Here is a 72,089-nt window from a genome sequence, read left to right as displayed (position 1 = left end):
GCTGCTGAAGCTTCCCCTGGACACGCACCGCGCATCCCCCTGCGCACCAAACGTCATGCCCCCACAGGTGGCACGCACGCCCCCAGAACGTGTGCCACACCCCTGCAGGTGGTGTGGCATGCCCCGGGATGCGTGCCATGCCCCCAGAGGGCACCAGCCACACCCCCGCCTGCTCTCCGCCCCAGGTAGTGGAGCATGCAGCTTCGCCACTGAATGCAGGTTAAGTTTATTGAAAAATAGAGGCAAGTAACAAGGAAACAAAGAACCCACACCAAGGAGGTCGGAAGTCGATGGCTGAAATGTTATTGTGTTTTCACGTTGTACTGTTTTCTTTTCTTTTCTTTCTTTCTTTCTTTCTTTCTTTTTTGTGAGTTATGTGCTGTGTGTTTTCTTCTTTTGTTTTCACTGTATGTCTGCTGTTGATTATCAACCAATAAAGATTGAATTTAAAAACAATAACAAAAACACATGCCACAAATTGCATAATTTGTAGGGGGAAGTGTTGATGACACACTTGCACATAATCATCCGTAACTAGAAAGGTAGCTTTAAGGCATCATTCCAATTAATACAACTTGCTTATTAATTGGGAAATGTAGGGAACCCAATAACATAAAGCCACTGCCACCCTCTGCACACGCTGTCTTCTTCTTACCTCACTAGCTGGCAAAGTAAGGATGAGGGATTAGATGTGTCTGGGCACAGTGCAATGTTTGAGTTGCTAGGCACCATTTGCCTTCCCTGAGTGGGTGATGGCTGTGCAATGCTAGGCATTGCTGATTGACACTGATTATCAGGGCCCATTTCAGTCTGGTTTCTGGCTTCATTTTAAGATGGAGCTACCTTGCTCACCATGGTAAATGATCTGTGCCAGGAGACCACTGTGGGAAAGCAGGATATAAATAAATGAAAACGTTTTATTGATCACACTTTATACATATAAAAAGAACTGCTTATATAAAGAAGGTACTTTCAAATTTGATGATCAGCTGGATATGGGTAACTGAATATAGGTCAAGGTTTCTGATCCTGTCTCTCCTACCAGGCTGCTTCAGCTCTCCAGTCCTGTTGTGAGAAAAAAAGATAAAATTCAAATAGCTCCTGTTACAAAGGGGTGTGTGTGTGTGAAGCTCAAATGATGCCATACAGATATGCACGCTGGGAAGTGTCTCATTTGAAGGAAAAATGAGATTGCGAACGGCTCAAAGGGAGGATGAGTCTTTCAGAGTGTGAGAGAGCCTGCCGAGAGAGAGAGAGAGAGACAGAGAGACAGAAAGAGAAAAGCGCCATGCAGCATGGGAAAACCATCCTTGTGCAAGCACATAAGAAAAGGAAGCCTGGCAGCCAGGAATGAAAAGGAGCATCAGTAGCCTTGGCAACATGCCTACTTGGGCAAGCAGTGGCGAGGGAGTCCCAGCAGCTGCTCACAAAGTCAACTCTAATTCTCAATAAAATGCTTTTTTTTGTTGGTTACATGGGGCTGGCAGATAATAAACCTTGGTTTGCTACCCCAAGGCAAAGGGTGCTTTCATGAACTGTGGGTTTCAACCTCTCTCAGTGCTGTTGTTCTTTAAGCACACCTATTCCTGAGTTTCTTTACTGTCTCGTAACGTAGGTGCATGCATGCATGATGATGGAATGGGCATGCAGAACACCACTGGAAAGGTTTACCTCTTTGACCTTTGGCTTGGCAGACAAAATGCCGCATGAAATCCACAGCTCTTGCATGCGCTGACAAGTTCCTTTGCCATCAGGCAATGCACCCATCAGTGGCAACCCTGAAGGTTGTTTCAATATGCTGAAATCAAGGAACGAGCACCATTTGCTGCACACTTTTCTCTTCCCACTGCATACCATTTCACAGACAGATGCCTGTATTTTCCTCACACACATTGTCACCCTGCCCTCACCAGGACCGGATTCCTGGTCCATTTTGATTGTGTGGGCTGCTTCAGCTGGCTGGCACTGTGGACTGGAGGGTTTTGGCAGGCAGGGCAGAGACTGGGCAGAGGAGCAATGTGAGCAGAAGGGTTGGCATTGTGGTCTGAAACATTCGGAGGGCTCCGGGTTGGTGGAGCCTAGGCTATGCTTATCGTCACTTAGTATGGCTGCTGGAAAAGATATTTGGCATTAAAATGGCCATTGTTAATGCTAACCACCAATGCATTTCTTCCTGTAGAGAAGAGGCAGAGGTCTTTCTCTCAACAGATGATGAATGACAAACTGATACCTTCGCTATAATTTATTTAGTGCATCACATAACCTGTGGCTTAGAATAAGTTTTTGTTAAATGTCATTACTCAGCATGATTTCTAGACTGAAAACTAAGGACTGGCTGAGACAGAAGAAGCTCCTTAGAAAAGCAAAATGGCAAATTACTGGCTGCTGACAAATGTAGGCTATATATAACTCACTATTTTGGTGGCGGGTGGGTGGGTGGGGGAGTTACACATTTCCTTGTTTTATAATATGCTCTGAGGAAAGTTCCTGTTGGATATTGCATTCTAACACACTGCCTTTGAATTAAAAGGTGGGGGTAAATGCTTTGAGGAATCAATGTGCATGGAATGTGGGCACATTTTTAATCTCTGTAGCATGCTTTGTTGTGTTTAGGCACTAAGGGCACACACAAGAAGATCCTTGCTGGGTTAATGGTCCATCTAACCCTGCATCCTACTTCTAACACTGGCCAGCAGATTCTTCTGGAAAGCTGACAGACAGGTATGAAAGCAGATACCATTCCCTGTTGCACATTCCCCACTTTGAACATGGAGGTTCTCTTCAGCTATCATGGTTCACAGCCACGGATGGACTTCTCTTCCAGAAATTTGTCTCAGTGCCCTTGAAAGCCGTCCAAGCTAGTAGCCATCACCATAACGTCTTATTCCAGAAGTTAATTATATGTTGTGTGAAGTACTTCTCAGTCTACTGCCCCTCAATTTCATTAGGTGACCTCGATTTTTAGGATTATGGAAAGGCGGGGAATTGACCTCCACTTTCTCAACATTGTTCATAACATTTAAAAGCCTCAATCACGCCTATCTTTAAAAAAACCAAAAAACCAAACTAAACTTAAAAGCCTCAAAACGATTCAGTCATCCCTCTGAGGGGAAAGTGTTCCACCCTCCTGTTCTTTTTAGTTGCTGTTTTCTCTACCTTGTAGAGTGCTATAATATCCTCTCTCTTTTTTTAGGTGGCACTGTACATAGTATTCAACATTAGTCATGGGTGAATTCTCCTTAGTCTGCCTTGAAATCCATTAGGTGTTTGTTTTTTTAAGTATCTCCCCACCAGAAAGCTAATAGAAGCACAAAAGCACATTCTCCCATCCTGTGCCAGTTTCCCTGTCTCTTTTCCCAAGCAAAAATACATCTCAATTTTTAAAAGGGGAATGAGCTTCTAACAGCAAGAAATGGAAAATACAAGCTCCAGAGCATTGTTGGCCCATCATTGACTATCAGGGAGTCATTTTCATTATTATTTGATTTATTTATTCTTACATTTATATCCAATCTTTTCTTCAAGGAGCTCAAGGTGGCCTACATACATACTCTTTCCTTCCGCATTTATCCTGATGACAATCCTGTGAGGTAGGTTAGGCTATGTCCCCAATAAGGATATTTTTCTCCTCAGTAAGAATGTAAGGCACATTCTGCAGGAACCGGTATCATTTATTTTGTCCTGTTCACTTTGGCTGTATTTCCTCCCTTTTCTAATAATCCCTAATACTACATTTCTCTCTCTCTCCCTCTCTCTCCCTCTCTCTCATATCAATCTATCTCTATTCAGTGCTAGGCAAAGCCAGTACTGTATTAGTATGGTGCAAGATCACAGTCCCAAGTGATCATGGTCATATAGCAGTACTCCATGCTATTTTTGACTCAAATTTGCATATGAGAAGGGAAGCCACTCTCTCCTCTGTTATTTCTTAAGATGGTTTCCAGCTAGAATTCTGCATTTAAAATGGAATTTGGGGCTCGTTCCTTGTTCAACTTAAGTCCTGCTTAATTACTAGGTGGTCTCCCTTGATCATGTTTCCTTGCTCTGAACAATAAATAGGCAATCATTTCCCCCTAGCTGGCCATGACTGAAGCTACTGCTTTATACAACACACCTCATCCAATGAGCTAAATGAGTAGGAATCCGCGTATCCGGTGTAAAATGAATGAACAATTCTTTCCACACATAGCTTGTTGCAATTGGAGCAAAGGGAAGGATAACAATTAACTGATGGTACTAAAGGTCCTTAATACTGGTCTTGCATAGCCGTGAGTTCTTATTAGTCAATACAGACTAACAGATATTTTTTCCTAAAGTGTATGGTTGGGGCTCCCTGAATATTCCAGCTCCCAAGGTGAAGAACAGGAAAAACATTTACCATCTGCTTTTAGACACTTAAAAGTCTCTCAAATGGATATTTTGGTGTTGCTGAACCACTGAGGGAAGCATCGCAACAACTGAAGCCTCTTCATATTGGTATACTATAATGAAAAGGAAAGTTAGCTACCCATTAACCAGGGAGCGCATGTCATAAACAACAGTGTGGCTTTTGTATGCACAATGGTCTGCCAGCTTTTTTTCCTGGGCTGATCCTTAAAAGCAGCATAAGACGCAAATGAAGCAGTTCAGTGTCTTCCTATGAGCATCACTAAGGAAAAGTGAAGTGTAAAGTTCAGGTCCACTGGCACCAACTCCAGGGCTCCCACAATTTTGTTGTTGTGGGTGCTCAGGGCCTTGGATGCAACTTCCGGTTCCCACCCAATGCTTCAAGGGGCCTTGGAAACAGTGTCCTAGGCCTCACAGGGCATCTGACGCCCCTTTTGATTCCTTATGAGGGCCTGCGGGGCCTGGGATACCACTTTCAAGGCCCTGCAAGGCCTTGGATGGGACCTCCAGTTCCTCACAAGGTCACGGGGACTTTGAAAGTGGTGTCCTAGGAATCACAGCACCTCTGGCACCACTTCCTGGGGTGATGTCACATTATGTTGGCATTGCTGGGCACTGATGATCTGGGGTCCAAGTCGGCGCCCCTGCTCAGGTTGTTGCTTGCTTTCAAAAGAGTGAGACTCAGTGAGCTTACTTCTGATGAAATATCCATTGGATTTCCCTGCACATCTATGCAACTTTCTGCATGTCTTGTTAATGGCACAAGAACCTGATTTTTATGGATCAGCTGTAATCAGAAAGACATAATTCACGTTGGACAATATGCACTCGTGGTTTTGGCTTAGTTTCCAGCACCTATTAATATCCCTTCCTGAAAGAACTGTGTCCTCTGTCAGATGATTCACACCTTTTAAAGCTTCGTCAGTACTTGGTGGAGTTCGTCCAATGAAGAGCTTTGTGGCACTTTAAGGACTAACAGATTTATTATGTTGTAACTTTTGTGTACTGGAGTTCACTTTAGCAGATTCATCCAACAAAGTGGGTTGCAGCAGAAAAGTTTACGGCGCAAAACTCTTCATTGGTTTCACAAGCTAACAAAGTTATCCGCTCTTGAATCTGCCCAGTGAAAGAAACCTTACATACATATATAGCTATGGTTGCTATACAAACAAAGCAGGATATTGAGCCATTATTTAATGTCCTGGCTTATTTGTAAGCCATTAACCATAGTTTCTGGTTATGGAAAGCTAACAGAGAGTGGAATCTTTCCTTGTACAGCGGCTTGAACGAAAGGATGAGTGAAATGGCTCCAAAGAATCACCATACATCCATACACCAACTTGTTCATGTCTGAAGGCAGCCCTGTTTAGGGAAGTTTTAAATATTTAATGCTATATGGTTTTTAACACTTCATTGGGAGCCACCCTGAGTGGCTGGGGAAACTCAGACAGATGGGCGGGGTATAAATAAATTATTATTATTATTATTATTATTACTGTCTTATTAAACCGGGAATTGCTCATGCAAACCAGGCCACTTTTGCTATCCTCTTCACTTGGATTGTTGTCAGGATCTGCTAATTGTTTGCCTAAGAAAAGTTTCAAACATGAACCATGTCAGCTGGTATTGTCTATCTTCAGTTGTCTTCTTCTGATTGTCTTCTAGCCGCAGTAATATTGTTTCTGGTTTGTGCACATTTCTCCAGAGTAATGAAATGTTGCATAGATTAATATCCATGTTGAGTGTCAAAGTTGATTGCATTCTGGTCTGTTTTATGTGATTAGATATGGATGCATTTGAATCTCTATTTAGGCAGGTAGTAGCTTCGAATTTTCAGATGCAATTTTGATGATTTAGCAGTCACTGCCACTGGATAATAAAAACTGGTAGTATTAAGTCAAAATAGCACCAATATATCTGATGTGTTTAAAATGGGCAGCTATGTGAGGTGGAACTAGAAAACCCAGCCTTTGTTATATAAAACATTTCAAAGAAGTTGTTGGGCTTTAAACAACACACAAGGGACAATGCTTGCCTCCAACCAAGAAGTGCTGAATTGCTAAAGATGGTAATGGCTCCTTAGTCATCCTTCCCCTGTGTATAGTCTCTGAGATTCCTATAAACAGTAACGTTTTAGCACTTGCTGAACACTTTATCAACACTTAGAAGGCGTGTAGCTATGAGGTTACAGCTATACACATCTTGCTGGCTGTGCAAATCAGTTTTCCCATCCCAGGTTGGGAGTAAGAGAAGGAGATGGGAATGATGTTTAAAAATAGCAATTTGTTTTACTGAGGGCACTTTGTAAACTCATGTATAACTGTGATGTTATACATTGTTCTATAGACATTTTTAGCTCTCCACAGAGATTTTGGCCTGGACACATGGGCAAAGGGATATAGAGGAATGGGGTGTGTATGTTCGTCAGCCAGTGTCACTGGATACACCTCCTCAACTTCCAACCTTTGTGTGTCTGCCTCCTCCTCCTGCTTTTTCACTCCCAGAGATGAAGGAGGCTGAGGCAACGGAAGCTCCCTTGATCATCTCTAAGCTCAGCAAGCTCAACCTAGCTGGTGTAACTTCAGGACCCATGTAAGGGTCAGGACCGGCCAGTTGGAGACATTGTGTTTCCTTTCATAATGTCTTCTCGGTCACCCCTGACTGTATGCTCAGAGACACTCTCTAAGAACTCAAAAGGGTTAGTTAGGCAGGACTACTCCTGCAAAAAAACCTAAGATCATGGCCACTGGTCCCATCACCTCCTGGCAAATAGAAGGGGAAGAAATGGAGGCAGTGAGAGATCTTACATTCTTGGACTCCATGATCACTGCAGATGGTGACAGCAGTCACGAAATTAAAAGATGCCTGCTTCTTGGGAGAAAAGCAATGACAAATCTAGACAGCATCTTAAAAAACAGAGACATCACCTTGCTGACAAAGTTCCATATAGTTAAAGCTATGGTTTTCCCAGTAGTGATGTATGGAAGTGAGAGCTGGACCATAAAGAAGGCTGATCGCCAAAGAATTGATGCTTTCGAATTATGGTGCTGGAGGAGACTCTTGAGAGTCCCATGGACTGCAAGAAGATCAAACCTATCCATTCTTAAGGAAATCAGCCCTGAGTGCTCACTGGAAAGAGAGATCCTAAAGCTGAGGCTCCAATACTTTGGCCACCTCATGAGAAGAGAAGACTCCCTGGAAAAGACCCTGATGTTGGGAAAGATGGAGGGCACTAGGAGAAGGGGATGACAGAGGACAAGATAGTTGGACAGTGTTCTCAAAGCTACCAACATGAGTTTGACCAAACTGCGGGAGGCAGTAGAAGACAGGAGTGCCTGGCGTGCCCTGGTCCATGGGGTCACGAAGAGTCCGACCCGACTAAATGACTAAACAACAACAACCCCTGCAGAAACCATGTTGGTTTTCCTTCAGTAAGACCTGCTCTTGTTGCATACAGTGTATAGAATAAAAGGCCCAGGCAGAATACATAATGTGCTATAATTGTAAAGTGTGGTGCTTTGTGCTACTTTTCTTGGCCTATTCAGGAGCAGAATTGTTTCTACAATGCTAAAGCAGTCTGTTTTGAAAATCCTTGCAGTTGTAGTGAGCTTCTTTTATTACAAATTATTGTCAAAGGATACTTGCCTGCAATCAAGGCGAGAGATGAAATGCTAGAGAATATAAAGAGCAGGCAGGATGCAAAGATAATTAGGGCCCAAAGGGAAAGGAGTCTGCTTTTGTGTGGTCTGCTAGGTCAATTGCATTTCAACAAATATAGCAAATGCATGTATCTTGCTACAAAGCAGAACGAAATCTCATTTCCTCTTGACCTTTTAGAAAACAAAGATGGACCACTGTTTCGTCCGGAAGAGTTCAGGCTATTATTTCTGCATATTTATTGATATAGCAGCATATAATATTGTCATCTGCAGGTTTCAGTTTGGCTAGCCGCTGTACTTTGTAATCCCATTAGTAAATGCCGAAAAGAACAAGAACCAATGGTAAAAAAGACTGCGATGGATACATTTCCATCTAAAGAATGCAGCTCTCTGCAGATCAAGCTGGCAAAACATTGCCCTTTATAATGTGTCAGTCTGTTTCTTTTTCCCCACAAAGCTGTTTGTGCTTGAAATGTCTACAATGAGGAGAGGATAATTTTCTGACCTTACAACAGTAGCCTGTTTTCTTTATTTGGAAATAATGGCTACTGCTTTACAAAATTGGAAGTGCTATTTTTATTTCTCTGGGCTTGTTTGATACACATAAGCTTTCTTTTCCTTTAATTTTTATCTGCAGTTTGTCTATGAATGATGCACTAGTTCAACATTCACAAATAGGGTTGCCAGATGCCCAGGGGTGACCTGAAGTCTCTTGCTTTTCCAGCCCCCAGCCCCCATGTGGCAAGAGGAGGGCTTGAATCTCCAGGTGGGCAAGAGAACCTTTATTTTTTATATATACACACACAGTGCATGCAACTGGTAAGCTTCAGCCTAGCAGGAGCCAGCTCCTGCCTCCCCCTCCCAATTAACCTCCATCTCTAGGGCTCAGTGGTGAAATGGAGTGCAGAGGAAGAGCTGGGCTGGAGGAGCAGGGTTATGAGTGCACATGCACGCCTGGCATGATATGTAGGGCTGCAGAAGTATGCAGAGCACATGAAGAGCACCAGCAGGAGCCGAGCCCTGTTTCCTCTGCTGCTTGCAGCAGAGATGAAGACAAAAATTATCTAAGGGAGACTGGAGTGCTGTGCAACAGGAGTGAAGAGTCTGGACTGGAGGAGATATTTATTATTATTTCTCATTTGAAGTAGAGTGGAGGCTAGATGGCTCATTTCAGGGGGGAGTGGGTGGGGTGTGGGGTGCCTCAGAGGTAGAAGAAAAGAAAACTCTGGATTGGAAAATTCCCAATCCCATTCCAGTATTCTCTCCTTCCACTTCCAAGCCAAACCCTTGTTCCCCGCTGAAATAATCCAATTGGGAATGCTAGGGATGGACATAAGAAATCACTATTGATATGGAGAAGAATGGAGAGGAGAAAAGGGAGGAAGCGTGTTTGGGAAAAACAGAGTTTTCTGAACTAAAATCTGGATTAAAGACAGAGCTATGTTGAGTCACAAAAGAGGTTTCTGCTAGCTCAGCAGTGTTTTTGGTTCCCCATCTTGTCTTAAATGCTTGGGGAATAAATTGTGTCCACTTCTACTGGATTGCACCCCACTTCTGCCAGATTGCTTTACATGCTAGACAAGTAGACCTGCACAATTCATCATGTATATGTTGACATTAATGTTATATGTTCCGACGAACTCTTAAATGTGTTTTCTTTGTTTTGTTTTGTTGTTTTTTTTGTGTGTGTTTTTGAACAAGCAGGAATGTCATGTTGCCCCTTAAAGAGTAACAAATTGTATAATGGCAGAAGCATTGGTGAGGGGGGGTGTTTAGTGTGGTCAGGGGGAAATTAAATGCATACAGTATTTATGGAAAACAGCCATATTTGCAGCCAGTGCTTGTTTTTTTTCTAAATCTCAACAATAAAGGTCCTATTTGGGGCAACTTCAGAAATGTGTGCCCAATACTGCTGATAGGTACAGAGTACCGTTCTTATTGTTACCCTCTTGTTTAAGGACTAACACCATGACTTAAGGGTCAACAGACCTTTCAGGAAAATTTCGATTGTCTAAAATATAGTTCAGGAAATCTTAATGTCATCTCTCTAGTACATTGTGACCATCCCATGAGAGGCACTGAAAGAACCTAGCCTATTATCCGGACTTTCCATAAATACAGCCACAGTGTCCTAGATGCTATTTCCAAGACTGTGGTGGCACAGTTTTTATAGGTCACATGCTAGGCTCTCTGAGCAAAGTCCTTCCTTGGGTTGGTTAGCAGCCCCAAGATAATATTTTAAATGTCTGTAGCATCTCTTTTGGAAACATAAAGAGAGCCCTATGTTAGGTGATACCAAGGCTTAAATCAGACCAAATTCAATTGCCTTGAAATCAAAGCAACATACAGTTTAGGCCACTCCAGTTCCAGGCTGGATCCAGAAATTATAATTTCCCCTCTTCAGGGGGCTTCATCCTCCTTATTGCAATTGCTGCTGGTTTACATAAGAAGAGTGCTGCAGCTGGATCAGACCAGATCCTGTTTCCCAGAGTTGGAGCCAGGACACCTCCTTGCTTCACTCCTCATGACATTTTTAAAGAATCAGTCAAACCACCATTTGAACCTGCTCTGGCCCTCGTTTCTGTGTTGCTGTATAGTTCTTGGATCAATAGCAGTAGTCTGCAGTCGATGCTGGCAATTTGAAATTTTCCCCAGTCTAATTTGATTAATAGTGCCGAATGCAGCAGAAAGATAAACAAAGGCTACATAAAGATTATTATTACTGTTCTTAGTATATTTTATTATAATATGGTTCAGGGTAAAACACTGATCAATGGTAGTGTGTCCTCCTCTGAACCCCACTTGTTCTTTTGGACTGTTTATAACAATGTCTAGAGCTTTCTAACTATGAAGGTGTGTGAAAAGGAAAAGCCCAGACAAGGCCAGATCTGTTTTTGTTGTTGTTTTGTTGTTGTTCCTTGCTTCAATTGCTCATTATCACCTCTGGACCTCCAAACAAGTAGCAACAGGAAAAAGGAGGAAAAGTGAAGCCAGGGAATTCTGGGGTGCATGGCGCCTTTGGCGGCATGTGCCCAACCTTTCCAGTCCCTGATGGCAGCCATAATTCAGACTCAATGATTGCTTAGCAACAATAAAATTCTTCATCCTTCACATCTTGTTTTACAACCAAAAGCTGTGTTAGCAACCCCCAGCTGAGTGACTTGTCTAGAATATTCTAGCACTGGGCCCGTTTCCCCTAAAGGACACCAACTGCTGTTATCAGAGATGAGGTGACTGAGACTGCCTATGTGCAGGGCAGTCACAAAGTCATGTCTTCCAGAGGGGTAAGTTAAGTGCCAGGCCTACAATGGGGCCTTGTTGGTTGAGACAAGGGGTGGCCAAAGCGGCAAAGCAATATATTCACAAAGGCTAAAAGGAGTTTACAGAATAATTCTTTTATTCTCTAGAAAAGTCAGAGGTTTGCTGGCTGCCAATGATAAACCATCAGGCATAAAGCACGACACAGCCTCTCTATGCAGCAATATGGATTTATGTTCTTTAGCATATGATAAGCTTTATGTTTGCCCATTAAATCACAGATACATCTAGGGACACCAGATCAACTGAAGGACAGGTTAAATATTCCCCTTCTTGGAGCGAAAAGCATATAATTTCTGTTAATACTAATATTAAGCTTTTATAAGGTTAACTGAGCTGGGATCACTGTAATTAATTGCCTGCAAAGTTCTTTGTGGTCACTGATTTATAAGTGCTGTGTAACTTGTACAGTGGTACCTCTGGTTATGTACTTATTTCGTTCCGGAGGTCCATTCTTAACCTGAAACCGTTCTTAACCTGAGGTACCACTTTAGCTAATGGGGCCTCCCGCTGCTGCCATGCTGTCGCCGCATGATTTCTGTTCTCATCCTGAGGTAAAGTTCATAACCCGAGGTACTACTTCCAGGTTAGCAGAGTCTGTAACCTGAAGTGTTTGTAACTCAAGGTGTTTGTAACCCAAGGTACCACTGTATCCCAAGAACAATGTGGTGATGATGATGATGATGATGATGAATTGAATTTATATACCACCCTATACCCGAAGGACTTTATTCACCAGATGCCCTTTCTCAAGTTTTTGAAATCACTAAAGTGTGGGATATTTTCATTTCACCACAATGACTTGCAAGTGGCACAGGTCTCCAGGAAACCCCAGGTAGACTTCCAGAAACCAAAGTCTATAGTTGTCATTGCCATATTTTAGCTTAAAGTTATGAAAGAAAGAAAGAAAGAAAGAAAGAAAGAAAGAAAGAAAGAAAGAACATAGGAAGTTGCCCTGTACTGAGTCAAACCATTGGGTCCAGTAATGTCTACACTGACTGGTAGTGGCTCTCCACGATTTCAGACAGGAAGTTTCTCCCAGCCTTACCCAGATATATTGGGGACTGAACCTGGGACCTCCAGCATGCAAGGCAGTTTTAACACTGAATTGTGTCCTTTCCCCAGAAAGCAAAAGGATGGGTAATCTTGGACAGCTGCTGCTTAAGTGGACATTATATGTAACCAGACCCTCCAAGTGTCCCTATTTTCCAGGGACATCCCTGATTTAGAGAAGCTGTCCCGGTTTCTGATTTGATCCCGGAATGTCCCACTTTTCACTGGAGAAATGTTGGAGGGTATGGAGTTATCCGACCCCCGAGCCATCTGAAAGCAATCCTGTATAGGGAAGTTTTTTCTAATGTTTAATGTTGTATTATGTTTTTATATATTCTGGAAGCTGCCCAGATGAGCTGAGGCAACCCGGTAAGATGTGTGGGGTATAAATAGTAAAATTATCATTATGGAATGGGACGTCCCTATTTTCATGGGAGAAATGTTGGTGGTTATGCATAGCTAGATGGATGACAAATCATGTGAGCCGGTATAAACTTCCCATGAGGTTTTGTGCCATTAACAGCTGAATAACAGGCATTCCTGTGATGAATGTACCACACCTCTTTGCATGACCTGCAGCTGTTAAACACATAGTGCCTGTGTTGTAAAAAAAAGGAAAAGAAATCAGGTTCATATGGCCTTCCTTGACAGCAAATAATGTTATGACTTTGGCTGTCTAGTTTTGCATAATATGGAGCCTGGATAAAAGGAGGTTGGTAGACTTGAATTGCTTGACATCTTTCAACAGCCTTGCGAATGCCACAGCCTCCAATGAGTGGGAGGGACAGAGAAACACCCCCCCTCCCATTTCAGTTTGGGCTAAGATTGGTGTGATTTTGTAAGCTGTTGGCTGAAGTCAAAGCACCCTTGAGATGCAGATACCTGATGCATAGAACCTGATGCATAGAATATAAATCTGGTTTCATCCAATATAATTTGTTGCAAATTAACAGATACAGTATTTCAAAAATACTGTCACCTTCCTCCTCGCTCCTGAGCGACACCTGTGTCCCTACAGCAAGGACTAGATGTAACTCCCCCTTGCTAACAGGGGCCTGGACCGTGAACTGGACAAGCACACTGTGGCCCTACTGGTGTTCAGTGTTCACCCCAGTGCCCATGCCTAGCCCATAGGTAAAGGTAAAGGGACCCCTGACCATTAGTTCCATTGTGGCCGACTCTGGGGTTGCGGTGCTCATCTCGCTTTATTGACGAAGGGAGCCAGCGTACAGCTTCCAGGTCATGTGGCCAGCATGACTAAGCTGCTTCTGGCGAACCAGAGCAGCGCACAGAAATGCCGTTTACCTTTCTGCTGAAGTGGTACCTATTTATCTACTTGCACTTTGACGTGCTTTTGAACTGCTAGGTTGGCAGGAGCTCATCCCGTCATGGGGATTCGAACTGCCGACCTTCTGATCGGCAAGTCCTAGGCTCTGTGGTTTAACCCACAGCGCCACTCACGTCCATGGGTCACCCCAAATCACTTTGCCAGCATTGCAGTGAAAAGTGAAGGAATGCCCAGGAATTTAAGCCAGGAATTTAAGCCAAATGTCTCAAGTTTTACCTTCTTACTCTGACTAGAGGCCAAAAGAAATGCCACTCTAAACAAGTGTGACGTAGGTGAAAAAGAGGCTTTATGGATCAATTAGGGTCCCCCCCACCCCAGAAATTTCTACTTGAACTCTTCAACAGGTATCTAGTTGTTTTAAGGGAGGGGGAGGGCACTGCAAAGAAGAGGAAGAGTTTGGGTAGGGGCAGACTTATAAAGGAGTCTCTCCTGGCGCCTTTATTGGTCATTGGTCACAAACTGACCATCTCTAGCCCCCCACCCCCAGGATAAACCAACTTGAACCCTTCTTTAGAGGGGACTCTTTCCCACCCTAGAGGGGAAAAGAATTTGTCTGTCATTATGTGAAAAAATGGGAGTGTCACTTCCTACCACATGGGAAAATAGGATAAGCCTTTTGTACTAAGTGACTGGGGGCTGCCTAATAAACTCACTCTTGACCAAGCCAATAATTTGACTGACCTACCAGGCTAAGCTGAACCACTATATTCAGACATGTTTGAGTCCCTTAGAAATAAATAGAAATAAAGCACCCAATTAAGCTATTAACAAAACAGCACAATTTCTTTTCTGTGACGTTGACAGCATTTGTGAATGTGGTAAGCACACAGTCTGGACTACCAGACCTTCCCTTCCTTTCTTCACGGCTGTCAAGTTCCCTGAGCAGAACAGGGGCATGGAACCACAGTGAGCCAGTTCACATGGCTATTGGAACCTGGCTGCTACTGGAAATCCACGTGGAATGACTGCATGTATTGGAACAAAAGCACACGGTCCATCAGCTGGGAAGTGTGTATGAGTCATATTATGATTCAGCTTTTAGCATTAGAAGAGCCTGCTGAATCAGGCCCATCTAGTCCAACATCCTGTTCTTACAGTGGCCGACTAGATGCCTGTGGGAAACCAGCAAGCAGGATTCCAGCACAGGAGCACTTTCCCCTCCTGTTGCTTCCAGAAACTAGTATTCAGAAGCACAGCTGCCTCTAACTGTGGAGGCACAGTATACGCATCATGGCTAGAAGCCACTGATAGCCCTCTTCCCCATGAGGGAACAATCACTAATTCCTTCATCAACATGTTTACTTGGAAATGAATCTTGCTGTGTGGAGCAGGAGTTGCTCCAAAATAAATGTGCATAGGTTCGCCCTTTAAATTTGCTACTTGTGACAACAGATAAAGACAACAGACAACATGCATTTCAGAATACTTTCCTTGGAACTTCAGATGTAATCCTTGATCCACAGCACCAAGTGCATTTTTCTCTGCACTTCTGGACCTTTAGCATGTAGTATAGTTTTCTCTCGGCATATGAGAGCTATAGTAAAAGTAAAGGGGCCCCTAACCATTAGGTCCAGTCGTGACCGACTCTGGGGTTGCGGCGCTCATCTCGCTTTCTTGGCCGAGGGAGCCGGCGTACAGCTTCTGGGTCATAATAATAATAATAATATTTATTTATTTATACCCCGCCCTCCCCAGCCAAGGCCGGGCTCAGAGCGGCTTACAAGCAATAATAAAAACAAGATGAATGATTACAACTTAAAAACAAAAATAAAATACAACATTAAAATAATGGAACATTAAAATATTAAAATGTAGCCTCATCGCAGGAGGAGAAGGAAAAGAAAAAAGAAAGAGAGGGAGGGAGGGAATCAAATTGGCTCCAAGCCAAAGGCCAGGCGGAACAACTCTGTCTTACAGGCCCTGCGGAAAGAAATCAGATCCTGCAGGGCCCTGGTCTCATGAGGCAGAGCGTTCCACCAGGCTGGAGCCAGAGTTGAAAAGGCCCTGGCTCTGGTTGAAGCCAATCTAACTTCCTTAGGGCCTGGGACCACTAGGGTGTTGTTATTTATGGACCTTGAGGCTCTCCGTGGGGCATACCAGGAGAGGTGGTCCCATAGGTACGAGGGTCCTAGGCCGTGAAGAGCCGTTAAAGTTCAAAAGCAGCACCTTAAATCTGACCCTGTACTCCACCGGGAGCCAGTGCAGCTTGAAAAGCACTGGGCGAATATGCTCCCATGGCAGAGGCCCCGTGAGGAGCCTTGCTGCAGCATTCTGTACCCGCTGGAGTTTCTGGGACAGCTTCCAGGGCAGCCCCGCGTAGAGCAAATTACAGTAGTCAAGCCTGGAGATGACCGTCGCATGGATCACTGTGGCCAGGTCGGGGCGGGAAAGGTAAGGGACCAACTGCTTGATGCGGCGAAGGTGGAAAAATGTCGCCTTGGCTGTTGCTGTAACTTGCGCCTCCATGGAAAGGGAGGCATCAAGGATTACACCCAAACTCTTAACGGAAGGCAATGGCACTAATTGGGCCCCCACAAGAGAAGGGAGTTGGTCCCTCATCCCCATGCCATCCCGACCTAGCCATAGGACCTCTGTCTTCGAAGGATTTAGTTTCAATCGGCTCCCACGAAACCATCCAGCCACAGCTTCCAAGCATCTGGTCAGTGTGTTCGGGGCCGAGTCGGTGTGGCCATCCATCAGCAGATAGAGCTGAGTGTCATCAGCATATTGGTGACAGCCCAGCCCAAAGCTCCGGATAATCTGGGCAAGGGGGCGCATAAAGATGTTAAAAAGCATCGGGGAGAGAATTGCGCCCTGCGGCACTCCACACACCAAGGAGTGGCGCGACGACATTTCCCTCCCTAGTGCCACCCTCTGTCCCCGACCAGAGATAAAAGAGCACAACCAGTTACGGGCTATGCCCTGTATCCCCACATCTGCGAGACGGTGGTCCAGAAGATCATGATCGACCATGTCAAAGGCTGCTGACAAATCTAAAAGGATCAGCAGTCCTGACCCGCCTCGATCCAGTTGTCTACGGAGATCATCTGTTAGGGCAACCAGAGCCGTCTCCGTCCCAAAACCAGGACGGAAACCGGACTGAAATGGATCTAATGCCGATGTTTCCTCCAGAAACCTACCAGCTGTTCAGCAACCGCTCTCTCAATTACCTTACCCAGGTATGGAAGATTTGAAACTGGGCGGTAATTGGATAGGTCTAAGGGATCTAATGAAGTTTTCTTTAAGAGTGGACACACCACTGCTTCCTTCAGTTTCCCTGAGAATGTCCCCGTGTCAAGGGACAAATTGATAATTTCAACCAGGGGGGTCCGCGCAACATCTGGACACTCCCTAATCAGCCAAGATGGGCACGGATCAAGAAGGCAGGTGGTGGGCCTACCAACTTGGAGGAATCTATCCACATCAGTAGGGAGTATCCGATCGAAATGGTCCAACACTGGACCTGAAGTCAGTCGAGGGGCCTCCAGTTCAGTCACTGTATCTAAATTGGCAGGGAGGTCACGACGGAGCAGCAGGACTTTCTCCGCAAAAAAGCTCGCGAATGCCTCACAGCTGTGGGTCAAATTTGTGCTTAAATTTGGTTGTCCTCCTAAGGACGTTATTGACCTAATTATTCTAAAAAGTTGTGCCGGGCGAGAGCTAGCGGATGCAATGGAAGCTGCAAAGTAAGATTTCTTAGCAGCTTTCATAGCCATCTCATAAGCTTTCATAAGTGTCCTATAAGATGTTCTTGAGGCTCCGTCACGAGTCCGTCGCCATACTCGCTCTAGCCGTCTGAGATCCCGCTTCATTTTCCGGAGCTCCTCAGTAAACCAAGGTGCCCGGTTTCGACGGGGTCGCAGAGGGCGCTTAGGCGCGATCTCATCAATGGCTGCCAAGAGCCGGTTATTCCAGTCCTCAACAAGGTCATCTAATGAGTCGCCAGGAGGAGCAGGGTTCCGCAAGGCTTGTCGGAATCTATCAGGATCCATCAGTTTTCGCGGACAAGCCCAAATAGGTTCGCCACCCAAGCCGGGGAGGAGCGGGAAGTCAATCTTGGCTTTCAGAGCGTAGTGATCAGACCATGGCACTTCCACAGCGGGGAGCATGATCACATCTATGCCAGCCCCAAAGATCAGATCCAGCGTGTGGCCTGCTTGATGAGTGGGGCCCAAAACAAAGTGGGAGAGCCCTAGTGTTGCCATGGAAGTCACTAGGTCCAGAGCCTGTGAGGAGGGAGTGGCATCGGCATGGACGTTGAAGTCTCCCAAAACCAGTAGGTTTGGGAACTCCAAGGCCCAGCCCGCCACCACCTCCAGCAGGTCTGACAGGGTGGCTGCAGGTGTGCTGGGTGGTCGGTACACCAGCCAGACAGCCAAGCTCTCCTTGGTGCCCCACACGAGACCAACACATTCAATGCCGGAGATCGCCGGTGATGCCAGAGCTCTGAAAGAGCAATCCTCCTGGAATAACAACGCTACTCCTCCCCCCCGACCCACAGTCCGCGATTGATGGAGGACAGAGAAACCTGGGGGTGTTATCTCATGTAGGGAGACTACTTCACCTTCCCGTACCCAGGTCTCCGTCACGCAAGCCAGGTCAATCCCCTGTGAGACAAAAAAGTCACGCATGGTGGCGGTTTTGTTGCCTATGGACCTGGCATTGCACAGCACCAATGACGGAGGTGTGTAATCCTTGCTCTCCCTACCCTCATCCCTTGGGATGGGGCGTAGATTGGAAGGGGTTCGAGGATCACTGCATCTCGAAACCCTTCGCCGATAGAGATATCTAGCCCCACCGCCATTCCTCCCTAGCCCTTCAATTGTGGAAATCCCAGATCCCATACTAGCCTCCCCAATAGATGGGTAACATCCCCTCAATAACAAGTCATCCTTGGGCCAGGACTCCTGGGTCAAAATGGTATGGGAAAGAGGTGGAGGTCTGATAGGGTAAGTATCCCTAGAAGATAAAACCCAAACCAACCGCACCCCAAGTGTCTCATGGTGTTTCATTAACTGTCAATCCCCCTCTCCCTCCTGGGTTAATTGGAGGATTGTTGGTTCTATCTGTGGCTGTGGAAGTATTAATGAGGTATGTGTTATAAAATGTGGATCACTGGCCAACAAAGAGCCAGATTCGAATTTGAAAGATCTGTCCATCCTGTCTCGCCAGGAGTACAGTAGAGAAGGCTGATCATTCTGATAAGTTTTTGGAACATTAGGCAAAGGTCCAAATGTAGATTTGGTGCTGGATATCTCCAGATTGTCAGCAACATAGAGTTCTTTAGGTGTTGTTGCCATAGAAATGTCGGAGGCGCCAAATTCCTCATCTAATTTGGTGTCGTTTGAAAAGGGAACAGGGAGTTGCACTGATGTCTTTCTATGGGATAAAGAGCTGTTGGACGTCTTTAAATATTGTGCTCTAGGCTCTACTGTCCTTATATTTTTGGTAGAAATCTCAGTCTTTATACTCATTAGCCTCTTCTTCAGGTCTTGTAATTCTAGGTCCAGTCGTGACCGACTCTGGGGTTGCGGCGCTCATCTCGCTTTCTTGGCCGAGGGAGCCGGCGTACAGCTTCTGGGTCATGTGGCCAGCATGATTAAGCCGCTTCTGGCGAACCAGAGCAGTGCATGGAAATGCCATTTACCTTCCCACCAGAGCAGTACCTATTTATCTACTTGCACTTTGATGTGCTTTCAAACTGCTAGGTTGGCAGGAGCTGAGACCGAGCAACAGGAGCTCACCCCATCGCGGGGATTCAAACCGCTGACCTTTTGATCGGCAAGTCCTAGGCTCTGTGGTTTAACCCACAGTGCCACCCACATCCCATGAGAGCTATACCTATTCCTAATTATCTTCGTAAAGTCTACTAAAACACTGCCTTAAGCACTTTTAAAAGCATACAGCGCAATAATATTATTTCTTCTTGAGCGGTAGTGGTTATTGATCATTTGTCTCCAAGTAAAATTTCAGCCAGGACAAAGGCCCTCTGTTAAAGTGAAAGCTCATTTTTGCTAATTTTATTTTGTTGCAATTAACACTTTGCTCTTTTGCAGATAATTAACATCTACCCTACCTAAATACTCGTAGCGCCAGAACAGACATACTTAGGAAGGCGTGGGTGGGGAAACTGTGTCTTCGGTTGCTGGACTACAATTCCCATAATTGTTTGCCATTGGCCATGTTGACCAAAGCTGATGGGAGTTGGAGTCTAACAACTTCTGAAGGGCCCTAAGTTTCCTACCCCTGCACTCGGTGTTATGGCAATCCAAAGATCCATAGTTGCTAGTTTGAGCAAAGGTCAAACAGGAGACAAGACCATTCCAGAGTGGATTGGTCAGTGCATGGATTCAAGAGGGGAAAGTGGCAGACACACTAAAAAACCATCGGTCAAGAAATCAAGTCCCTTATGTTGAATCTCACTGAAGATACATCTCTGGTTTGAGTATTTTCTTTTCCAAGCTGAGCATACGACATCTACTCCTCTTACATTCAGATTAAATCATTCATGCCTTCAGGCTTTACTACTGTAGTTTCTTCAAAGATGGTGTAGCAGCTAGAGCTGACATTTTGTTTATTTTTAAGCTACTATTTGTATTCTGGAATCTTACTGTAATAGCATTTCAAAGCTTGATCCAAAGTAAGCAAGCACAGGTTTGTAGCCTTAGTTTATTATGCTGAGAGATTTGTTTTTGTCTTACAGACAATTCTCTTAGAATCATCTCAAGGACCCTCTTTCCCCATATAAACCAATCTGGACCCGGCAATCATCATCTGAGGCCCTTCTTTGTGTGCCTCCTCCATTAAAGATTTGGAGGGTGGCTCCCTGTTAGTGGAATGCTCCCCCAGGAGACTTGCCTGGCACCTTCATTATATATCATTGGGCGCCAGGCAAAAATGTTTCTTCATAACCAGGTCTGATTAACATTTTATGTCCTTTTAAATGTGTTTGTAGAAAGGGGGGGAGGTGTTATTGGCTTGTTTTCTGTTTGTTCTTGTTTTTATTATATATAGTTGGGTTCTCATTTGTATTTTTATGTTGTGAACTGTCTTATATTCTTCGGATGAAAGGTAGCGTACAAATTTAATAAATAATAACAATAATAATCACCACTCCTTTAAGACTGGCGCTGAAGTCAGTTGGAAATTTTACATGTGTCAAATTCAGGAGTCTGTCCAAAGTGCTTTTGAAAAATTCAGTGTGCTGTCATCTTTGTCCCCATGTTAAGTTGCAGTTTCTTGCTGTCTGGCACGAACATCAGAACATTTCCCTCCAGTTCACAGCTTTCTGGATCTAGTTTCTGTTCTACCCTTGGCTAGAAAAAGAAGTGTGACGATGCACTTGAGCTGTACTGAAAGTGTGTCTTTTGAAATCAATGTAACTGCTAGTTAAGCTCACCAAAGTCAATAGGAAGTAAAGGTTGGTTAATGGATCATGTCAGAAGACTTTGGCATCGACTCTGAAACCTAGAAATCTCTTATACCAGTGTTGTCTCTCATTAAGGGTGAAATCACCCAATCATTTTTGACAGGGAAATGCCACCATTTGGTGCACTGGTCTTAAACTAGTGCATTGGGAGCCAGTAGAGCAGAGCTTTCCAAACTTTTCATGTTGGCAACACACGCTTTAGACATGAATCATTTAGCAACAGAGCAATTCAGTTTTACTAGCAATCCAGAAGTTAAATTAACCCCTTTCCAACTACGGGAAGAGCATGGGGAGCGTTCGCTCGACACACCTACACACTGCAGCTGAAAAACACTAACGTGTCATGACAGACAGTTTGGAAAGCTCTGCACTAGAGGACCATGGCCTGACTCAAGTTGGATTGTAACAGGATTAAGCAGTGGGTCTCCAAAGGTATATTTGGCATAAAGGTTGAGGCTGTGTATTCCAATCTCCTTTCTAGGACAACTGCATGTACTTACATAGGAAGCTACCTTATACTGGGTGAAACCTTTTGTCAATCTAGCTGCTACACGGACTGGCACAGTTTCTCCAGGGTTTCAGGCAGGGAATCTTTCCTAGCCATATCTGGGGATACTGGAGAGTGAACTGGGACCTTTTCATGAAAAGCAGTTGATCTACCACTGAGCTCTAACCCTTTTCCAAATAAGTGAAAGCTACGACTCTTCCACTTATTATCACAACTGCATGTTACTAGGTGCCCCAAACCTATTGTTGCACATGCATTTGCATTGCAGCCCATGCGGCTGGCAGGGTGTTGTTGTGGTTCTGTACCAAATTATTCTGTAAATTCAACCACGGTCTTAAAATTTAGTAGAGCTAGAAGGCATTGCAGAAACTTATTTTTCACTGCAGTGGTAAACTAGTCCCTGGGCAATACTACTTCAGATTGCACACTGCAAACAGATTGCACATTGCAAAATAAAGTAGCAACCCTATATATAGAAAACATTAGGTCAGGAAGACTTGGCTTTGTTGTTGTAGTTTAGTCGTTTAGTCGTGTCCGGCTCTTCGTGACCCCATGGACCAGAGCACGCCAGGCACTCCTGTCCTCCACTGCCTCCCGCAGTTTGGTCAAAATCATGTTGGTAGCTTCGAGAACACTATCCAACCATCTTGTCATCCCCTTCTCCTTGTGCCCTCCATCTGAGAGCCAGTGTGGTGTAGTGGTTAAGAGCGGTAGTCTCGTAATCTGGGGAACTGGGTTCGCGTCTCCGCTCCTCCACATGCAGCTGCTGGGTGACCTTGGGCCAGTCACACTTCTTTGAAGTCTCTCAGCCCCACTCACCTCACAGAGTGTTTGTTGTGGGGGAGGAAAGGAAAGGAAAGGAGAATGTTAACCGCTTTGAGACTCCTTAAAGGGAGTGAAAGGCGGGATATCAAATCCAAACTCTTCTTCTTCTTCTTTCCCAACATCAGGGTCTTTTCCAGGGAGTCTTCTCTTCTCATGAGGTGGCCAAAGTATTGGAGTCTCAGCTTCAGGATCTGTCCTTCCAGTGAGCACTCAGGGCTGATTTCCTTAAGAATAGATAGGTTTGATCTTCTTGCAGTCCATGAGTGGGATTTTATTTTATTGGTGTGGAGTATTGTTCAGTTATTTTGAGTTTCTACCTAAAGTCTGAATTCAGCTTGTGAAGGTTTGGTAGGGCATCTGTTTTGCACACAGAAGGTCCCTGGTTCAATCTTTGGCATCTCCAGGTAGGGCTGGGAGAGACTCCTATTTGGAACCTCAGAGAGCTGCTGCCAGTCAGTGTAGACAATATGCAGCTAGATGGACCAATGGCTTCATTGAGTCTAAGGTAGCTTCTTGCATTCCCATGAGCTGGTACATCCCAAGGACAGGTTATCATTTTTCATCTGTCTCTAGACTTAAACTCAACTGTTTGAGTTCTGTGTTGCAGGAGGAAGAACTGAAGGAGGAATTGTATAACACACTTTTGCACATATACTGTAGTTCTTCATCCAGTTAGCTACATCGAATCAGGACCCATTTCTCTGGGAAACAATAATTGCAGCGTGACCTACTTCACAAATTTTGTCATGAAAATGAATGTGAGGTCTAGTAAAGGCTTTCTGCTTTTTATAAGGTGCTATAAAATTATGAACAACACACAAGTACGGAGTGCTGTTAAATTGCCACTCAACGCTAGTGGTTGCACAGTGTGGGTTGAATTTCATGCTACTTTGGCAAATGTGTGTTCTAAAAGCTGAGATGACATTCTGATGGAAGAAAACCTTCAGGGAATTTGCCGGAAAATAGGAGTGAGGTGTGTTTAACCCACCCTTTGGTTGCCAGTGGTTTTTCTCTCTGGCTTAACTAAGAACAATAACATCTTCCAGTTTTGCAGCCTGGCTGAGCCAAACAAAAATCCTAAGACATTTTCAGGAGAGAGCTGGTGAACATGGGACTGCTCATGTCCTCCAGTTTTCCCCCTGAACATTCCCAACCCAATCCATTTGGCTTACAGAAAGGGCTGGCTTGGCAGCAGCAAAGGAAGTGAATGGGAGAGAGCAGCAGCTTAGGACACCACCCCCAAACCAGCTTACCTGTAACTGGTGCTGGCAAAGGGAGAATTTAAGGCCAGCCTGTGGGGAACAGCAGAGGGGGCAGCAATGGGGCTTTCCTTTTTGGTGTGTGATAAGGGCCAAGATAAGGGATGCGGGTGGCACTGTGGGTTTAACCACAGAGCCTAGGACTTGCCGATCAGAAGGTCGGTGGTTTGAATCCCCGCGATGGGGTGAGCTCCTGTTGCTCAGTCCCTGCTCCTGCCAACTTAGCAGTTTGAAAGCATGTCAAAGTGCAAGTAGATAAATAGGTGGGATAAGTAGATAAATCTGGCGGGAAGGTAAACGGCATTTCCGTGCGCTGCTCTGGTTCACCAGGAGCAGCTTAGTCATGCTGGCCACATGACCCGGAAGCTGTATGCCGGCTCCCTCGGCCAATAAAGCGAGATGAGCACTGCAACCCCAGAGTCGGACACGACTGGACCTAATGGTCAGGGGTCCCTTTACCTTTACCTAAGGGCCAAGATATCTTGGGCCAATCTTGGTTAGGAATCTACCTCCATTTGTTATTGCATCACTTTGCACTGTTTGTAACAGCAGCAAAGGAAGTCCAAATGATGATGATTTTGAGTCAAATGCCAGTGGTCTGCAAAGTGGACTTGCTAATTTGACTGAACTAAAATCAAGAGCAACCCCAAGAAGTTTTAAGGTTGACATTGATTTCAAGTGGAGATTGCATTTATTCATGCTTTTATGTTTGTGTATTTTATCCTACATGCAATTGCCTATTCATACAAGCAATAAATATTTATGCTATCATGAGCAACTATTAAAGAAGCAAATTAGAGCGGGAATTTAGTCATTTTCAGCCGTACTATGCTAGAGATAGTTATCCCTTTAAAAATTACAACCTTTAAAATGGGCATTGGTTCATGGGTTTTCCTCGCAGCGTAAATCCCTGGCATGTTGACCTTTAAAGCCATAACATCTGAATGAATGTAAAGCAGGGAGGGGAGGGGTGTCATATTTGTAGCTCAGTCACCCAAAGGTCAGTGCACTGGAGCTAGAAATCCCACTGCTTTGTATACATTCATCTGTTCTGCTTTGCAAGTGATATTTATGGAGAAATAATGGTTTGGAGCAGCTGTCATATGGAATCCCTTCCGAAAAATAAAACTGGCAGCTGAAAAGGTATGATAGTTTTCAGCAGCGAAGAAAGTCTCGAGGAAATAAGAACGTGTGACCAATATCAGTCACTTTCTAAATGCCACTTCGAATGCACTTCCTTCCTGGGATGGCTTCAAGGCATTCTGACAACCAAATCAATGAAACCAATATAGCTGTAGTAGGACAGGAAGGTGAAATATGTTTCTGAAACAGAGGGTCATATCCAAGACATCACTTCATTGTAAAGTTGTTTTTAAACAGACAAACAAACTTCAGCGAAGAAAACAAAGCTACCGTATTTTTCGCCCCATAGGACGCACTTTTCCCCCTCCAAAAATGAAGGGGAAATGTGTGTGCGTCCTATGGGGCGAATGCAGGCTTTCGCTGAAGCCTGAAGAGCGAGAGGGGTCGGTGCGCACCGACCCCTCTCGCTCTCCAGGCTTCAGGAAGCTATCCGCAAGCCTTGCGCGCCCGGCGGGAGTTCCCCCAGGCGCGCAAGGCTTGTGGGTGGCAGGCTGCAGTGCGGAGCACGGGGCGCCCTCCGGAGGACGCCCCGTGCTTCGGGCAAATGTCTGCAAGCCTTGCGCGCCCGGCGGGAGTTCCCCTGGGCGCGCAAGGCTTGGGGCAGCAGCCTGCAGCTCGAAGCAAGGGGCGCACTGCGGAGCACGCCCTGTGCTTCAGGCAGATGTCCGCAAGCCTCGCGCGCCCGGGGGGCGGTCCCGCCGGGCTCGCAAGGCTTGCAGGCAGCAGCCTGTTCTGGGGGCTGGGGTCGGGGGAAGCTCGGGCTTCCCCCGCGCCAGCCCCGTGCGTGGTGGAGAAATATTTTTTTTTCCTTAATTCCCCCCCCCAAAAAACTAGGTGCGTCCTATGGGGCGAAAAATACGGTATATGCTATTTATTATTATTATTCTACCTCACTTACACATTTTCCTTATGCAGCTGCTGAACAGAGACATGGTTGATTGGGGCTGTAATCCTATACACACTTACTTCGGGGTAAATGTATAGAGCTTATTGAGTCTTACTTCTGAGTAGCTACATATCGTATTGCACCACTGTTGTTTTCTTACACGAACACATCATGCACCTATGGACACACACAGTGAAGCTTCAGACCCTGAATAGACAGCCAATGTCCCAAATGGAACTTCCCCTTCCACTGCTTCTCCCTGCAGTCCCCCTGCCCCCAAAACATGGGAGGAGGAGGAGGAGGAGAGGAAGGGGAAGTTGTATAAATGGAAATCATTTGCACCACTGGGTGTGCATCGTAGTTAACGACAACTAGCACAGGAAAGGGTAACAGATATTCAAAATTCTGGACTCTATCCAGTATTTTTATTGGGGAAGTTTGAAGCAAAATTTGAGAGACTGCAGCCTGCTGAACCTATCGGATCTATGGCTATTCCAGTTGACCTATTTACTGAGCATTCATCCCGATCTGCTTGTGCAAAGTGTATGTGGATGTTAGACTTTATTGAACATTCATTCTGATTTGTTTGTGTGGTGTTTATACGTCTTCCAGTTAATAACTTGTTGATCCCAACAGCTTTCAATGTATTTCACTGTCACTTTCCTAACCTTTCCCCCCTTTTTTAGTGGATCTGTTGTACTAGAGTGACAGAGCACTTCAATCCTCTTTAATTGCACAAAGTTAAGTTTTCTGGTGCTCAAATCCCTGCCACAAAATACTGACAGAATCTGGAGGTAAACCTAGGCTGAAGCAAATGATTCAATATTAAGTATCAATGCTTCATTGTTGGATTGCACTAGGTTGGAGACTACGGGCCTGATATTAGTACATAGCCACTACTGGAGACCTTGTTCAAGGACAAGACCTATCAGTGGCTGCTTGCAACTCAATTTTTGCCTCCTGCTCGAAAGCAGAATCTTAGCAGGGTTACACTGAGGTGAATATGATACCCCAACATGGTCTAATGTGGAATGGTCTTCCTCATTTTTGGAATGTGAAATGGTCTTCCTCATTTTTGGTTATTGTAGCACAGTTCCTTTTGGTTGTTAGAAGCTCCCAGAGAGGGTTGAAAAGATTTCGGAGGAGACTGTGAAAGAAATCTGAGGAGTTCTGAGAAGAGTCGTTTGTGCATTGCCAAAACATAGGGCACTCATCCACTCAGAAGAGGGCAGATATATGCATATATATATGCATAGTTTTTGCATATGCAAATGTAGAAATAAGAACTATGATAGATATTCAGTGCATCTCACCATAGTGGAGATGACAGTGACAAAGTAATCTGTGTGCTGACTCACTCCTCTGTCCAGCTGTTAACTACTGAGAGGCAACTAGTGGTGGGTGTACTTAGTGGTGGTAGTTATTAAACATGTTTATTAGTCACATAGGAATGTAGGTGCTGGAAGTAATGAGGTAGAATGGGTTTGGTGAGCACTTAGGAACCTTTAAAGTTGAAGGTTGTGATTCTGGGATCAGGACTGTGGGGCCCACTTCCATGGTCAGGAAGCACCTTTGGGGTCAACATGTAAAAGCACCCTGGACCTGTGGGGTCCAGAAAGGGGTGCAGCAGGAAGGTCTCCCTATTCATTTGAAAGGTGGGGCCTCTGAATTACCCTGTGTAGTTGCAATGTGTATCCAGCAGCAGGTCCAAAGCAAGAGCATGATAGAGACTGAGCCCAGGACTATGTATAATGAGAGTCAGTTCTGAGAGACACCAATCACCCAACTGTGGATAGCTAAATTATTGCACTCCATTCTTCTTCCCCTTCTTTTCCTTTTTGTAGATTAAAGGCTTACCTTATCTGGCAGATTCATCTGAGTTGCTCCTCTCACACTTCATCCTTTCTTCTCCTCTTGTCAAATAAATTGTTGTAGTAGTCCATTCAGTTCAGTTGCTCAGTGGTTTTTCTTTACAACCTCCATAGACTAGGAGCACCAAACACTATTTGGGGGCACTGGAATTCACCCTCCTACATCTCTCCATAGCTTGAATACTGGTCCCATAGCTCCCCTACAAGGGTAGCTGAATGTAGAAACTGGGGTTACAGTTCTATTCAAGTGGTCTATCTCCCTCTCTTAAAATTGTATTTTGAGAAAACTACACAGATGACAGGCAATTCAACAGATTTCATCAGTTATAGCAGAATGGCATTTTTCTTCCTTTGAATGTCTGACAGACTTGGAAAAGGGATTTCCAAGATTTATCTTCTGAGTTAATTGTTAACGGCTTATTCAGTCTCGAACTTCTGGCAATTATTGCTTTTTCTCACAGAAGAGAAGTTATGAACAATTGGAAAGGTGGCCCAAAATATTTGGAAAAAAGAGATTATGATTAATTATTTCTTTTGATCTATTTTCTTCCCCCTAGGATATTAAAGGGAAAGGAAATGAGGAAAATCATTTCTTGTGAAGTGATGACTTAGAAATCTTGTCTTTTGTTCTTTGAAAAACTATTTCTTGCAGGGCTTCGAACCTTGAGCATATTTGCGCCTCCAAAACAAAAGTAGGCAATGGTTTTAAGTGGTTCAGTTTGAGAGAAAAATCCCACCTATGCACCTCTGGGGCCATGGACAATTAAGCTCAAGGGAGAAAGAAGATATCGTCAGATTTAAAATGTGATCTGGAATTTAGCAAATAATTTCCAGACTTTCCATTCAAGATGAGGATAATTTGGTGGAAATGATGGTATGAGCCAGTGCGAAGCTTGCTGGTATGGTGGTCTGAGTTCAGTTGTGAAGGAAGGTTTGCAGAATGGCTGAAGAATGCAGTAGCTATTAGACCTTTACATTACAGTGGTACCTCAGGTTAAGTACTTAATTCGTTCCAGAGGTCCGTTCTTAACCTGAAATTGTTCTTAACCTGAAGCACCACTTTAACTAATGGGGCCTCCTGCTGCCGCCGCGCCGCCGGAGCACGATTTCTGTTCTCATCCTGAAGCAAAGTTCTTAACCTGAAGCACTATTTCTGGGTTAGCAGAATCTGTAACCTGAAGCGTACGTAACCTGAGGTACCACTGTACATTTGTTTTTACCCTATAGAGAACCCTTCCAGCCTCTTTTTCCAGCCCTCAGACTCTCCTCTGGTCACATTTCTCCCTAGCCTACTGGCCCTGCTTCACATGCTCTTCAGATTCTTTGGCCTGGCTGGAATGTGTTCTTGAACTGTGATGAATGCCTCCAGCTTGCCCAGATAGAGGAGTGTCCATAAAAAGGCGTCATCCTTAGAACAGGTATGGGGAACCTGTGGCCCTTCAGAAGTTGCCATTTGCAACTCCCATCATCCATGGTGGCCATGCTGGCTGGGACAGATGGGAGTTGAAGTCTTGCAACATATGGAGGGTAAGTTTCCCATGCTTGTTCTAAGGATATGGTCTGTCCATGGTAAAACAATCAATTTTTGTTTTGGGGGGGGGGGAAGTTGAGGATGTTTTTAAAAACAAAATATCAATGCATTCACACCTGAATACTGCAGATTTCAGCCCGTTCCTCCAGTTAGATCGACTCAGAGGTTAAGCATGCAGGGTTTGTTCAGTACAGTGGTACCTCAGGTTAAGTACTTAATTCGTTGCGGAGGTCCGTACTTAACCTGAAACTGTTCTTAACCTGAAGCACCACTTTAGCTAATGGGGCCTCCTGCTGCCGCCGCGCCGCTGCAGCACGATTTCTGTTCTCATCCTGAAGCAAAGTTCTTAACCTGAAGCACTATTTCTGGGTTAGCTGAGTCTGTAACCTGAAGCGTATATAACCTGAGGTACCACTGTAAATGGTTTGGGCCAATTTATCAACACATCCTGCGTCAGAAGCCAGGCCAGGCCAGGCCATTTCAGGTCAAAAGGCTGCAACATATGACACAGCAGGCCCAGCAAAATGTGTTAGTTGGGACATGGATTAAAGCAATTATGGATGTAAGAATAGGGGTTTCTAAAAACACATCCAATGCCTCTATTGTTATCTGTGAAATGATAGAGGATATGGATCTGGTGCTGATAAAATTTACATTTCTGACAACAAATTTAATTCTCTTTTGCTTCTATATCGTACTTCCGTTTTCCATACACATTGGCCTTTCTCTAGGCATATGGTACACGAACCTGTGTGGGTAATATCTGTTATCTCCATTCCAACAATGTATAGCTGAGGGCAGTACTGACCGAAGTCTGCTTTATCTTCCCTGAGTTGTTAGCGGAAATTAAACGTTGCTTTCCAATAAAGTTATGGCTTCCCTTGAGGAGTGCCTCAGATTGCATCGGAAGCTACTGAAAATATGACCAGTGCTGCGCTGCAGAGTAAACTGCAGCTCGGGGTGTAAAATGAAGGGCTATCGAAGTGCAGACTTTTAATGCTCTTAAGTTATAGGCTGGAGCATTAGGCTATAAAGACGGGAAGGGATTTGAGCTCTTGAGAAATAGTCATTTAAATGGGGGAAGTTGGTCGGCAACCCGAACACAAGTAAAGAAGAATGCCAGTTTTCAATTTTTTAACACTCACATTATTACCACTGGTATTGGCAGTGTTATTTATTGAGCAGAATTAGCATTATTCACCGTGCTCTAATTTTATTAACAGCTGCCTGGAGCGCTCTTTACGTTCCATCTCCCTCATCTCTCAGAATCAACATCAGCTCTTTGGACAGCTCAATACTGGTTAAATGATATATTCTTTATAGGTGGATTAATCTAAGTACTGTTGTCGATACTGACTGCACGGTACACAAGAAACTTGGTAGATGGAACGGCACCATTTCAAGTTAAAATTAACAGGAAAAGCAAGAAAGAGGAAAGATTTGTCTATAAATATATGTACCCTTGGATCAGGGCCAGGTCACGTGATCAGATGTGTAGCCAGATGCTTCCCATTCTCTTTACTTGCCCAGATCGCACACTTATAATGCATCATGGGAATAATTGGCAAGGAGTGCAAATCAGTTTGTCATGTCACCACTCGTTTGGAATGATGGGCTGCAAAATTGAAAAATAATAATACACTCATGACAGAATAGGCAATCCACTTGCCAGAGGAACTGAGCAGCATGATGGACGGTGAAAGCATGCAAGCTACGCGCAAAATTAGTTATGTGAACTGTCCTGTTAGGAAAAGAAAAATAAAGTTAGGCAGATAATAGTGTTGCAAAGCCATTGTGGAAAGAAAAATTTGGAGTAGTTAACAATGGAGGGCTGAGGAGGGACATATAGGAACATTGTGGATTATATGGGCTCTTTCTGTGACTATCACAAAAATATCCACATATTATTATTTTTTACCAAGAATCTAACTTAATGCAGGAAGCTGCCAAAAATCAACTGAATTCTAGGACAGGACAGCTAAACTTGTAGGAAACATCAACTTCAAATACAGTTAGATGATGGACCATGGTACACCACCACATGTAGAAGTCAGCTTTTTCTTGCTCTATGTGGAAGCTGTCATCAAATGGCAAAATGTTCACAACTGTGGGTTAAAAGGCACCTAATTACATGGATGTTGCTGAACTACAACTCTCACCAACCCCAGCAAGTATGGCCAATGGTGAACTCTAGTTCAGAAACATCTGGTGAGCCAAAGGTTCAGTACACCTGCCTTAGCCCACACTTCTCAGTGGCTCTGCTCCACACTGTCCCTGAGTGATTTTGCCTGGTCAGAATGCATCCTTGAACTGTGAAAATGCTTCTTGTTTGCCCGGATGGAGATCTGATGTTTGCACAGCTGGAATGTAACTTGCGGTACAAAGGTAACATTGCTCCACTTTCGTCACTTGCCTACCCACCGGATAACGTGGTCCTCTACCTGAAAACATCTTCCCATCTCTGCTCTAGCGCTTTCATATAGATGAAGGGCTGAATCAGGCTTGTGCCCATGTATATGTTCAGAGGAAAGTGTAGCCCACAAGGCTACAAGCTCTGTTAGTTTTCTCAGCACAGACTAAAGGTAAAGGTAAAGGTACCCCTGACCATTAGGTCTAGTCGTGACCGACTCTGGGGTTGCGGCGTTCATCTCGCTCTATAGGGCCGAGGGAGCCGGTGTTTGCCTGCAGACAGCTTCCGGGTCATGTGGCCAGCATGACTAAGCCACTTCTGGTGAACCAGAGCAGCTCACGGAAACGCCGTTTACCTTCCCGCCGGAAAGGTACCTATTTATCTACTTGCACTTTGATGTGCTTTCGAACTGCTAGGTTGGCAGGAGCTGGGACTGAGCAACGGGAGCTCACCCCATCACGTGGATTCGAACCGGCGACCTTCTGATCAGCAAGTCCTAGGCTCTGTGGTTTAACCCACAGCGCCACCTGCGTCCCCAGCACAGACTACAGTACTGCAAAAAGCCAGACACTACTGTCACTCTGTGTAAACGGAACACGTGAAGGTTTACCATGTGGTCAGTAAGCACAGTCCTGTTCTCTCCTCACCTGATCAGCAATGAGACTAGGTAATCTGAAAATGATTTTGACTGTACATCAGATGAGCATGAAAGGCCTCGCCAACATACAGTTAATGCTATTTTTGCAATGAGACTGTAGCTTTGCTTATTGGGTAGTGAACAAGAAGGTGGCAGATTTAGGCAGTAACAGAAAGTGGTTTATTGCATTATCTCTTGTACACACACAGTTGCACACCCCTCCATATGGTGGCTGTTCTATATGAAGCAGCCTCAATCTTCAAAAGTTACTTCTACAGCTGCTTTTCTGCTCAGCATTCAACCGCCAGTTTCGATAGCCGTGTGTTGAAGTTCATTACTTTTACAGATGGGAAGGAAAGCCAGGCTTTTAATTGGGCATCACAATAAGTGAACAAAATTGCATTGGGCCTCATCTTCTTCAGTGCGTCAAATTACATTGCACAGGAAAAACTAGAGTGGCATTAAGGGAGATAGCTTTCATTTACTCATGGCAGAAAAAGAAGTCAGCAAGATAGATTATAGTGAAGGTTGAAATTAAAATTCCACTTGCTGAGTTGCTTGTGCTTGATCTGAATCATACTGACATAATCATCAGTTGCCCTGGTCTCCAAGGGAGAGCTCTTGCAAAAAGAGGAAGGAAGTTGTTGAAGGATTAGAAGGGAAACAATCCAAAACAAAATATAAATAAGTCATTAACGAGAATCTTTTTGTGCCTTGTGCTGTCCTGCTGAGCTGCCAAACTAGGAGTTTCAGAGCTATGCTTGGGGTTTTTTTTTGGGGGGGGGGGGTTATCAAAGCCTTTAGAAGCAAGGCAGGTTATTCTACATATGCTTAAAGTAGGGTTGCCATATTTCACAAAGTAAAAACCAGGACACCCCCAAAGTTGTTGAGCCAAAAAACCACCCCAAAATGCATTTTTTCAATTTACTTGCCTAAAAGCACCGCCTTCGTTATTGGTGGATGCAGACAAAGCCTTTGACAGTGTGGCCTGGAACTTTCTGGTTCACACTGTGGAAAGTTTGAAACTTGGGAACAAAATTTTGAATGGTATTAAAGCGATTTATGAAAACCAGAAAGCTAAGTTAATAATTAACAATGAAATAACTGAAGAATTCCAAATTGAAAGAGGCACCAGACAAGGATGTCCTCTATCCCCACTTTTGTTCATTGTGACACTGGAAACACTCCTAATAGTGATAAGAAAGGACTTAAAAATTAAAGGGATTAGTCTAGGTAACAGACTATATAAAGTTAAAGCATTTGTGGATGATGTAATTATTACTACAAAAAATCCAGATGAATGTATACAAGAAGCCTTAAAGAAAATGACTGAGTACGGAGGAGTATCGGGCTTCAAGTTAAATAAAGAAAAATCTAAATTATTAACGAAAAACATTGGGGTAAAGGAATAGGAAGAATTGGAAAGGGTAACAGGCCATAAAATCACCATGAAAGCTAAGTATTTGGGGATCTGGATTACAAATAAAAATGCCAATTTGTACAAGGATAATTATGTGAAGAAGTGGAAGGAAATAAAAGGATATTTAAATAAATGGGATAAATTGAACTTGTCTTTATGGGGTAGGATATCCTTGATAAAAATGTCAATTCTCCCAAAAATGCTCTTTCTTTTCCAGGCAATCCCAATAAGTATTGGGACAAAATGTTTTAAAGGCTGGTAAAAGGATCTTTCTAATTTTATTTGGCAGGGTAAGAATCTAAGAGTAAGGTTCAAAGTACTGATGGAGCCCAGAGAAAGGGGCGGATTCACGGTCCCAGACCTCAAGATGTATTTTGAGGCTGCATGCATGACATGGCTGAAAGATTGGATGTTACTGACAGATACGGAAATCCTAGACCTGGAGGACTGGGACAAAGTTTTCGGGAGGCATGGCTACCTGGGTCATGATAAAATAAAACACATAGAGGCTTTACTAATCATTTGGTGAGAAAGGCCCTATTCGAAGTTTGGGAAAGAAATAAAACAATAGTAACAGCCAAAACTCCCTGGTGGCTATCGCCTATAGAGTCATCAGCCATGCATACAGTTCATATGAAATACAGTTGGCTAACATATAGGGAACTCGTAGAAGAGATATAGGATTGCCCGACAGTGAAGAAGTTTGAAGAATTAAAAGGGTGGGGGGGTGAATTGGTTAGAATATTTCCAATTAAAACAATATTTGAGAAGGATAATAAACTTAAGGGGTTTGATAAAAAAATCTTGGTATGGGAAAAGGAAATCAAATACAACAACCAACAGACTGTCAAAAATATGTAAATTGTTACAAAATGGGAAAATAGAAAAGGAGGAAAAAGGTGACACTATTAAAAAATGGGAACAAGATCTGGGCCACTCAATTGAATATAATGAATGGGAAAGACTGTGGACAAAAAATATAAATTTCACAGCATGTTACCTAACAAGAGAGAACTATATGAAAATGCATCATAGGTGGTACCTGGCGCCAGAAAGGCTGGCAAAAATGAATAAAACATATACTAATAAGTGCTGGGGATGTAAGAAACAAAAAGGAACCTTCTACCATATGTGGTGGACATGCCCCGAAACTGGGAAATTTTGGAGCATGATTCACAAAGAAATAAAAGAAAATACTAAGAATATCATATAGTAAAAGGCCAGAGGCATTCCTTTTAGGAATTTTAAACAATATTCCAAAAGACAAAACTAAATTTTTCTTATATGTCACGTCTGCAACAAGAATCCTGGTGACTAAGTACTGGAAAGGGAATCAGTTACCCACTGGGGTGAATGGTTATGTAAGCTTTCAGAATATTTAGAATTAGCCAAACTGAGATATAATAAGACAAAAACCAAAAAGTGAAGTGAAAAAGGAATGGGAGTGCCTAAACGAATACCTTAAAAGCCAAGGTTCGAGGACAGAAATCTGGCTAAGTCTGGAATAACCTTGTGAAGTGAAAGGATAAGAAAGAGGGATTTATATCTAGTTGCTAGGATAGAGATAAGGAAAACAGGAAGATACAATGAGAGGTAAATGAGATGCTGTGGGGTTGGTGGAAGTCAATGTTTGTTTTCCTTTTTAGTGTTAATATTATTAATTTGTAAGATTTGGATTTGTTTTTCATATGCTTGTTTTTGTGTTTTGTGTATTCTTATTTTTCATTTTATTTTTGTAGTTGTGTGGAAAATACTAATAAAATTTACTAATAATAATAAAAAAGCACCGCCTTTCGGATATTCCCCCCGGACGTCAATTCCACCTTTGAAATCCTGGTAATGTCTGTAAAAATCCAGACGTATGGCAGCCCTAGCTTAAAGGCACTCTCTTGTAATTATTAATCCACATGGTTGAGACATGAGAACATAAGAGCCAACTTGCACAAGCCAATGGCCCATCTAATTCAGCATGATATTCTCACGGTAGCCACTCAGATGCCTATGGGAAGCCCCAAAGCAACAGCACTATCCCACTCCTGCAGTTTCCAGCCATTGGTATTCAGGAGCACACTCCCTCCAACAGTGAAGGTAGAACATAATCAGCAGGGTTGGTAGCCATCTGGATTTATCTAATCCTCTTCTAAAGCCATCCAAGTAGATCACCACCACTACAGCATGTGGGAGTGGATTTCATAGTTCAACTATGTGAAGAAGTACTTTCTTTTGTCTGCCTCAAATCTTCCATCATTGAGTTTCATTGAATGGCCACACAGTTTAGTACTGTTATGAATTTGTGGTGTTAAAACTGGGACCAGATCCATGTGTTTTAAGACACTTCTAAATCCCTGGAAATAGTAAGTGTTAGAATTCAAGGCTTCTAATTCTGGGAAAAGGCCAGACCACTATAATCTCTGGATCCAGCAAAGTGTTAGAATCCAATCAAGCCTTGGGCTGTTAAATAGAGTGATAGACTACTTCAATCCCTCAATTCAGCAAGTGTTAACAGCTAATTAAACCAAGCTAGCCTCCTGGTTGATGAGCCATTAAAAAGACAAAGCATCAAAGAGCTCGTGAGAGATGGCAAATGGGTGGATAAAGCCAGAGTTTAGAGAGTCAGAAGCAATCCGAGTTGGAATCTTAGGTTAGGAAGGAGTTATGTGACAGGGAAATGAAAAGCAGTAGGCAGAGCATGATGTTTCATGTCTGTTTGGATCCAAGGCTACACCCATGGCTGAAGCAAGACTTTCTTGGAGTGTTAATGCCATGAACCCCTCCATTGTAGGCTCAGGTTGTACAGGTTTAGTCCTTTAAAAGAGGCCCCGTGGATACAGAGTACACATGTTCCACAGTGTCTCTTTTAAAAGACTCACCCTGTATATATGGGTGAATAGATTCAGGTAGGTAGCCATGTTCGTCTGATGCAGTTGACATATATATAAAAATTGTCCGGTAGGACCTTAGAGACCAACTAAGTTTGTTCTTGGTATAAGCTTTCGTGTATCTGAAGAAGTGTGCATGCACACAAAAGCTTATACCAGGAACAAACTTGGTCTCTAAGGTGCTACTGGACAATTTTTTATATTTTTAAAATATATTTAATATGTGTAAATAGTTAGACCTTAAGAGGGGTATGAGGGTATGGCAGCGGTGGTCTTGCACATAAGTTTTATGCATAGTACTGACAACAGTACGAGGGGGGTAGGCAAGAATTAAGAGCTTTTGGTGTTTAAAATCACACCTACTGTTTCACTCTCAATATATGAAAGCACACTATATCTATTGAACTAATTTCCTTTTGTTGCAAAGGCAGTTGCACCTGCACTCTTAATCTCTCTCTTTGACAAGCTGCCTAAAATGTTCAAAGCCCTAATTCTTTGGGATTTTGTGCCTTCAAATCATGTTTTCATGTAACTGGAATAGGAGAGACAGAAAAAGGGGAAAAGCTTTCAGCAGCATCTGCTGAATATCTTGATATATCACATCAATGTTGCACATAACCTCTGGTTTCTCGCTCACATCAGAAATAACTCTTTATGTAAGAGCAAAATACAAGCTTCTAGCTAAAGCTTCCCTTTAGCGCAGAGTTACTGGTATATCAACATTTTAGGAGAAGAATAACTTGTGTTACCGCAGGAGAGCAATGGAGGAAAATTTGGATCACACCTAAATGTATACATGTTGTATTGTCCTACAGAGCAATCCTAAGCCCATTTACTTAGTAGTCTGTCCCATTGAGCTTCATGGGCATTAAGCAACCCGCGATAGCTTGACTTCCTTAAGAGAATGAAAGATACCATTTGTTCCAGTTGGAATGTAGTTCATACACTACAGAAAGAAAAACACTACACATGCTTTTGATGTGACTGTAACATAACAAGTTGTGCATTCAACATACAAAGTTTTTTTCTTCCAATGAAATACCCATCCATAGATTGTTGGTTTGGTTGTTTTTTGTTTGTTTAATATATAAACCAACTGTGACTAAAACTCACATTTGATAAAATAGATTTTTTAGGAAAAAAATGAAATCTAATTTGACCCAGAGACCCACAATTTTATATAAGATTGGATATATTTTATGTCAAAACATAATCACCCATTAAAGCTGGTGATGCAACTAAAAAGATACATTATTGCGATTGTTCTAAAAAAAATAAACAGAACAAAAACTATAATTTATTATACTTCTGTCTTCATTCTATGCCAGGTGTTGGTGGATTACACAGAAAAAAATTAAGTTTTCTTTAAAAGTTTCTACTAAATATAATAAAAGAGCAATTAACATTTAGTTTGTTACATTGAAAAAGTGTACACACTTAATTGCTTTGTTAGCTTTACCTAAGTCTCTTCAGCTATAAAAAAAGAAAAAAAAACCTGTTGTTCATAGTCAAAAAACATTCAAATCAGTTGATACAACATTACAGTACAGCCAACTAACATTGTTCAAAATCTTGTCATTTTATCTCAAGTAAAAGAGTCCTTAGACCAGATTATGACAAAGCTGGTTTAATGTATTTTCAAGTTGGTCGAGTTAAGATTTTGCAGGACACTGTACTTTCTGTTGATGGCTTCAGAAGAAAGGGGTCATGCGACTTGTAAATCAAAGGGCAATCCCAGCCTTCCATTCCCCACCCCGCAATCGTTAGAACAGCATTGTTAAATTAAGCAGAACTAAAAAAAATTGGAAGCTAAGTGAAGCTGCCATTTGTGTGTGTCAAAACAATTGCGATACGCTATACTAAAAACATTTTGAAATATCCACCTGTCCTCACCACTCTGCCACAAAACCAGCAAAGTCAAAAAAATACAAAAGTCTTCAAACTTGTCACTTTTGCAGAATAAAGCAAAAAAGTCTTTGTGCTCCTTACTACCAGAAGCAAAATACCATCTGAGTTACCACATATAATAGCTTCTGGACGTGTCCACTTGAGTTGGCTTGGTTTCTGCAGTGCCCTCCTTGTCTTTTTCACTGTCACCTTCCCAGAGGTTAATAAGTGGAGGATAGAGTTCATTCAGAGGGATGGAGGAGGTCTTTTGCATATATTTTTTCAGTGAATGGTGGTAGTTTTTCCTCTTAAACCTCTTAGCAACATAGACAGAAACAGAGGCAAGACTAATAACAGCAAACATGGATCCCATGACTGCAGCCAGAGCTGTGCTTGTTTCTTGGTCAGTAATCTCAAGGGAAAACGCTGCATTTTTTGTTGTAACGTTAACACAGGACTTTTGAGTTTGCTGATGGATGTTAGATACAGTGAGACAGACTTCGTAATCTGTGGAAGGTTGCAAGTGTGTGAGGTTGTATTCATGCACATCCACCGGGACCCTAGCAGTATAGGTAATGTGAGGATTATCAATCTTCATTGTAGCGGATGACCATTTCAAGTTGGATGTCATTACGTTAGAGTTAACCTTCCAAGACACCAAGATTGAGTGAGATTCTGCTTGTTTGACATATATTTTCAGAACTTGAGTACCGTCCAGCAGTGTTCCATTCACTCTAATTGTAGCTACTCTTGTATCTGCTCCTTCTATGTTTTGAGCCACACATGTGTACCTTCCTGAATCCTCCGTCTGAATATTTGATATTTCCAGAGTCCCTTCACTGCTAAGCTTGTATTTGTCCGAAAGGGTTTCAGCAGTTATTTTATTCCCAAGTGGAGTTACCCAATAAATTTCAGGTTCTGGCTCTGCCATAGCCCGACAATCCAAGAAGACAGTCATGCCAATGTCCAAATTCAAATGATTTGGAAATGTGTCATGAGAAATCATTGGAAGACATTGCTCACTGGAATCCTGTATTAACACCTCCTTGACTTGCTGCCCTCTGTATTCTGGTGGCATAGCACAGAACATTGATAAGGGCTCCATGAAACGGATATTAGTCTTGTTTGAGTTTATCCAGTGGATGACACAGTCACACCTGAGGGGATTACTGTGAATGCTGATCTCACGCAAGTTTGGCAGGGATTCCACTGTTTTTTGGTAGACTGCATTCAAGGCATTATTGTTAAGCATCAGGCTTTCCAGAGCAGGAACATCCCGAAATGCTAAACGATGTATATAAGATAACTTTGGGTTGTTCGTTGCTTCAAGCTTGGTAAGTTCAGGAAGATTGTCTAGTGCATACCTGTCAACAGAGACCAGCTCTCCCATATTGTTGATTCCAAGTTCTTTCAACCGAAGCATGTTTTTGAAGTCTCCTTCTTGGATTTTGTGGATTGGGTTTTTGTTAAGATCCAAAAATTTTAAATTTGGAACTTTCTCAAGTGCAAGCTGAGGAACTTTAACTAATCTGTTGTCATAAAAGGAGAGACTTTCAAGACTATCCAAGCCTACTAGAGCATTTCCAGGGATGTCAGTCAGGTACATACCAGCCAGAACCAGACTTCTTAAATTTGAGAGTGGCTTGAAATTCATATCCAATATCCCAATCACAGGATTTTCCCCAATCATCAGAATTTCCAAGTTGGGTGTAGAATCAAACCAGCGACTGTCAATAACTTTTAATTTGTTGGAATTAAGATGAAGTCTTAAAAGGTTCTTCAAGCCTGAGAATGCATTTGCAGAAATGGTACTGATTTGGTTATGGTTTATATAAAGTTCCTGAAGATTGCACAGATCCTGTAAGCAGTAATCTGTCATCTCCGTGATCTGATTCTCCTCCAGATGTAAAGTAGTGAGCTGAGTAAGATTTGACAGCCCCACATCTTTTATACTAGTAAAATTATTCTGTGAAAAATCCAGTTCTGTTAAATTGAAAAGCTGTTGGAGCTCATCAGTGGTCTTGGCAATGTTGTTGCTTTGCAAGAGAAGAACTTGAGTATCACTGGAAAGATTACTGGGGATTTTTGTTAAACGAAGATCATTGCAGTCAACTGTTGTAGCTTCTCTATAGGTCGACTGGGGTGTAAACCACGGCCTTATTTCACAGACACACAATTGTGGACATTCATTATTCGGTATGGAAGATGCACTAAATTGATTTACAAGTAATCCCAGAACCAAATGGCAAACCCTTAATGTAAAATTAATCCCAGCCATAGCGGTTTCCTAGTAGGTTCTTCTGGTTTACTACTTGCAAGTACTAGTAGATCAAATGCTTAGGCATTCAAAAGATGGAAGATGTTCTTGTTATTTTCTTGTGAACAGTTAGCGATGCAATGTCTCTTCTCCAAGCCTCGTTCTTTCACTCTACGGAAGCTATGTTCTTCAATATATTGGGATACATCTGAAAAGAAACAAACAGATATGAAATGCATGCCATGTATTTCCTAAATTAAAGCCTTCTGTCTTCTGGAGACTTTATTTTCAGTACACTATCATTAGAGCTTTTCTATATGCAGCCAATATTGATTTAATGAACTTCTAAAAATGCCTGACTATTACAAATGTTCAAAATTGCCATTCAAATATTCAGTGGTTTGCTCTTAATCATAAACAGAACAGACAACATTTGGATTGGAGTTCAATGTCGTAAAATATTTCGCCAACAATGGTATTTCACTGGTGTCTCTCCCCACACCGATTCTGGTCCCTCTTGACTTTGTTTACTCATGTAAACTGAACTGCTTCTAACTGCATAGGATGACAATTTTGAGTAGTCTCCAGTGACATGATTGGGGAAAGGGGTTGTAATTCAGTAACAACAGAGCATCTGCCTTGCATGCTGAAGTTCCCATGTTCAACTCCCAGCATCTCCAGGTAGGGCTGGGAGAGAACCCTGCCTGAAACCCTGAAGGGCCACTGCCAGTCAGTGCAGACAGTGCTGAACTATATGGACCAATGGTCTGACTTACTAGGAGCAGCTTCCTGTGCTAATGTTGTGCTTGCTTGAGCGGCCAGATGTTAACTTATGGAGATGCATCAGATATATAACAACATGGAAGTTTCTATGGAGCTACTGGACCATGGATAAAGGAACCTCTGGTCCTCCAGCTGTTGCGGGACTTTAACTCTTCACCATCCCAGCCAGCAAAGCCAGTAGTCAGGGGTGATGCGAGTTGCAGTCTGACAACATCTGGAGGGCCAGAGTTTGCCCATCCCTCTACTAGTCCATAGTTATGTATTTCCAATCCACGAACACACACACAGTTAATAAATACTGTACAAATGAGGGATGCCCACTGACAAGATTTCCTTCCAACCCAATTCAGAGCATTAGAAAACAGTCTGCCTTGGTCCTAGTGCTTCATAGGTTGCCCAATTCAGCTTAGGGTCCATATCTCCATTTCCCTGCCTATTCATTCCGGGAAATCAAAAGACGGCAATAACTTTGTCAGGAGTAGATAACATTTACAGGAGTAGTATTCCTCCACAGTGGATAAAGCCAGCCCAATTACAGGCAAATAGGTCCAGGACCCTGTTTATGCCAAGGACCTTTAAATGTGAATGATATTATCTATAACTTCTTTATTTTTAGGTAGAAATGGATAGATTTTGCAGCCACTCACATCTTCAGAGGGAATGAATCCCGCAAAATTTCAGCTGGAGTGGTTCTCCCATTGCAGTTTTGTGTTGGTTAAAAAAAAAGGAATCACTTGACCTCCCCATACATTTTGTGGGCAATTGGTCTGAAAACTTCAGACATGAGAGATGTGCCCCCTGGGTAAAGAACCTACCAAACTGCAGGCAAATAAGCCTAGTGGGGTTTGTGCTAGGCACCTTCAAAGCTGATTTTGGGGAGGATTCATTTTCTGGGTGAAATCATTTGCTCTGAATACATGCCTGACCTGTCAATCACATCTGATTCTTCCTCTGCTTTCTCCCCACTTTGCTGCTTGCTGTGACTTCCCAACAACATCCCACGTGGGTGTGATTCTCTGTACAGTAAACTGCAAGAAATTACTATTGCTTTGAGCAAACAACTGTCTGCAGCATTTTGATGTCTGGATCATCAAACTTGTGTAACTTTTTACAGATCCCTCTTCATTTCTAGCAAGACCAAAGTCCCTCCAAGGCACTGTCTCAGGATTCAATATTTGTCCAGATGTGATGCACACTCTATGCACGTTGCATGTATACAATATTTGTGGTAGACTTAAACTGGCTATTTTGTTTCTACCCAAAAAGGAAATCAGCATCATTTTGCGAATTCAGTGCGCTCTCTCTCTCTCTCTCTCTCCCTCTCATCATCTAAGCCAATTCTCAAGGGTTCCATATTCAGCCACTCCCCACTGTACATGCAGATAAATTCATCTCATAAATATGAATGGGAAGCTTCTATAGATGTTGGGCGCTAGATGACTCCTAATAACTCTGTTAATCCACAAAGTATTTTTCTTCCTTTCAGATATCATTCACTAGTTTACAGTAATTGATTCCATGAATATAACTTCTATTCAGCAAGGAGAATGATTGTTCTCAATTATGTGCTTAAAACTGCTCTGGCTATATCTGTTTATGGAGACTTATCTTATACAAAGCCTATAGTAAAACATATAAAGCACAGCAAGGTTCAGGATAAGCCGCAAATTCAAATCGATTCTGGTGTTAATATTTATATCCTATCAACTGCATATCACATATTGTGCAACTGTACATTTCTGTACAGAATAGCAATTATTAAGCATTTAATTATTTTTATGTCAATAATCTGAATACCACTTAATCAAAGTCTTCTCTAAGCAGTGTACAGGAGACCCAAACGAGTTAAAACTAAGCCTGCTGGAATAAAAAAAAGTACTCCGTAAGTACCGGAAGTTCAGCAGGGAGGGAGCCTATCTGTCCTGAACTGAAAGGGAGTTCCACAAAAATGGGCCCACTCTGAATGCGTGGCTCCTTTTGTTTCTTAAAATAGGTGATCTCTTACAGAAGGAAAATGTAATTTTCTTTTAACTGGGAAAATGTTCTTTATGAATAATGTGCATACTAGTTTTCTCTCTCTCTCTCTCTCTAAACAATGGCTAGAAGTGATTGATTGTACATATCTATTAATGAAAGTCTGTTTCAGTTTTAACACAGTAAATTGCAATTGCTTTCACATGCCGTGCTCCATTTTAATTTTTGCACTCAGGTGAACTGCAGTTCAGACTGGAGTGCAAAAGCAGTTTAGAAGGAGGAGAGTAAGTCAGAAATCGTGAGAGAGAGGAAAAGAAAGAAAAAAGAACTGAACTCTACGCTGGACTTTTGAGTACTTTTATAAGTGCACTTTTGGCCTTTTAATGTATTAAGTCTCTGGTCTGTAGTCTGAAATAAAAATCTAGATGCCAGTTTACCTAGCCAACTCTCATTTAGCAATGAGTCTATAGGAAGGAGGCCAGGTTTCACAAATATACTGCATGACAGATATGGCACCAATGGAAAACTTCTGCTCAGGATGATGCTGATCTGTGGCAGACTGCATTATGTTGTTGTTTTTTTTATTTGTATACCATCTTTCATTTGAAGATCACAGGGTGGTTCATAACATAAAAATACAAAACGAGAACACAAAATGCATAATAAAACAAAAACAAGACATCTCCCACAAACACATTTCAAGGGACATAGAACATTTAATCAGCTAAAGGCCTGAAACGTTCTTGTCTATCGCCTAAAGATATGTAATGAAGGCACCAGGCGAGTCTCTCTGGGGATAGCATTCTGCAAACAGGGATCCAATGCAGAAAAGGCCTGTTCTTGTGTTGCCACCCTCCAGGTCTCTTATGCAAGGGGGCACAAAGAAGGGCCTCAGATGGTGACTGCAGGGTCCAAATCAGTTCATATGGGTAAAGGCAGACCTTGAAGTAAGGATTTTGAAGGCAAGTGCATGCCTATAACGGTAGGCAGTGGTTCAAAGTGGATTAAAACACTGCTCCGTTGCAGAGTTGTTGCAAAAATCAAATGGGAAAGTGATGCTGCTCTCTAATGTCCAAAAAGTGGTTTCATATTACTAGGGATCTCATGGTATAAATAATAATTACAACTCTGGCTCAATGCGAGTAGTGATCTTCATAATGTAAATCTCACTTGACAGGAGGACAGGAGGGAGGAATACTTGGCCCCAACACTCATTGCTGACTTCATGAGAAAAAAAAGATTGATAAAATCTGGAATGTGATCAACCAGATGCCACAAACAAGACACAAGTGCAACAGCATTCTTGTCACTTGTGATTCCTGGCAACTGGTATAAGAGGCACGTTGCCTCTCAGTCATCTTAGCAAGTAGCCACAGATATCCTTAACTGCCATGGTATTATCTAACCATCTTTTAAAGCTATCCCAGTTGGTGGGTATCCCATCTTGTTTGAGCAAATTCCAGTGCACTGTTGTGAAGAAGTACTTCCTTTCGTCTGTCCTGAAGGCCATTGAATGGTCCAGGGTTCTAGTATTATGAGAGAGAAAGACACACCCCCCACCCACCTTCTCTACCCCATAATTTTACACACCCAAATCATGTCCCCTCTTGCTCACATTTCTCTAAACCAAAAATACTCAAGCGCTGCAGCCTAAGAGAACTACTCTTAAGAGAATTGCTCCAGCCCCTTCATCATTTTCATTTCCCTGTTCTGAACCCTTTCCAACTTTAAAATATCTTTTTGGAGGAGCTGTACACAGTATTCCAAGTGTGGCCACACATGTACAATGGCACTGGCAGTTTTATTTGTAACCTTTTCCCTAATGATCCTGAACACGCAATTCATCTTTTTCACACAGCTGCTGCACACTGCGTTGACATTTTCACTATGTTATCTAGGAAGACCCCAACATTTCATTACTCGTCAGCCACCACTTCACTCACATGTATGTGTGAAATTTCAGTGTTTTTGCTCCAATGTGCATCTTTTTACACTTGCTTACAGTGAAGTCTGCTTGCCATTTTACTGCTCATTTACCCAGTTCTTTAAATATTTTCAGGTGGATGCCATCCAGACCCAGTGATCTACCAATTTTTAATTTGTCAATGAGACCTAGAACTTCGTCTTTTGCCACTTCTATTTATTTTTGTTCCTAAGGCTCTCCTCTTGCAGAAGTTAGCTCAGGTAGATCTGCCCTACATCCTCTGCTGTGAAGACAGATGCAAAAGATTTCATTCAGCTCCTCCAAAATCTCCTTTAGCAAACCTTTGACTGCCCTGTCATCCAAAAGTCCATCTGCCTCTTCCTATCCAGCTTCCTGCCTCTAATGTATTTTTTTAATGGTTGGTCATTCATATGTTCTTAACAGTGTGCTCTTTGAATTCTTTTTAAAGTATCCCTTATTGTTTATTGAAAAGTCTTTTCCAATGTCTATGTTCTTTAATTACAGCAGGAACTGGTTTCTAACTGAACAAATACGAAGTTGAAGACTTCTCTGCTACTAAAACTTTGTCTTACCCCTGGTTGTCTCTGGATGGTAGCTTTCAGGGACTAATTTATGTTTGCATATAAATGGCTGTGTCTTTCATTTTGTGGTACTGTTGAGTTGCCTCACTTCCTCTGCATTATCGGAAATTAATGGAGAACCCAAGGAAGGAATGGTCACGATCAGTGAGCTGGCAAGGGATAATAATAATAATAATAATAATAATAATAATAATAATTTATTTATACCCCACCCATCCGGCTGGGTTTCCCCAGCCACTCTGGGTGGCTCCCAACCAAATATTAAAAACACAATACAGCATTAAACATAAAAAAACATTTTCCCCCATATGGACACTAAATGATAATATTAATGGATACTATATGGCAAGTTCCAAACAACTGAAGTGGGCCATCATTCAGTTAGATTTAGGCCACAAAATTATTTCCAAAGCAATTGTTTTGCTAGTTACCCATCTTTGGGAGAAATTTAAAGAAACAAGATAATCAACTGCTAATAACCTCTCTCTCTCTTTTCCCCTGTACACACCACCAACCCCTAACCTTAATTAGAGCTTTGTAATTTGTTTTTACAAAGAGTCAAAACCATCCATACAATACATTATCAGCACACAAGTCCTGAGGGTCACTGAGATCCTCAGTACAGGTACACACACAGGACCTGCCTGTGAATGGCAAGAAACAAGTCATTTCAAAACAGAAGAAACAACATAATCACAACTCCATGCAACATTCTACACAAATCCAGTCACTGAAACCACTCTTCGATTGCCACTTGCTCACACTTTGATTACACTAAATTAAAATACAAATATCAAAAAAAGGAAATAAAGCAGCTTCAAAAATTATGTTAAGATATTGAAAATCTATCTATAACTGTCTGGTTAGAGCCCAGGATGAGGAAGTCTATATTTTCAAATATTATTGCATATTGTTTTATAACACATAATGTTCATTAAGGGCTAGGGAGAAAACAATTACACAAAAAAGGAACATAGTTTGCATTGGCTGCATTTGAAATCCGGTCTCGGTTTGCAGAGGCTAATGGAGTTTTCTTCAGGGGGATCATCTGTGAAATTATTAGACAATTTATTTGAATAATGGTGTATTATGCTAAAGAGCGGGAGTTCTGATGTTTGAACACTCTGGCCAACATGATTGTTAATGTAATTATTTGTACTGTTGCTGATGCTATTGAAATGGCCTCTGGCTAAAGCAATTAAAGAAACTGTATAATTTCACATGGCAGTTGTTTGTATCAAGTTGGTTTATGCAAGCCGATTCAGAGAAACAATTACTCACAAAACAATGTATGGAACTGCTTTAACAGATTTCCGGAAATAAATAAAAGAAAACTCTTTTATCTAAAAGGCTCCGAAAATATGGATTTAGACCAAACACCACAAAATTGATCCCCAGGAAATGAAATAGGGAACTGCCTTTGCTTATCTACCTTTCTCTTCATCCTTGTTTTCGAGGAAAGAAAGGAACAGATCCAATAATGAACTCAAAATAAACTGGACATTAGTATTTCCCCATTTATCCAAGAGAAAATTGAAGGGTAGAATTGAAAACCATTACAAAACTGTATTTCTCTTTCTCTGTAATATCTGAATCAGGAGCTGCTGAGCAAGCCCTGGGCTGGTGTCCAGATACAGTGATGGGTTGGATGGGAGCTAATAAACTGAGTTTGAATCCAGACATGTTAGAGGTTCTGTGGATGAGTGGTTTTTGGGTCCAGGAAACTAGTATGTTGCCTGCTCTGGATGGGGCACACTTTCACTGAAAGAACAGGTCCATAATCTGGGGGTGCTCTTAGATCCAGCTCTGCTGCTGGAGGCACAGGATTCTCCAGTGTCTGGAAGAACCTTACTGCAATGTGCTCTATGTGGGGCTACCATTGAGGTTGGTCCAGAAGCTGCAGATAGTGCAGAACTCAGCAGCTAGAGTGCTTGTGGGGGGCAAACTACCATTGGCATATAACAGTTTTGGGTTTTTTTGCAAGATTTGCATGGGCTGCTTATCTGCTACTGGACCAAGTTCAATATAAGGCTTTATAAGGCCCTATAAAGCTCAGGATCAGGTTACTTGGAATACCACCTTATCCCTTATATACCCAGTACATCATTGTATTCTGTGAGAAAGTTTTCTCCTTGGAAGTCCCAAATCAGAGGATTTTAGTGACCACTGTGAGAGAGCAGATGCTAGACAAGATTAATCTTTGGTCTGATCGCCAGGGCTCCTCTTATGTTAAAGCCTCTGTGTTATTACTTTTATTGGACCATGTAAGATTAATGTATTGTCAGCACAGCAACTTTTGTGTTTCTTTCTCTGCGGCAAGTTCTTATAACTGGAAGTCTTAAAGTGCAGCTACTGCATACTGGCATTCTGCAAAAGTCAACCAGGGAATTGCAACATTGCTCCTTTCTGTCATTCTCTAGCTATGTATATGTCATTAGCAAAGCATTACCAAATCATATTAGAAACTTAAAAAATAATAAGTGCTTGCAAATAGTGGGCTGTCAAATTATCTACTATACCAGATTGCTTTTTGGTTTTGCTTTCAGTGGAAATAAAATATGCCCTTGTTTAAAGATCACAGTGTAAAATGGCAAGACAAATGTAATTGTGTAATTGTTGACTTTACAATGAAGAACCACCTTCAACTATTGTGCTCTCTCGGTGCTGTTACATTATGGACTTTCAAAGCAGCATCTAAACAGGCCAAAAATTTCGTAAGATGTTCTATGCAGCAGTGACCAGAAGCCAGTTGATTAGGTGATAAATGCTGCTACAGGCTTCTTGAATTCTTCTGCACCTGCTCCCAACTCAAGATAGGATGTGGACTGCCATGCACTAAGAACCATCTTGAGAGAGGTACACAAAATGAAGCCTGAGCTACCCCTTCAGTTGGTACCCATTAAAAAGGAAACATATCCTAATTATAAAAGCTGAACCAAAACTTGAATGACAGGAAGATGGGTGCTGTGCTAGCTTCATGTTGCTTATATTGCTAAGTTCCAAGTGGTAGAACAGTTCACAATTTTAGCTATCAGATGCAATCAGGAACTCGTTCTTTCCTATTGCACACAAACAAGAAAGTGCTCACTTTTGTGCCTCACTCTGTCCTATTTTAACTAACCAACATGATTCAAAGCACAGCCAGTAGATGATCACACAGAACGTTTGTCCACTCACAAGCAAGGAGACTCTGAAGTATATGAGTTGTATTTACATTAAATACTGTAGTTTAAGTTGTGTAATGACTGGCTTGGATCTTAAATTGCTTCTCTGTTCACGTAAGGAACCAGATTAACAACCTTTTCCAACTACAGCAGCTCGCCACCCCCCAATATCTAAAGTAATTTTTGAGTGCCCCCCAACAGCAGCAGATTTGGGGAGAGCAGAGGGGGCTGCAGAGGAAAGGGCAAGTCAGAAAAGCTTCATTGCATGGGTGTGTCCTCTGCACCACTCAGGGACAAAAGTATGAATCAAAGCCATTATGAAAAGGCAGATCCAATGTTTTCCTTCCTGTGACTCCCGTTGACAGAATGGCTTTTGTTCAGTGTGTAAAAACTCCAGGCTGGGTTTTGTTTTCAAATTCTTAGGGTACAAGAGAGTTTTTTCTAAATGGATATTTGGAACACCTTAGACAATGTCATCTCCCTGATCTCAGAATCTGTTCCAGGATGCCTGATGCTTACATGCTACTATTCTTTTTGTAGTGACTTTCATTCTTCACTGCACTCTCTCTCCGGGGGTTTCCCCAGTGTCTAGGAAACCCTTTGCTAGGATGCCGGACTGTAAAATCAAATTTAACAACAGTTTCTAAGTGTGCATTTATTAAATTAACATATTAATGACAAAGGCTATCGGAAAAACATAAAGCTTGTGATAAATACACGTATAAACAGTTCATCCATTTTTATAGCCTTGACTCTTCAACAATACGATAGCAAAAGGGAGGGGGAACCTAAATGGCTCTTCCTCTTATTTACAGCTCTTCTGCAATAAACATAAAATAAAATTAAAAATCGCAATTGCCAGAATTTGCTATACACTAGTGCAGTCATCAGGAGAGCAACTTCTAGTTGTGCCCGATAACACTGGGCTCTGCTCCATGATGACACAGAGCAGGGCAACAGTTTAGCGTTCTGGAAACTCCTTTGGTGCATATCAGATAGGTGCCAACCATTTGGGCATCTGTTGAATATCTTTTTATTCCATCAGGCCTTCCCAGAAGGCCTGGATCCTTTATTGTTTATATACTGTTAATTTTGAAACAGTATCATACTATTTCAATAGGCTTTCATGCAGTTCTTAATCTACAGTATTGATCTGGTTCCTGTTTGGTATATTTGCCTTGAGGTTCTTTTGAATAGAAATAGATTTTTTAAAATTTGTTTATAAATAAAGACCCCTTTATTTACTGTAACTATGCCATTATGCTTGCCAACAAAGGTCTGTATAGTTAAAGCCATGGTTTTCCCAGTAGTGATGTATGGAAGTGAGAGCTGGACCATAAAGAAGGCTGATCGCCGAAGAATTGATGCTTTTGAATTATGGTGCTGGAGGAGACTCTTGAGTGTCCCATGGACTGCAAGAAGATCAAACCTATCCATTCTGAAGGCAAGCAGCCCTGTCTGCTCACTGGAAGGACAGATCGTGAAGCTGAGGCTCCAATACTTTGGCCACCTCATGAGAAGAGAAGACTCCCTGGAAAAGACCCTGATGTTGGGAAAGATGGAGGGCACAAGGAGAAGGGGACGACAGAGGACGAGATGGTTGGACAGTGTTCTCGAAGCTACAAACATGAGTCTGACCAAACTGCGGGAGGCAGTGGAAGACAGGAGTGCCTGGCGTGCTCTGGTCCATGGGGTCACGAAGAGTCGGACACGACTAAACGACTAAACAACAACAACAAGTCATTATGAAAATAATAATAATAATAATTAAAGGACTTGACTTCTAGAATTCAAGGTTGCTGGTATTTTGCTGGTTATTAAAAATCAGGTGAGTCAAAGTTGATGCCTACACATTTTCCCATTATCCGTCGATGTGCAGTGTTATGAGTGCCACACTTCCACAGCTTCCTTACATGACAGTTTATATCTTTTAAAAAAAAATGAATTCAGCTTCCCACAATCTATATGCTTTTGTCTGGAAAAGACCTGAGCTACCCCTCATCTATTGTATAGCTCTGTCCATTTTAATTAATTCCTGATTGCTTGACTGATTGCTTGATTTTGGGGGGATGATTTGTACATAACCACCAATTAACCCTGTCCATCAACAAACCTACCCCCGTTTTTCATAGACTTCATCTGCACATTGTCCACCCACTCACCAAAAACTAATTACTTGTGAGGAATACATGGTTGTTTCTGACTATGCACATCCTCTGCTACTTTACAAAAGCATGGAAATCTCCTGAGGTTCTCTCCCCCCCTTTCCTGCTCATCTCTTGGATTAAGATAAAATGTGCACAGGTGAAACTATACATATTTAGCATACTTTGTGAAACAGGAGGCATTCATCACAGTCTTCCATGGAGGAAACAGGCACATGGTGATAAAGGTTTTAAGATTTAATACCAACCCAGATTAAGGGATAAACTGAAAAATAAATACATTATGAAGCACTGGTAGATACATATCCTCTGGGCACACCTAACTCTATGGCCATGCCCAAAGAAAGTAGCACAAGCCCACTGATTTCAACAGGTGATTTAGTTCACTATTGTCCAAAGGCACGGTAAACATCAGCCGGACATCCTGAGTATAATTAGGAAGTGTTACCAGCACAATTGAAACTGCGCATTTGTTTTGCAGAACACCTACATAGGTGTAAGCAGCAGCTGTGTGCCCCTGTCTGCTTCACTCATCAACCCTACCTTGCCTAAGACACTTACTTCCCTCCCTTCACACCTCACCAAACCTCCGCAGCTCACCTGGGCCTCCCGCCTGCCCGCTCTGCCTTCTGTGTCAGAACTTTGTAACTCTGCCTCCAAATCTTGTCTGAGCAAAGCAGGCATCTTGAACAGGAATTGGTACAAATGCTACAACCAAGGGGAAATGTCGTGCCTGCTGTACGTAATCAACACAGGCTAAATAATGCTGTGGCTTAAACTGACGTCCTGGAGGAAGTTATTTGAAGAGGCCCTCTACCAGTGTGAAAATATTTACTGCTGCATTTTGCCACTTGCCAACATGGACATACACATCATTTGTAGGTTTGCAGCCGTGATAAAAAAGGGTATTCTGTGAAGGTAACAAACTTCTGTGCATTCATTTGGGAACAGCACATACAACTGACAGTACTCAAGTTTGGTGTATTTTTCTTGTTTGATTGGCTTTAAATCACTGCAATCTCCATATATTCTAGAAATACCCGATATAGTGGCTTACAAACCAGCTTAGCTTCATTAAGGTTTAAAGGATCCGGTCTGAACCTAGATGGGAGACCAGTGGGAAATCCTGTTTGTCACCACCTTGAGTTTCCCAATGGAAGCAAAGGCAGCCATGATATAAGTGTACTACAATAAAATAAAGTAAATAGACCTACTTTTTAAAGAGGCTATTTTCTGATGACTTGGACGAAGGAACTGAAGGGATGCTCATCAAATTTGAGGAGGACACCAAACTAGGAGAGGTAGCTAATGTCACTGAAGACAGAATCAAGATTCAATATGACTTTAACAGATTGGAGACCTGAGCCAAAACTAACCAAATGAATTTCAATAGGGACAAATGTCAGGTTCTGCACTTAGGCAGGAATAACCAGCTGCACAAATATAAGATGGGGGACAACTGGCTTGCCATGTGAAAAGGATCTAGGGGACTTAGTGGCCCACATGCATAACATGAGTCAACAGTGTGATGCAGCCAAAAAGCAAGAAAACAAACAAAAACCAATGCTATTCTAGGCTGCATCAACAGTAGTATAGTGTCTAGGTCAGGGGAAGTTATAGCACCACTCTATTCTGCCTTGGTCAGACCCAACCTGGAGTACTGTGCCCAGTTCTGGGCACCACAATTTAAGGAGGATATTAATAAGCTGGAATGTGTGCAGAGGAGGGTGACAAAGATGATCAAGGGTCTAGAAACCAAGCCATATGAGGAACTGTTGAGGGAACTGGGTATATTTAGCCTGAATAAGAGGACACTGAAAGGAGATACAATAGTCATCTTCATGGATGATGGCACGAGCTGGTTTTCTCCTGCTCTGGATGATAGAACCTGAACCAATGACTTCAACTTACAGGAAAGGAGATTCCAACTCTGTCAATAGAGGTTTTTAAGCAGAGGGTGGATGGCCATCTGTCATGGCTGCTTTAGTTAAGAATCCTGCATTGCAGAGGGTTGGATTAGATGGTCCTTGAGATCCCTTCCAACTCTACAATTCTATGATTCTATGCTACTTGCGTAGCCAGAGTCCTGGTCGGACAATGCATGGAAGCACCTTACTCAATGCATGTCTACTTAAGGCCTGTCCCTGGTTTTGCTGTTCTATCATTTCTCAGCAGTTGAGAAGCACTCCGGTAGATTCACAGTGAGGTGCCTTCACTTACAAAATTGGTAGCCTTTCATGAACCTTCTGTTTAAACATGACTGTTACCTGCAGCTGTCTACTTATGAAAGCGTGTCATTACAGTTACCTAACTTTCAAAACTCTTTTGGAAGTTATTTGGAGACCAGAAATAGTTTTATTTTCTCCATAATGTAGAACTGTTTAGCTGTACACCCTCAGCAAGGGACAATGTGCAATGGTGTTGCCATGAAGTCCTGTTGGTTAGCAGATTAGCAAAGGTGTGCAATGAAAGAATACACCAAAGTTTGCATAAAAGACTGGATCCCTGGGAGCACCTGCACCACTTCTCCTGACCTCTGAAGTACTCTAATCTAAGCAAAGTTCTGCAAGTGCTGTTGACAAATGTTTGGTGTACAGTGCAATGCCACTTAAGGTGAAAAATGGAGGGCATTAATGACAAAACTGTCATTGATTTCATCCTTTTCAGTATTTCATTTCTTATACCCTTTAAAGGATCTCTCTCGCGAACAATCTAAAATATGATATAGTGAGATAAATCACTTTATTGCAGGAGAAATTATGTGACAGAAGTCACAAAGTTATACAAGTACAAGAGGCTGAAACAGTGATTTACAGTGTTCAACACATTTGTATGCCACTCCTCAGTTACCAAGAATGCCCAAGGCTGATCACAACAAAACAGTATGAAGCATGTGACAGATGACCCTTCCCTGTCTGTGCCTTCCAAATGTGATTGGACTCCAATTCCCACCATTCCCAACAAGAGGCCATACTTGACTGAGGTTGATGGGAATTGGAGGACACCAGATCGGGGAAGCTGGTGATCAGTAGAGGATGCTCACTCAGGGCAACATGGAGCTTAAGCTGAAACAAAAATAAAAAGCTTCCCCCCAAATAACACCCTCCAACCCCCCCCCCCCAGTTTTCTGTTCCCTGCATATTCCCTAGCTTTCCATTTGAACTGTTGCAACCATTTCCATCAATCAGTTATTTCCACTGCTCAGCCAATCCTAAAACAATATGTGCTAAATGAGAAGTAGTGATGCATTAGAGAAATATGTAGCTAAACCTGAACTGGAAATTTGTCTATCTAATGTGAAGGTGCTGCAAAACAAATTGTGGGCTAATCTAGTATCTTTCTGAAGGACAACTTTTGATAAAGGCATGTGCACTTCAAGCTTGTTACAGTAGCTGTGTTTCTTCCTTGCCATTGTCAGTAATTTAGTAGCTGCCAAATGAATGAATGAATATTAGACGCATGATTGGCTTGTATGAACATAAGCTTGACAGCGTCAGCATCACTACTGAATTTGCATCCTAGGCTTTCTCCTGAAGGAGCCCGTGGCAGCAAGTAATGTAAGGATGTTACATGTAACCAAGACATGAACCAATACTACAAATCTTTCCTTGCATTTTAGCTGCAGTTCTCCAAAAGGCAGCTTGTTTTCTTTTGACACCACAAATAATTGTTAAAGAAGTGAACTTGGAAACTGCACGTGGACAGCTGCAAAGCAGCCGCGAAGGCACTTTTTTTTAAAAAAAAAAGTTACTGTTTTTATTAAATATAGAAGTTCCTCACTGGCGAGGGAGGTGCACATTGTATATGCTTTTTCTCTTTATTTCTGAGGCACAGAGTTTGTAAGTAGGCCTCTTCTGCCTGCTTAAATCTGTATGAAGATGCTGTGGGTGACATGGAATGGGTTGGTCCTTCATCTCTGTTATTTGCACATTTTTCTTTTCTGGAAGCCAACTAGCAAGAGTCTCATCTTTATACTCCCCACCCCCAAACCAGTGCACTAGGTAATACAATGTTGATTGGGGACCATAATTCCTTTGCTATAGCCTCTTTGTATGGTGCTACTGTTGGGTGAATTACTCTCAGTATTTATATATAAAATTGTCTGGTACACTTTCAAAGGAGCAACGATCCACCTAGTTGCCATCTATAGCAGAGTTGAAAACCAGCAAACGTCTTGTTGTAGGATTGGGTGTTTGTTTGTTTGTTTGTTTGTTTGTTTGTTTGTTTGTTTAGATGATATACTGGCTCTCCTCCAAGCTTGTGGATTTGTTAAGGTGGAAGCACTGCTCTTTCCGTTTTGCTAAAAATTGCATGGTGGCCAACTTTGCATAGACACACACACACACACACACACACACACACACACACTTTGGCAAAATTAAAATGCTGTTACAAAAAGCAGAAAGCTGCAGATGAGAACATTGTGTACAGAGCCTAAACACAGTATAGGCACATGTATTACATGTGGCTCGCACAACTCGCCCAGTCAGGCCTGTCCCAGCAGACATCCATCCTCACATTGGAATTGCTATGGACTTGCAAGTAACATCTAACATGACCAAGCCATAATATACTGGTTGTGCTGCAAATTATTTTTTCTTTGATTTCTTAATGTTTGTTTTAGTATTTTTCTAAACCTGCCCTCTCCTTGGTGCCTTCAAAAACAGGGCGAAACATGCTGAAGAACATCTTCTTCTTTGCATTTATATCTCCCCCTTTCCTCCAAGGAGCTCCAAGTGGCCCTCATGATTTTCCTCTTCCCAATGTTATCCTCACAACGACACTGAGATGCGTTAGGCTGAGAGACCGTGTCTGACTCAAGGTTCATGGCCGGGTAGTTTTAACCCTGTTCCTCCAGATCCTAATCCAATTAATATCACACCACTTTACAACTTATTCTTTAAAATTAGGTCTAGAAGTGAACAAGCTGGAGGAGGGGAATAATATTTTCCTATAGGTCTGGAAGTTTATGGGTTCTATGTGGCACACTTTGAACTGTGTGGCACACCACTGGCCCCATCTATGAGACCTCCTAAGTCCTGCCTAGTTGCCTGACAAGGTCCAGCATCCACCAGTCACACCTGGCTGTAACAGAAGAATATGTGGGTATGCACATATATGGCTGATAGTCAACAGCTAAAATCAGCTTAGGTGACATACTGGAAAAGGCTGGCCAAATGAAGTGGTCTTAGTGACAACATAATCAGCTTCAAGATATTTCAAACGGAAGGTTGCACCATTGAAAAGGTCCTATGATCCAGTCGCAACCCACAGAATTTGCCAGGCAGGAGAACACTGAAGAGAGCTTTGAAGATTACTTCAGCATTCAATTAAGAGTCCCGCAGGACAACATGGTGCTTGTTTAGACACCTGGATTCTAAGCCATTTAAAACCTTAAAAGGTTAGCACCATCACTCTGAATTATGCTCGAAAATGGATTGGAAAACTGCACTGTTGTTTAAGAACAGGGAAGGTGAATTTGTTACACTTAGAAACCAACTAACTGGAGCTTCGGGGGGGGGGGGGGGAGTACTTCAACAGGAACACCAACCATAGCAGTGGGAAGCTCCCTGAGAGCTTTCAGGATTTCATCCAGATGCTTCAGCCTCTGAAAGGATGGACAATTCTAAGAGGTCCCCCGCCTTTGCAGAAGGAAATTGTTACTGCAAGTCTAAACCTCACCAGGAGATGATACATAATAATGGTACAGCTTATCTCTTCCTGAAATGTGGGAATTTCCTGTTAGTATTATTTCACCCTTGCTTTTGCCATACAAAATAAGTCCAAACATCATTTACAGCCTGGTGATCAAGAAAGCACCATTTTCAAATCAGAGTTCTTACTTTCAGCTAAAATAGGATATCATGCCCTACAGCCAGCAGCAGAGGAAGCTGCTTGGGCGCCTGGGGTGGTGCGCCCAGGGGTGGGGTGAGCCGCCCATAGGAGCGGGGTGCACTGCAGGGTCTCCGGAGTCTGCCTTCCTCCTCTCACTCAGCCACCCTACAGCTGGGGGGGAGGCAGTGGGTGGACTGTTTAGGCAGCGTGGAACCTGTGCGCGCCCAACTACTGCGTCTCTCCCAGGAGAGACGCATGGCTTGGGCACACTGTAGGCCCTGCAGTGAGTGTTGTCACCCCTTTCAGAGGTGACACCCGGGGCGGACCGCACCCACTACACACCCCTTCCTCTGTCCCTGCCTAAAGCCATTCTTGGCAGTACCAAATCAGAACTGGATGAGATCCTGGAGGAGGAGGAGGCTCTAATTACTTGTTATTTATGTTGCATTCTTGTATACCTTTTTTCATTTTAAAAAAAGACCTCAAAGAAGTTTGCAACACATCGACAGAAATCACAGACTTGATAGAAATATTAAAAACAAGCAATAAAACCGCATATAATTATAAAATGCAGAAGGACTAGAGGCTAAAAAAGTGTAAGTCAAACAAAACACAGGGCCTCCAAAAGCTTAAAAAAAATCAAGTAAGTCTTCACAAGGCAGCAGAATCCCATCCATTTCATGGCAATCTGTGCCTCCGATTGGGCACCACCATGGAAAAGGCCCTACTTTGGGTTCCCACACAATGGGCCACACACATTAGCAACCCCCTCCCACTACTGATCTCAGGACTTGGCCTGGTTGATATGGGGAACAGCATCCCTAGTACTTAAAGAGGATGGAAGGGAAGGTGACCATTACCATTAGCATTCCTGAGCCCACCACCCTGAAATATATCTGTTGGAGGATGTTGCACACTTGGAAGAACAAATCCAATCTGATTAGTCTCACCGCTGCCCCCCCCCCCAAGTCCTGAAACTGACATATTGATTTTCCCTTCCACTGTTGTCAATGGGAGGCTTCAGAAAAACCCCATACCACCCCTCCACCATCTCCCTGCTTGGAGCAAGCCAGCAGGCTTAGGAAGTGGCAGTTCTTCCACAGAATCCTTTCCCCAAAACCTTAAGATTTTAAACCTCTGGGCACAGAGGCCAACCCCACTGTGTTCAGTACTTTTAATATTTTACCGAACAGGGAATGGAGATGGGTTATAGGCAGGTGACTCTCTGTCACACGATGAAGCCAGGAGCCAAGGAGAGTTTTAAACCCCAATCCAAGTTCACCATTCCTTTTGCTGGACTATGCGACCTCTTGGGAGTCAAGCTGAACATCTCATATATAAATATCCTGTAAATCTTGAATGCCAGGTAAGGCTTACTTTGTGACACAACAGCATTAATCAGCCCCAGATTCCTGAGCCTACAGGACACCTGCAAACCCACATTAGTGTGGCAGCTTGCTGGATGAAGTGCTTAATTGGCTGGAGGCCTGCAATTAGCTTTTGTTAAACTGAAAAGGAGAATTGCAATAAATTAACATTGTAGAAAGTGAATTAAAGGGGGTGCTTAAAAAAAATGTTTAAAGTCACCCTTCCCATAGGTTTGTCCCCCTTGCCTGGCAGACATTTTCTAGGCACAGAACTGAGAAACCCTTTTAGCTTGGAAGGATGAAGTATCACACGTGTATTGTTCATGTAACTATGGTAGCCTACAAATGACACCAGTGTTTCTATTTCATACACAAATGAGAGGACAGCTGTGGGGACCACATGCCTGCCAAAGAGTATTATTGGTGAACTGGGATGGCTCAAGTCTGAAAATTACACTTTGTTTTTATTAAGAAAAGCTCCAAAATTAAAGAAATATTAAAGGAGCTTAAAGTAGCACTAGAGAAGACAGATTTTGTTACTACAAGTATCTTCATTATTTCTGTTTTTTTCCTTTTCCTTTTTCTGAATGAATGTGTATATTAAACTAATATTCTAATGTCCTTTGTTAAAGGTTATTCACCTGTTCCATTTCCTGTTCCCTTTCTTTAAAGCTATTCTCATGCCCTGACCCTACCTTAATCCTTCCTGGTTTTTTTACCCATTCAGATTGCAAATACACATACTAGGAAAACTAAATAGATTATTTAGTTTTCCTAGTATGTGTATTTGCAAGCCAATTTCCTTAAAGGAAACACTCTCAGGCCATCCTCCAAAGACTACTTGATCTACAAAGGGTTGCAGTGACACCTGAGAATCAAGTCCCTAAGGCTAACCAAAAAAAAGAACAGAACTAAAAAAAATAAAGGTGCAAACCTATACATATTTATCAGAGTAAATCCCATTGACTGCAACACCTCAAGCACCACCTGTCCCCATATGAACTGACCTGGACACTGTGATCATCATCTGAGGCCCTTATTTGTGTGCCTCCTCCATGAGACGTCCAGAAAGAGGCAACATGAGAACGGGCCTTTTCTGCAGTGGCTCCCCATTTGTGGAATGCTCTCCCCAGGGAGACTTTAGGTGCCAGGCAAAAACATTCCTCTGCAACCAGGCCTTTGGCTGATTAACATTATATGTCCTTTTAAATGTCTTTGTGGAAGGAGATTATGGATTTGTTTACTTTTTGTTTTTATTATGTTTTATTATGCTTCAAAGCAGATATGCACTGTAAAACTGAAACTCCCTCTTTGTTAATAATTTCAGGCATACTTACAGGGTTTTGGTTTTTTAAAGATTAGTACAAAAAATTAAATCCAGATTTTCAATAGTTTGGGTACACAGTGCTTTTAACTACATATTTAGAAAATAATGGGGCCTGAAAGAATAAGGGACCTTTTCCTCTTTTTAAGAAAGCTTGCTTCAGAAGTGAACGGAACAAAACTGCATTAAGGAAAATAGTTTCTCCTGACCAAATATGCATCTGATTATGTTAAAATGAATGCCTGATTTGACTTGTAAAGTTTGCTACTTGTCTTAAAAGTTTCAGAAAACTTAAATGGTTTCCCACACTAAACTGCAGTTATGCAAGTTGATTTACATTTAATCTTGAGCTTGTAATTGTTTATTTTTAATACTTCCCTTAATGTTTGGACAGTTCTAATTAAGGCTTTTCTTGTATTATATTACACTTTACAACACAATGTATTAAGAGAAACAGACAGCAGAAGAGGAAGTTTGTGTACTCTTAAATTGTCTCGATATATTGTACTAAATTACAATGCTATTCTAGTACTTTTAGCTTTGACTCACCTAAAGTACTGCTGAGAGAAATACACAGACCATCACATTTCTTCGAAATAGAAATAGCAGATAAAGCAGTAATTGTGACTACCAGCATTGAAAGTGTCTAAGCCTGTGACCTGGATTGTTAAAATTAGTCATACAGGCAAGTCTTATGAGCAAGTATGCCACCTTATTTTCATGAGCCATGAACGACATCTTCCAATGCAGAATTTTGAAGTCAAAGCAAATTCTATATGGTCCAGTTAGAAATTTGGGTACTTTAGGGGCAGAAAAGCCTACTTTCACATTGTTGCTTTACTGAAGAGCAAACACTTTAAAATTAAAGCATAAGTTGGGAACCGATGGCTCTCTAGATGTTGGTAGACTGCAAAACCCACCCTATCACTGACCATGCAGGCTGGGGCAAATGGAAGCTGGAAGTCCAACCACATCTGGAGGGCTTCAGGTTCATCTGCCCTGGGTTAGAGACCATTTGTCCTGTTCTGCTGGGGCTTGGAGACCACAGGGAAAGTGAAAATGAATGCCAGAGCCACCTGCTCTGTTCCACTCCACTCCAGCCCAGCAGGAGGAGGGAAATCAGAACCCTGGGCAGCTCCCAGGGGCTCTGCTGGCTGGGTTTTGCAAAGGTTTGGAGCCTTTAAAAGATTGGCAGGGTTTGACATTGCAATGGCTTTGCCACGCCTGCCCCCCTTTTGCAATATTTAAAGGGGAAATGGCTCATCTAGGGCAGTTTATTCAGTTTCCCCATAGTTTCCCTAACTGATCTTTTCCACATTGCACTTGAGCTTTCTCAGGATGTAAAAGCCACTTCTGGAAATATAGTGGAAAACAGCACAAGTTAAGCACTCTTTCCATGTTATTTGGACCCAGGGGGAAAAAAACTGTTTCCAAATGACATGGAAATGAGCACTAAATGTTTCAGTCAGGCATGTGAATACAGCCCAGATCAGTCAGGAAGTAAAGGAAAGGGGCTTGTGTGCCCTGTGAAGAATCCACAATCCAGAACTCACCACAAACACTGCAAGCATAACTTTTCAGGCTTTCATAAAATATTGTTTGCAACATACTAAAAGTAGTAGGAAACCTCAAAAACAAGCCAGACTTCCAAACAGATAGTCATCCATGGGGAGGGAAGAAATACATCTTTATACAAGTTGTCGCTTTTATGCCACAAATGTTGGACGCAGCTACATAAGGGGAGGTGGGCTAGTAACTTTTCTGGATTTATTTGCAAGGCTGAAACAAGAGATATGTGGAAACCCTACATGGGATGGATCTCTTCTGACAAGCTTGTGTACACCATCACCTTAAAACAAAACAAAACAGGCCAATAACTTCAAATTCACAATTCACTGGAAGTATAAAGGCAAGATCTGATTGCATGAAATAATAGCCCTCTTTAGATAGTATTCCTGCAAACAGGGCAAGTATGGCACAAAGCGCTTGCTTCAGCCTACCATGGCTCTACTTGGCCATTGGTGTTTGGGACTATAACTTTGAAAACAGGGAGCCTGCTCTACACATGGGGACTCCACAGTTTGGAAAACTGATCATGAAGGATTCTAAATTGCACAGGAAGTCCTCAAATGTAGAGCAGATATCATGCTTCAGAAGTCATAGTCCAATGCAGCAACAACTGGAGTTGCACAGGTTTGGGGGTGGGGGCGGCTAAACGCAGCCACATTTACCCCACTAATCATCTTCTTGAAGGCAACCCCTGAAGATGTATTTAAAAGCACTTCCTTTCCACTTTTTAATAAGTTAATGGACGCATTGAGCAGCGAAGTAATTTCACGTGGGATCTCACAAAGAAGAAAATAATGTACAACCTAAAGAGTTTTCTGATGTATTCCTTGGCAACTCCCAAACAGTTCAAGGGGGGGGGGGGTTTGATCATTCAGTGGTGATGTTTCTTTCTCCCACCTGCAAACTGTACTGCAAACTCTTCATTTGATTCTGCCTCTTTTTCTAGCCAGTTGCTCGCAACGAAGAAAGAAGCACGCAACGAACCGGCACTAAATAACTTAGCGAAACATGTAAAATAGCAGGCGAACATCTGTTGTCCACCCCGAAACAATGCCAATACAACCAATACAATGCCTTCTTTCCCGCTAGCTCACTGAAACGCCTTCTTCAATGAAACAGTGGAACCCAAGGGTTAACTGCTTTCTTGGTGAATGGGGTCTTTTGCTTTCGGCTATGCAGCTAAACAAAAGAGGAGGCAACTGGTGCCTGGCACACAAGGAGATATATTCATCCATGCTCACGTGTAGTCCACACCACAAGTCTGTGATGAGGGCTCCACAAAGCCAGAAGGTGAAATGCGCCAGCTGCTGTCTACCAAACTAATGCCTGAAAGGGCAGAGGAAAGGGCATGCTTTGAAGACATATAAATTGCCTTGGTATTTTCTAGCATTTCACACTGAACCACACTGAAAGCTTTGTGGATGTGGTTTTGGGCCTCCCCCCTTAAGCACTTCAAAGTCTTTAGAGGTGCGCACAACAATTTAAAAAGATTAGGTCACCATTAAAACCTACTGACTCAGGATCTTGTCTTATCTGGCCTGAAGGCAAGGAAGCTTACTGAATCCTTTATTTGATGTCAATGTCATGAACAGCACAGAGAAAGGGAGGGAACTGCAGTTTGTCTTTAAGGGCAAAGCTACATTCGGTTCAAACTTAACGGAAAACAAAGTAATCTCTCCCCTCTGGAAAGCAGTTGGAGAGAAAAAGTTCTGAACATCTGGAAGGATATGAAAGAAGCAACTCTACCCTTTTACTTGAAGCTCTCAGATAATGATAGCACAGTTTTCTATAGAACAGTAATATAGAGAGATAGATTGAACTCCTACTCATTTGAAGGTTTCCAAAACAGGCTGCTTATTGCTGGAATGAGACTAGGCAGAAACTGAAAGACCTGGAAATAATGTCTAAGGGTAGAGCCCTGCCTCAATTCATGACAGGAACATAGGAAGCTCCCTTATAACTGGTCCATCCAACTCAGTATTGTTCCCATTGCCTGGCAGTAGCTCTCCAGAATCTCCAGTGGAAGTATTTCCCAGTCTTATCTGGAAGGTCAGAGACTGAACCAGGGACCTTCTACAACTTTGTAGGGGCCCATCCCCAAAAGGATTACTACATTCCTCCCCTCTGGGTGCGATTCACAGATCTCCTTTCCCTCACTGGAGAATGGCTTCCTTCAGAAACTGGCTTCTCTTGAGGACAGCTCTGTACCTCTAGCTTACTGGCTAGGTGACCTTGCAGAGGGCCTAAAGTCCTCACTCTCTAAAACCTCAGTAACAACTCCAGGACTTTGTACTTTTGGGTGCTCCTTCTTCTCACACAATGGCTCAGACACACCAGTTTGTATGTGGATGTTGGTCTTCAAGTTGCCAGGCTGTCTGGCCATCAGTTTCAACAAATTTGGGGGAAGAAAAGCCCCTGTTGGATCTTATATCCTACCTGGAATTTCGAGGTTGCAACAAACTTCTCCAGAGGGAGCATATTTTACCCTATCATGGTCAGATTACTAGAGACAGCTTGCCATATAAATGTCCAAACAGCAAGGGGAGGTGGTGCAGAAGAGTGGGGTGGGGGAGCAACCCTCACACTAAGCCTTTATACCATTTTCTTAAGGTCTATTGTTAAACTGAAGACTCCTTGTCTTTTCAAATTCCTTCATGTGAATGGATGAGGCAAGACATCTGCCAGGGTGCATTCCCATTTGCATGCAAATCAGAGATTTAGGGGGACACACAGCACCAGCCTCCTCCTCCCCATGAGAAATGGGAATCACAGAAACTTCAGCCTGGTACTTTTCCCATTGCCTGCGCCTTAGCAGCTCAATGCAGCAAGTCCATTAAAAACCAGAAGGAAGTAAAAAAGAAAGAAAGAAAGAGGACAAAGTTAAGTAGTAAAGTGTTTCTTAAGAGCAAGGGAGAGGAAGGTAACAAAAGTCATCCAGGCATCAGAGGATATTCCAGAAAACATCTTCTTGACTTTGACTAATTTCACCCACATGCTTTTCTTCTTCTTTTTCTAAAGAAGAAGCCTCCCCTGGAGGGTACACTAACACAGTCCCAAAGTCATGAAATAATCACTGGGCATAACTTTCCTGACAGCACCCAGCTCCCCAATGCAGAGCATGACAATTGCAGATAAAGCACATGCATCCCACTGAAGTGCTTCAAGCCTCTGCAGAAAAAGACAAGGTGGGGAAAGAGTTTCATGCTTCGGCTGAAACCACAAACTAGCAAACTGTCTGGCTCAGGGAAGATTGGGGGGGTGCAGATTTTCATCATAGCTGCTACCAGCCAGCATCCTCTTCACCCTCCTGCCTTGGGAGAGGACAAAGGACACTAGCTGGCAAACTTTCCATACTTGGTCTGCCTGGGCTAGATGAGAGACGGCAACAGCAACACACACACACACACACACACACACACACCCTTTTTAGTCTTCCAGCCAGCTGGATGGGGGCAGCGAGCCTTTGGAGTCAGCACACCTATTGCAAAAAAGAACAACAGCTCCCTTCCTCCCCCCCCCCCTTAAACCAGGTTAGATTGACCTTTGTTTCTTCTTTCTAGGGTCTCCAACCACCCGTCAACACTTAAGAAAAAGAAATTTGGGGGCAAGGGGGAGGGGGAGAGAAGACAATCGCCCCCTTGTTTACCCTCCTTTCCCCTTCTAACCATGGCCAGAAATCCAGGGCCAGAGGGCAGGGTGCTGTTTGCTCTATCTGTTTTGCCCATTGCTTATCAGCCTTCTGGACGCTCTCCGCTAGGCAACGCTCTCTAAGCGTCCCAATTCCCTGCGCAGCCTTTCCAAACAAAAGCAATCCCTGCTAGGTGACATCTCAGCCTCTGCTCCCTGGAGGGCTCGCTTATCGTTCTGCCCAGTGAAATGCCACCACCTCCCAGCCCACAAATTCCCGGCACTGGTGGCTTGGTGGAATGCTAGAGATATAGCATATATACTATAGAGCATTTCTCTCCCTGCTTACTACTCCATAGCAACTTGGCTTCCGCTTTAACCCCTTCCCCGCCCAGGTAACCCATCTCCCTTCCCACCCGCTGCCCAGACGGAGGAGGACACACTTACCCAAAGAGAGGGAACAGCGGCCGCTAGGAACGAGCCTGGCTTGCCCTCCCCCCCATGCAGGACGCAAGAGAGGCTCCTTAAACCGCGCCCGGAAAGGCACAACAATCCCTGGTGGCGAGGGGGAGCCGGAGGCGGCTCTCTTAGCCAGGCTCCGGCAGCTCGAGTTTCAAACGCCACAAGTCTGCGGCCAGAAGGACGGCGGGGCGCGCCCCCCTCTCCTGCCGCCGCCTCTCCTTTCTCCGAGGCGACCGCGGCTGTAATTTCCACTCGGGGCCCCCGCGGGCAAGGCGCGCGCTCTTCTTCTTCCTCCCCCTCCTCCCCCCGCTGGCCGGGGGTCTCTTCGTGCTCGCGGGCGCCTTCCCTCCTCCCGCCGCGCGCACTTGCTGCTGCTGCTGCTGCTGCTGCCTCTGCCTCCTCCTCCTCTCTCCTCAGCTCGGCTTTGCACAGCCCGCAGCCGGCGTGCACCTGGTGTAAGCAAAGCAGGTCAGCTGACGGGCTGCCTCGCCATTGGCCGCTCGCCGCGCCCCCCCCCCCGCGCGCCCGCTTCGCAATACACCCGAGACCCGAGCAGGGCACCATCTGTAGGGGCTGTTAACAAAGGGGGAAGGCGAGGGAGCCTGCTCGAGGGGGCCGCGAGGGGCTTCTGCCCTGCTGCCAGGGCTGCTGTGGGAACGGCGGCGAAGGGTGGGGTGGGCGACAGGCAGCGACAAGAGCCCCCACCCCCGCCGCGTCGCGCAGACCCCTTTTCACTGGGGCCTGAGCAGGGGGACGGAGCGGGGAGGGAGGCTGCTTCTTTTGGATGCTGGAACCAAGCAGACAATGAGCGCACAAAGGAAACCGCTTCTGCTCGGCGGATTTACACCCCCCCCCCCAATGGAAGAATGTGCAACACGTTAGCTCGGTCTCTCTGTCTGTATTTGCCTTCTGAGCAGGTGGAATTGTAGGGCATTTGGCACTTCCCCTTTCAGTGTTTGCGCCAAAGAGATGTTTCCTATACATGGGTAGCAAGTCCCATTAAACTCAGTGGCGCTTGTTGCCAAGTAGACACCGCCTCTAGGGTTGCGCTGTTGCCTTTGTGTGCGTTTCTGGCCCTCCTTTTAGGTCAAGGCTTAAGGGTAGGCAATATTTTAAAAATGTTGAAAGCAAAGCAATCTGACCAAACCAAACATCAGAGTGTGGGTGCCCGCAATAAAAAGCATGTTGGAATCTACCAGATCCATCCATCTATCTATCTATCTATCTATCTATCTATCTATCTATCTATCATCTATCTATATCTACTTTAGGAAGTGCTTAAAGGCTAAAGAGAAGAGGGGGTAACTAAAGTTCTCAGGGGAGAATGGTGGGGCCACTTCTAAAAAGACCCTTTCGTTGGTTTCTGCCAACCTTAAAAGGTAAAGGACCCCTGCCAGTTAAGTTCAGTCGCGAACAACTCGGGGGTTGTGGCGCTCATCTCGCTTTACTGGCCAAGGGAGCCGACGTTTGTCCGCAGACAGTTTTTCTGGGTCATGTGGCCAGCATGACTAAGCTGCTTCTGGCGAAACCAGAGCAGTGCACGGAAACACCATTTACCTTCCCGCCGGAGCGGTACCTATTTATCTACTTGCACTTTGACGTGCTTTTGAACTGCTAGGTTGGCAGGAGCAGGGACCAAGCAACTTTAGGACCATAAGAACAGCCCTGCTGGATCAGGCAGATGGTCCACATAGTCTGGCATCCTGTTTGCACAGTGGCCAACCAGATGCAAACTCATAAGCAGGACTCACTCAAGTGCAAAAGCATCTGTGAGTCTCAGAAACCAATTTCTTACCTCATCATTCTTTGTGGTACTGCCTAAAGCAGAACCATCCCTTCAGCCACACTCTCCCCACTTGCGATGCCCAGAAACTTGTGTTCAGAGGAGAGGAATAGCGATGTTGCTCTTACCCTCTGCTCCTACCCTGCGCTCTTCCCCTCCTTGTTTAGGCCGCTGGGGTGTCTGCATAAATATAGGGCGTGCACTGCAGTAATGTGCAATGCAGTAATGATTGCTGTGCATTCAGCCTATTAATAAATTCTTCCACAGTTGCCTGTCTATAAATGTTTTTGCTTGCTTGCTTGACTACACATATCAATGTTAGTCATTTGTGAAAAGGTGTGAAAAACAACATCAACTTTTGTAAAGTTTCGCTGCTTGCATACCTGGAAGCAGTTCTTAACTTACCATACCTGGCCAGGGATGCAGCTATTCCCAAGTCTAATTTGGCACTAACAATGTGCTTTAGGGGGAAGTGCCATAACTCAGTGGCAGACCATGTGCTGTGCATGCAGAAAGTCCCAGATTCAATCCCCAACATCTCTATTTAGGACTGGGAATGTCTGAAACCTCATGTGATGGCTTGGGAATCTGATTCAGAGGCTGAACCTGAGGAATCCCAGCCTGCATAGGAGTCCCCGCCTCCAGGGCCGGCTGAGCCGGGGCTGGGGCTTGAACCTGAAGGGCCCTCACCTGTGCCAGATCCTCAGGAGCAGACACCAGCTGAATCCGCTCTGGCTCTGATCGAGGACCCATTGCCTGCAGGTGCGCCTCTCTCAGCCCTGTCAGGGGAAGGTGAGGTTGCCTCTGGGTCCAGTAACCCTCCAGCCTCTCCGGAGCTGCAGAGGCTCAGGGCAGAGAGGTGGAGGGAAGTAAGTTCTGGCAGGAGGAGTGCTCGCCTCCAGGCCAGGAGAGGCGAGTCACCTGTGGACCGGGGCCGCCCTATGCCTCAGAGGAGATAAAGGCCAGTCAGCCCAGACCCAGGTTGCTGGAGCAACATCGTTGGTATCCTGTTCCTGCCGGCACCCTGACTTGCTCTCCTGAGTTCCTGACCATGCCCGACTCCTTGCTTTGGACCTTGCTACGCCCCTGACGGACAGCCTCCTTACCCTCAACCTAGGACCAGACTTAGACCACGCTGCACGGTAACCCTCCCCCCGGGCACACCTTAGGGAGCCACTGCCAATCACGGTTAAGGTAAGGTAAGGACCCCTGGACGGTTAAGTCCAGTCAAAGGCTACTATAGGGTTGTGGCACTCATCTCGCTTTCAGGCCGAGGGAGCCGGTGATTGTCCACAGACAGCTTTCCGGGTCATGTGGCCAGCATGACTTAACGGCTTCTGATGCAACGGAACACCGTGATGGAAACCAGAGTGCACAAAAATGCCATTTACCTTCCCACTGCAGTGGTACCTATTTATCTACTTTCCCTGGTGTGCTTTCAAACTGCTAGGTTGACAGGAGCTGAGACAGAGCAACGGGAGCACACCCTGTCATGGGGATTCGAACCGCCAACCTTCTGATCGGCAAGCTCAAGAGGCTCAGTGGTTTAGACCACAGTGCCACCTGTGTCCCAATCACTGTAGACAAAACTGGATGGACAAAGGCAGTTTTCTATGTTCTCTCATTAATTTATTTAAAATATTACTAGTTCACCTCACCACATGCTTGTAGTGGTTTACAACAAGAGAAGGAATCCCAGCAACAAATGACTAAAACCTTATCAACTATAAAAACAAATATATAATTACAGGTTTGTGGGTGCCCTGCCACCCTCTAGGTTTCTGGGTGCTGAGGTAATCAAGCGCTGCTAGGAAGGAGATCGAGGAGCAGAACTCCATGCAGGGACTGAAGGGCAAAAGCTATTGCGGCCCGACTGGAACAGGCTGTTACAAAGAGGCTATGAGCGATGCTAGCTTCTGCTTTGAATCCATGGTTCAGGACGATGCCGCCTGCCTGTTTGGATAGGTTGCTGCTGCGGAAGCCGGCTCCTTTTGGACTGTGAATGCTGTACACCCTTCCATCCTACAGGCAGCAATCATTTTGTGCATGTTTGATTGCTGCACAACAGCTGACGTGTGCACTGTTTTCGGCCCCAGAAGGGGGCAGAACGGACTTATGCGCACCCTGCTGATGCACATGATGATCCAGAACGCAACCCTCACACAAACGGGGAGTTGCCTGTATATGTGTGTATAAAGACACCATAGTCTCCAAAGGAAACACAAACCCTGGTTAAATGCCAAGACCTTTGGAATCTCACACTGCTCAGGGAATGGGGTGGCTTGTAACAATATTGTATAAAAGCACTAAAATTAGCTAAAGAGGTTAGCTAAAGGGCCAACCTATTTGCTATGATAAACACACATCTTAAAACCTGCTTAAAACACGTTTTCATGCCAGATCAGGGGCCCTTACCAATTTCCTGCTGAAAATTCTTCCCCTCTGTTTCTGCCCACTGGCTGCTGTTTGCTCCCAATGGATGAGTAAATACTACTTTGGGGGGCAAATAGCAGCCTGGGGATGATTTTTAGCAGGACCCTACAGTTTTTTCTTCCAAATAAAAGTGGCCAGTTTCACTGTGCTTTTAAAATGTGTGCTTATTATAATGTGTAGCGTGGCTCTGTGTCACCAGGCCAATACTTAAAAGGCAAAATGCTCCTACTAGTCCAATATTACCATTCATTACTTGCTTCTTTAGAGGTTTGCAAAAGTTCACAAGCACAGAAGAGTGAGGGTACGGCACAGGGCTGGAAGGGGGTTGCCCAAATGATGGGGGTGGGGGAGACGCTTCTTTATCTTTCAGTCCTGTGCTGCAAGGCTGTAGGAAGGCTAGCCTATAATGACAAAAATTGTGTAAACCAAGCGGACCTTGTATTGTTTCCTAAAGGCTAAAGTAAATATTAATATGCAAACCAGTAACAAGAGATTATTCAATAATTTAGGGCTGCAGCTGATAAAGCCCCACTCCTGGTTGTGGATGTTGTGACTTTCCCAAAAGAGGAAATGTTCAATAATGCTCTATACAATTACCTTAAGTGGTGAAGGAAGGTTCATAATATTACTGGGCATATACAAGACACAGGAGTTATTTGGTCCATGCCTGGAAGACATCCAAACCAGTGCTATTTTTCTAGAAAAAGAGGTGTGGGATCTCACCACGAACCCCTCTTGCTCTCTTAGAATGACAATGGTGCCCATCTGAGAGGTCCGGCAAGTTCCGGATTGAAAAAAAGCCTTGCAGGTGATGCAAAATGGTAGCTTTCGCAGAAACCTGAGGAACTCAATGTTTTAATGTTTATAAATGTCACACACTGTTATCTTGCAAAAGCATGATTATGGTGTACCAAAAGATTTGAATGGTGTATTGATTTGAAGGCCATCAATTCAGCACACTTCACAGTCCCCTAATTCACTAACCCCTGAGCCTACAATTTTAAAATTAATCAAACTTATTTTTTTGAAAGAAGTTAGGACGTAGTTCTCAGAAATACCACGATGTTTATAGGCAGCTGTTGCTTTTGCCATTGGAAAGATAATGAAATCGCCAGCAAGGTGCTTTCTAGGAACCAATTAGAGAAGAAAATCAGTTCACCACTGATATTAAGGAAAGTTCTTCCTTTTAATCAGATGAAGATAAATTAAATCCACAGCCAATATGGTCTTGGCTTAATTATGCTTCAATCTTTGAGGTAGTATTGCATGCAGAGCACCAATTTTATTTTTCGAGGTTTGAAAGGTTATTTGGGCTATGCTAAGAATGCACTGAATTTTAACACGTGAGCATATTGAACAGAAGTCATCACTGCCTTTCAGAATGCTGCTTTCTCTTCCATTGCCACTTGAATTCTCATCAGTCAGTCTCTGTGTTACTTTGCTACTATCCATCATGTGTAATTGGTATAAACGGATATCATATTTGAAGCTTCCTTTTGCAAAACCTTCTCGGTTGTGAATAGATTTTCATCCCAGGAGCTATCTTTTTTGGATTTATTATACTATTTTTAATGGAATAAATTTCCCATTTCTGTCACAAAGCATTAGATGCATAGCATAACAGTGCACTATTTTTTAGACCAAGAAAAAGAATTGTGTCGCATAGAAAGCAAAAGATATGCAATGCCAGCAAAAAGAAAGATGTTGCTGCTTCCTTGTAGACCTTTTACAGGCATTGCGATGAAACCTTTTTGTATTACTTTCAAATCCACAATCTAAACATCTGGAAAAAGCAGCCCCTATTTTAAATAATGCAATGCATGTGTGTGTGTGTGTGTGTGTGTGTGTTTAGCAATCGGAAACAGCTGTCAAGCATATTGCTATAGGGGAAACGTTGCACACATATTTGTTTTTAATGAAGAACTAAGTACTCATCTATGAAATCATTGGGGAATATGCATCTACTGAATTATTTTTTCTTAACTTTTAAATTTGCTGTGCAACACAGCATAATCTGAAGCAGCTCAGATAAAGCTCATATTAAATGGTCAAAACTGTTATGGTAGGCACACAAGGAAGCTGCCATACACCATCTTAGTTCATTGGTCCATATAGCTCAGTGTTGGCTACACCAGGAGAAGTCAACATGGTCCCCTCTGGGGGCTTTGGACTATATTTCTGTCAGTCCCAGTCAACATGGGCAATGTTCAGGGATGATGGGAGCTGTAGTCCACAATATCCTGAATGCACCATATTGGTCTTCGCTAACTGGCATCTGCCCTCCAGGTGTTTCCCCCCAGCCCTCCTACCTGGAGGTACCAGTGATGAGAATCTGGGACCATTTGTATGCAAAACATAAGCTCAAATACCG

The 72,089-nt window shown here is 43.3% G+C and overlaps 1 protein-coding gene across 1 annotated transcript; it reads right to left on the bottom strand.

Moving 5' to 3' along the window:
• Positions 1-37,825: 37,825 nt before the first annotated feature.
• LRRN1 (leucine rich repeat neuronal 1) lies at positions 37,826-66,004 on the bottom strand. Its single transcript, XM_083599082.1, has 2 exons — positions 65,488-66,004; positions 37,826-40,914 (listed from the first exon to the last, which is right to left on the bottom strand). The coding sequence occupies exon 2, from the start codon at positions 40,725-40,727 to the stop codon at positions 38,577-38,579; it is 2,151 nt and encodes a 716-aa protein (XP_083455208.1). The 5' UTR covers positions 40,728-40,914; positions 65,488-66,004; the 3' UTR covers positions 37,826-38,576.
• Between the last annotated feature and the right edge of the window lie 6,085 nt (positions 66,005-72,089).

Source organism: Podarcis filfolensis (genome assembly GCF_964270895.1).
Source record: "Podarcis filfolensis genome assembly, chromosome: 2".
Taxonomy (NCBI): domain Eukaryota; kingdom Metazoa; phylum Chordata; class Lepidosauria; order Squamata; family Lacertidae; genus Podarcis; species Podarcis filfolensis.
This window is presented reverse-complemented; position numbering and strand designations above follow the sequence as displayed.

Coding starts and splice junctions, on each gene's coding strand:
- LRRN1 (XM_083599082.1), bottom strand. CDS start 40,727: ATGGCTGGGATTAATTTTACATTAAGGGTTTGCCATTTGGTTCTGGGA.